This window comes from Akebia trifoliata, chromosome 10 (genome assembly GCF_017979445.1).
Source record: "Akebia trifoliata isolate Shusen 1 chromosome 10, ASM1797944v1, whole genome shotgun sequence".
Lineage (NCBI taxonomy): Eukaryota > Viridiplantae > Streptophyta > Magnoliopsida > Ranunculales > Lardizabalaceae > Akebia > Akebia trifoliata.
In genome coordinates, this window is record NC_141384.1 from 24,120,895 (window position 1) to 24,192,983 (window position 72,089).

Here is a 72,089-nt window from a genome sequence, read left to right on the forward strand (position 1 = left end):
AGTAGGGCCCTCAATGGCTTGGTTCGAGGTCAATTTGGTACTGATTCGATAAGGATTGGATCTAGAGCTAGTTAGTATCATCGTTAATTCATCAACGAAAAAAAAGTAATGTTAACCTTTTGTCAAGTAGGGTGCTCAATGGCTTGGTTCAAGGGTCGATTTAGTACCGATCTAATAAGGATCGGATCTAGAGATACTTAGTATTAGATCGAGATCTTAATGGATCAAGTTTTTATCGGTTCTTAATATTAAAATCCAAGCCCAATCCAATAGCAATAGGATAGGATTCGGATAAGACCAAACTCAATTTGATATACAAAATCTAAATAAACTTCATATGTTTTAATGAATATATAATATAATTTATATGATTTTTAACATTTTATCAAATTGAACATACTCAATCCAAATCCAATCCAATAAGATATCATATCGAAACTTTATCGGAATGAATCCTTTTCAGAATCTAAATCATCAATCCATACCTGAAATTATCAGATCAAATTTCGTGTTTGATCCAAACCATTGATAGCCATGGTTTAGAACTCAATTTCGCGTCTCGTCTCGTCCAAGTCTGATATCGAGTCGTCTTGGACGAATTTTCTAAAACTCTTGAGATTTTTCGTTCAAAAAAAATAAAAAAAAAATTAAACATGGGGTATTAAATCTCGATAAAAAAAATGACTTGTGAGTTGGTCTCGTTCAGCTTCGATACTGAGTTAACTTGGGTGATATGTCTCGATCTCAGACGAGTTTTGAAACCATGTTGACAGCCCCATCGTCCAGTGGTAAAATTAATCTTGTATTTTGTAGGGTGGTAAGCTTAATATCACCCATTTTGCAGGGGTCATTATTAAATTACCTTTTAATCCATGTTATATTAATTGTTAAGTGCACGTGTGGTGTAATCAAGCATTGGCTTGACATTCGTGCAAAGTGTGAGTGGACCCACATCATGGCCATGTGATTGGCAAGCTGGTTACAACTTTCAACTACTGCGCCCCACGTTTGGCAATCCGTATTCTATGGTGCTCGTGCGAAGTATAGGTATAAATAAAATATAATGGTACGTTGGTCAATATTTAAAACTGGAAATGACAGTTTAATCCTCGTTGCATAACAAGGAAGTAGATACACTCGAAAGGCATTTTTGTAATTGACTCTCCAATTTGTCAAGGGGATTAGAAGGATTTGTGTATTTCCAGCAAACATGTTTAGTTTATTCGGAATTATACAAAATGGGCAAAAATATTGGGAAAAAAGAGAGTTGATGATGGTTTAATAATATTTTAATATTAATAATAACCAACAAAGGTTGGGCGCATGTACCATATAGGAATTTTAATATTAATAATCGTTTGGCCACTCAGAGAGATTTTATCCCTATTTACCTGGTATGTGTGATTTATAGGGTATTGCATGTTCTCATAGATATATGTTACCTCGAGATCTGTATTAAATGGCTAGGAGCAAATCTCGTGCTATTGCAAATAATAGAGAGAAGTGGTATCTTGAGATGGGATGTAATCCTAATATTCGAAGGTTATCTATTGAGAAGGTTTATCGTTGCTCATTGAACGAGTAGAAAACCATCAATGATATGGTTCATCTTTTTGGACGAGATAACAATCTAAAAAGCAATTGAATCTTGATAAGTGCGCTATGGGAGGTCCCGAAAATTATAAATTGGCTCTTTCAATAGCACTAGAAGACTTGAGAGATTTGAGGAAGAAAAATGTAAGGTAGAATACAAGAAGCTCAAACAAAAGCAAATGTTGGGTGCGCTCTGTGAGTGTATGCCTGCTTTCGATCCCATTCTCATTAAAGATTGTGTGCTTTTTATTATCCATGACGACATACACTCTCTCGAAAACAAGAGGAACTTTTTTTTTTTTGAAGGGTATGTTTGGCATCTCTAAGCTCATCATAGACTATAAAATTCCAAAATGTTAAATAAAGGGACCGACTAGTTGCACACCAAACTTAAAAAGTCCTTTTTTTTTTTGATAACCTGTATTTTAACCTACTGTTTGTACTCCAATGCCTAATCTTTTAGGGTTTAATATTTATTTTAACTTGTAACTCTATGCTCATGCTCTATTTTGCTCGTGATTTGTGATTGATTTTGCTTGAGATCTCTTTGGCTCTAACTTAATTAAAGTACTGATTTTATCATCTCTATTTAAAATTAAAATGTGCTTGTGTATTTCAAGGGAATTTAACTTTGTAAACATGATTCCTAAATGACAAAATATTTCTTGCAAAAATTATTGAACCAACAATAACTTTAATGGGCATAGTCGAGGAAGAACAAAGAAAACTAAAAAACAAATGGAGTGTAACTTTTTCTTGATTATTTTTGTTGTGCAATCGTCCAAATGGGGTGTAAAGAGGGATTTTTAAGTGATGGGGTGAAATAGGTAATGGGTGGTGTGCAACTAGTTGGTCCTAAATAAATCATTAATTCAAGTCAAAATTTCAAATCAGCAACTTTTATTACTATCAATGGTACCGGTCATAAATAGCCCATTGCGATTTGGGCCTCAAATTCTCATCCTGATCCAGCTAGTCTAATGGTCTTTTAGGCTAGGCTGAATAAAAAATTTTCTTTTGTCCAAGCCTGCACCACAAGTATTCTGGTGTGGTCTCTCTGCGGACTGGTCCATAATTTTTCTTACACGTTTGTCTAAGTCTGCAGCAAGTATTTGGGTCGGGTTTATTTAAGGCCGGCCCATAAATTTTCTTATATGTACATATAAATGTTTTGGGGCTTTGCTATCACGTCTGACCGTGAACATGAATGGAACCTAACCTAACTAATAAGGCCTTGTTAAAGTACCCAAACTGGAACCAATATGGGCTGAGCCGAAGCCCAACAAATTAAGAACCATTTCCTTATTGTTGTTGACGATGAAAATTTACTGATCAACAGGGTAAAGGCAGACCCATACCAGCTACAACGTCAGATACTATGATCCTGATTAATGATAGAACCGAGGTTACAAGGGAAAGTGCCACTATCTAGTTCAAAACATTCCATAGAGTCTTGAGAGGATACAAGATAATCTGCAGTTCGGTTAGCTTCTCTGAAAACATGGTTGAAAGTGTACCACTGAAAATTAGGAGGGGGTCTTCTAATAGAAAGAACTAAATGGATAACACTCCATGAAGTACTCCATCGATCGTTAAGGATATGACAACCTTTAAGGAGTCTGTTTGAACCCGAATGTTGAGTCAACCTTTTGCAATACACATCTTGAGCCCTTCAAGGATAGCCTATATCTCGTGATAAAGGATTGAGACAGGGTTCGTACAACCTGCAATAGTAGCAATCACCACTCCTTCATGGTCTCGAATGATTGCTCAAAGTCCAGCTCGAGTGTCTAAGAAGGAGCCATTAGTGTTGAGAGCCCAAGTGCCAACATTTGGCTTTGGCCAGGAGCAATAAACGCTCCTAGGCTGTGAGAAGGTCATACTAAATTCCCAAGCTTGAAGAAAGTATCGATCTCTTTCAAAGAATCTTCAAACCTTAAATGAATTTCTTCTTGAATAATAGAGATGATAGTGGTGTGGCTGTTGAACTTGTTTTGAAAGATCTTGGTGCACCTCTCACTCCACTTAGATGTAGCCCACATCACCTCTTCTTCCCAATCGTCCAAGGTGCGATTGTGCATACATCTCTTAAGGATTTTAGCCCATAGTTAACTAGAAAAGGAGCAGCCATCGACATGTATTGATGTGCGAGTAATAAAGTTTTTGCATAAACTAAACCACTCAAGTCAAATCTTAATATATGAATTAGGCCTAATAAAAGCCAACCTAAATGCAGTGGTAATAGAGTTGAATAGATTGTTTTATCCTTGAAATTTTATAAAATTGGGTAGCTCAATCAAATCTAATGTAGTGGATAGTAGTGGTGTCAATGGGTATCCATTTAATCAAAATCGAACCGAAATCGAAAACCCCAGTTCCGAATCCCTTTTTATTGGAACCGATTAGAGCAGGGTCTAAAATGGACCGATTAGATAGGAACCATAACTGTTAGGTTTCTATCCAATGGGTACCCAAAATTGATTTATTTGGTCATTTCTTTTCATACTTTAGATGATTTAAGGTATTTTTTTTTTAATATTATTATTTCAAAATAATGCATCTTAGATAAAATTCTTCAATTTTTCATATATATTATTGATTGGATCTTAAAATGAGTTACTCTTCTAAAAATTTATTACTTTTAACAAATATAAATTTTTATCTTTGCAAAAAAATCATTAATTTATATCTTTAGTTTAATAAATAATAACTAAGTTAATAATTTTGTTGATAATAAATATATTTTTTTAATAATGATTTTGAAATACTTTTTTTCTCATTCGATTCTTGAGAATTGGAATCAATGGGTACCAGTAATTTTTGGAGGTTCCTGTTCCAGTTCCATTTATTTTAGAATCGGACCCGAAACTGACAAGAACCGAAACTGAACAAAATATCATGTTTATGGTTCTAAGTTCCTTAGGAATCGAACTAGAACCAACCCATTGACACCCCTAGTCGTCTCGATATTTCCCAACAACGAGACATACAGACAACTCTATGCATTAGATGAAATTTAAAACCCATGTTCATTTTTCTCATTGTTGAACGAGACATATCAAAGGTATTGAAAAACTCGTCTAAGACAACTTGATCTCATTCATGGACCAAACAAGAGGTCAAAATGAGTTTTGAAACCATGGTGGTTAATCTTGAGTCTGAAGATAACCTATTGTTTAAAGTTCAAGGATTACTTACTTCCAAAGATAATACCTAAGTCGGAAAAGTACTCAAATCCTAAGTATATCGCCAAGAGACAAAAGACATCCTAATTACTAATCATAAAAGAGATCATGAATTCCAATAATAACATGATGTGAATAGTAAAACTATAGTTGATCAACCGTAGCACTAATAACCTTAAGCATGCAATCTTTGATTATAACATTTTGATGTTTGCACTAATAACCTATAAGTCGTGAGTTCGATACCCAGTACAGGCAATAATTCCTCAAGGGCCACCTGTTAGGGCACACCCTCACTTACATGGTGCATGTGATTTCAGGCGTTCCACTTGCCCTAGGACTAGTCCTTAGATAAGATCATGATCTATAGATTGGGCAAAGCCTAAATACGGGCCTAGTCCACTGTTTACAGAGATACTCGATTATCTATAATAAATAAATAAATAAAAAGTGACAAACACTCAACGAGGATTAAACATTTCATTTACTCTTGTATAGTAGGATTTGATCTCTAGTACGGAAGGTGGGTTGGTGGGGATGAGAGAGGGGGTGATGCGAAATTGGCTTAAGAGCAAGTGCTAGCTAACTTAGTTGGTAAAGTTTTTGGGTGATGATATAAGATATGTAGGTTCAAATCTCGCCAACACTAAGTTATTGAACTCATTGAAAATAGGCTTACTGATAGAAGAAAAAAGTTGTCTCAACAGTCAAAAGATATAATTTGACAATTAAAGTGACAAACCCATAGAATTTTTTAGTGTTTCATTAGTTTATTTCATCATTGATATTTGTTCGATGGTGCTTGATGAAACTTGTGAAAGTTGGAATGAAACCCGGACAATAGGATTAGGAGTGACATTAGATTTCTATCCAAAATCAATAGAATTAGCACACATATTTCTACAGAAAATACCATTTAATCGAGCTACCTGAATAGGGTATTAGGTGGGAATAGAATGCAAAATCAACACTTTCAATAATAAAGGGATTCATTAGAAAAACACGAGATCCCGATCGTTTAAAACATAAAATCCAACTGTTGGGATTTTATTTGTTTGTATGTAGAGCAATTCTACAAACACATCAACCTTTACTTATAACACACCAATCTAATGTTGACACACTTAATTGCAAGGGATTTTCCCCAAAACTTGTGCAACTTTTGTCGAAATTCTGATTTCGGTACACTGTTCATTTTAATTCCCAAAACCTGCATGTGGTACACTGATCACTTTTATGCATCTACAAATTCATAAGGTCGTCATTTTTAATAGCTACGAATTACCGAACCTTGGTACTTTGGCATATTCAACACTTGAAATGGTAATACACCCAAATTTCAAAAAGAACTGATGTGCTATTAGTAACTTTGGTGTGCCAGTAGATTCTTGGCTTTTTAATGAGTCCAAACAGATCCCAACCCGGGCACCAGCCACGTAGTAATACAATAATGTCCAAAAGCCCGGCCCATCATCAGAACCCGCCCGTTTTCAGCCCTAAAAGATAAAGCCTCCAAATAGAAGACGCAGCAGCAGCAGCAGCAGAGACATAAAAGGGCAAAGAGAGAGAAGAAAGAGGAGAGAAGAAAGAGGAGAGATGGGAGAGAGAGGTGGCGATGGGAGTGTTGGATATAATTGGTGGGCCCTTGCAAGTACCGTACAACTGGCTGCAGGAATTTTATCTTACAGACGTGGTTACAGTAGCGATTCATGTTTCATGCCCTTCAAAGCTTTCTTTGTCGCCTCCCTCTTTGTCGGTTCCGGAGCCACCGCCATCGCCGGATTCCTCCATGCGTCCGGCATAACCAAGGTACTCCTGAAATCTCAGACCCTCCTTTTAACCCTAGTTATCGTTGCGAATCACTTAAAAAGACGAAAATACCCTTGTTCTTTTACTTAAATACATTAAGGGACGCATAATTGGGGGTGGGGTTTAGACTTTAGAGGAACATGGTGGGTGCGTAATGCGCTCCTTGTGTATTTTACTTTTGCAGGGTGAGGATCTGAAGGAAGTGGGCTCAAACATAAGGAATGGATTAGGGATTCCTCCGAGACCAAGAGGAACTAACTAATAACAATACTTCGGGAGTCGGGACCAAATCCTTTCACACCAACCTCAAGAAATTCTTTCTTTTTTGTTTTTAATCCTCCAAATGGGGTGCAAATGAGCATCTTTCAGTGTGATGGGGAGTGCAATTGGTAATGTGTGGTGTGCAACCAGACAGTTCATAACACTTCTGTATCGGCACACTAACTTTTACTTAGATACCCAAGAATAAATTAATGGAGTCCTCATAGAAAATATTGGTGTGGCAATATACCCGTAGAACAAATTTCATGTAGATTGATATATTTTTACTCACTCAGGACTTTTCTTTGCTGGTGTTAATTTGCTGATAATTTAAATTTTATTTATTTATTATTATTATTTGAAGATTACCCCCCAACCAGAAGAACAAGAACTACATTCTCCCATATATTAAATATTAGTTACCAATGTGGTGATCCCCTGTTAAATATTAAATTCGACATATGGGCTCACCAATCAAGTTTATGTTCTATGTCACTTATGTGTTAAACTGACGGAATTACAATTAAACACCAATTTTGTTAACCTAAGAGCATAAGGAATGTCAAGTAAACAATCCAACTAACAATTTTTTTTCACTTAACAAATTTTCGACTATGAGAACACATAACATCGTCGAGTTCGAAGTTACGTTTTAATTAGAGTACCTTCTTGAAAACGTGGGTTGTTGTATTTTGGAGAATGAACGCTTACAGATTGTGGTACTGTAGTAGCGACAAATTTTGTCTTGAGATAATGCTTTGTGCATGGCTTAATCATTAATTTTAGGTAATATTTTCTGTAACATTTAATTTGAAAATCAAGAATTATTTCAAACTTTTTCTCTCTATTTCCATAAGAAATTAGTACACAAGAGAATAATAGAAAAATCTAAGAAAATGTGGATATGACATAATGAAAATAAATATAGACTTTAAAGTAAGAGAAAACTTGGTTTTGTTGTAATGCCAATCTGTGCTTGGCAAATGGATTGAGTGAAGCATTTAAACCAAGGATAATGTTGGAGTAACATTAAAATGTACATCGATTGTACATTCTGTAACCATTGATCCTTTTCATTGAGATACGAATAGAAAGCATCTATGATTATGTGTGCACCACTGCATCAGAATGTCAGAAGTGGTGTACATTTCAATGTTATTCCAGCATGACTCTTAAACTAAAGATGGTTTAGTGGTTTATTCAACTACGTTTATCACTCATCTGTGCCTAAATAGATGTGCATCACCAGTGTGCCTCAAAAACCAAATTCTAAACTATTTTTCTCCACCAAAATTAGTGCCCTAATATAGTGACAAACAAAACAAGGTGTTACAATAGATGTTTTAACTATTTTGTATCTATGTGAAATTCTTATAGGGGATCACACCATGTTGATTTCATTGCTCGGTAAATTTGGGGTTCCAATGTAGTTTTGGTTGCCAATTGTTACTCAATTTTCAAAAAATTAGTCATCCATTCTAGCTTGAATTATTGTATCATAGCTGGCCTAAGAATTCATCCATACGTAGGGAAGACAATATGAAAACATAATTTTCAACCAAATCAAATTGGAATTAGGAAAAAAAAAAAAAACCAAAATTAACCTAGAAATCACTCTTATTGCATCTGCTCACTTAATTTGCATGAGTCCAGGAAGTGTTTTGAACAAGAGTATAACACACACGCACACACACACACAGAGGATAATTTCAATGGGATTGATGTGTTATAAGTAAAGGTTGGTGTGTCAATAAAATCTCTTGATTTTGATCACAGAATCCTAAAGATATATTGTGGAAAGATAAAACAAAGGACCCTTTTTTGCACTACAGGGATTTCAACAAGGGAGTCAATGGGTCGATTCCAGTTTGATTCCTATTAAAATCATTATTATTATTTTCCGATTTTGATTCCTATCAATTTTGGTTCCAATTCTCAAATCAATGAAACGAAAATTGGAATCATTTGTCAACAAATTTCTCTTTAAAGGTTGTAGTACTCATTTTTTACAAGTTCCAATACGTTTTATCAGATTAGAACATGATTGATCCATAACCAATCCAATAAGTTGTCAAATTGTGTTCTTATTGAACCCCAAATCTTCGTCCTAGATCCTGAAATATCAAATCATCGATTCGTTTTGAGCCTAACGAGCTTCATTGACAACTTGTGGTCCAATTTTTTCTTTTTATTTTATATTATTATTATTATTTGGTGGGAGGGGACTTTCAATAGCATTGAATATAGCAAATCAATATCCATTTCAAATGTCCCTCTCTAGCATGATTTTAAAACTCGGAATAGTTCGAGGTGACTCCGAAAAATATCACTTTGGTATCAGAGGAATCCAAGCAAGATATATACTGTGAATTGTTGGTCATATTGACACGCTCGCTACCCGGGTCATACCTTCCAAAAATTTTAGAACATAAATAATGATATTAGGATATCGGATAATTGAATTGCTTCATTAACTTTTTATACAACATAAGAGTTGATGAAAAGCCATGTTTTTATATAACCATGCTCCACAACATGGATTTAAAAATCATGCACAACCATGATAATTCACCAATGTCATTTCGATATTATTCTTAAACACGCAGGATATCAAGACTAATGATAAATTTACACGCTAAAGTGTATGAAATGATGACATGGAAAGTGCTCAAGAGCATAGATCTCTTTCCTTGTGTATCCTGAAGAAAAAAAATCTTTGATTCTGTGCACTTGCCACATTAATCGTGTACAAATCGCATATGTTTTAGGGTGTCAGCTTGTCACAACTCGGATATCAATGTGGGTCATCCTTCACATTGACTAGTTTGGGAAGATGACTCATCCCTTATTTTCACAATATCAAATGAGTCAACTGGGTTTTAAAAAAAAATTAAAAAAACCTGTTTTTTTTTATCATCTAAATATATTTTGGCCAAGAATCATGTAATCCACCTTATTTTATTGTATAAAAAATGTAATTGTTTAATAATATAATAATTATTAATAAAAAAAAAATGAATTAAACTATCTTATTTCAACTCAGTCGAGTCAACTCGGTATTTGTGACAAACAAGACGAGAGGAAAAGACCATGTTTTAAAAGTTATTAAAAGGGACGGTTACCGAAATGACTCATTCGACCCACTTTCTTGCTATATTTATCTTAATTTATAAATAACTATTTACACACACCTATTAAACATACCTTAACCTAAATTATTTATTTCATCCACTATAAGGTACCGAATCATTTTTTGCTTCTTCTTATTTTTCTTATCTAGAAAGATTTTAATGAGGGTTTTAAGCTTTGACCTTACATAATTTTCTTACCTTAAACACTTTCAATCGAGTCGAAGTCATTTACATGATAAAATTCTACTCGATACCGAATCGATTTGTAATGTTCGGAAGGTATCTTCTGAATTTATTTAGTAATATTTGGTAGGTACTTATCGAATTTGTTAAAACAAATTCAATCTGAGCCTATCAAACAAAACTATCAAAAAATCTTCGAAATTTTTAATTTAAAATTGTTGTTTTAAGATTTAAATAGTAGATTTTCATTTTTCTCGATGATTAAATGCAAAAAAAAAAAAAAAAAAAATTAATTTGAAAAAAATTCTAAAATTTAATCTCCATTGGTTCAACCTCCCACAAAACTCCGAAAGAGATGAATTTGAAAAAGAAATGGTGGATGAAGGAGGAGGAAGTAGAAAAAAAAAAATGAAGAAAGTGGATTTTGGGTTTTTGTTCAGTAGGCGGTGGCCAGTGCAATAAGCCAACACCAAAAGGTGAGATGGTAATATATATATATGGAAATGTTCAGCACCAAACATTTTGGCATCTATATATATATATTATTTATGGGGACGGTTCAGCAGCCCTAAAGTTTGCCAAGTTTGATGCCAAACATTTATCAAAATATGGGTTAGAAGCTTTGGAATGAGCTGATTTTTTGTGAGGATGATCTCTATGATGAGGAGATCATCCTCACCAAAAATCAACTTATTCCAAAACTTCTAACCCCATCAAAAGTGATTTATAAAAATTGGACGGTCCACGATTCTTCAACTTGTAAACTAGGGTTAGAATATTCAAAAGGAGCTGATTTTTAGTGAGGATGATCTCTTCACCGTAGAGATCATTCTCACAAAAAATCAGCCTATTCCAAAACTTCTAACCCCATCAAAAGTGATTTACAAAAAATGTTTGATACCAAACTTGGCAAACTTTAGGGCTGCCAAACCGGTCCCATTATTTATTTATTACAAAAGTCACTTAAATGGGTGAAACGAGCCGAAACATTTCGGTGGGTGCAATTGTGCAAATAGCCGCCCCCTTGCTAAAACCAAGCTCGCTCCCAGGCCCAGACTCCACTCTCACAGCACAATAACTTAAAACCTAAAAAAAAAAAAAAAAAAATACATCAAGAGCTTCAATTGTAGTAGCGACTTGTCGTCTCCCCTCCACTTGGTTCTCTGCTACTCGTTAGGGTTTCCAGAGCGTCACCATCTCTGAAAGAAGTCTCATACTTCACGAATGGAGAAGAGAAGGTCTGAGGTTTCCAAGTTCGATGATGGCGGAAGCGCCACAAGGCCTGCTCCTTCGCCTTTGCAACCAAACTACAACAGCAAGGCTGTGCAGGTTCACATTTCTTCGCATCATCCACATCTCTGTATTTTTTTTTATCGATTTGCATGAGAACCCTACTTCGGTTTTTGAAAATTGTAGATTTTTTTTTTAATACCTATATTTGAATCTTCGTGTTACGTTATTAACCACGTAGCAGGTTTGTGAGAGCAGTTCAGACCACCACGTTCTTCTATTTCTTCATGTTTAGTTTCTTCTTTCTTTACTTTCATTTGTAATTGCAAGCAGTTAGTTAGAGTAGGTAGTTAGATCATGGGTTATTGAGTAGTTTAGGGGTTTCTTATGGGTTATGGGCTGTTACGTCACTGGAGTAGTTGCTGAAATGTAGGAGTGGTAGTGGTGTGTATTTAGATCTTCCTGATGTAGTAATGAAGACAGATAATGCAAAGATACATCCCATCTTTCACGTCTCATGCTTAAAGAAGAAATTGGGTGACAAGGTTCAAGTCCAATCCACCTTGCCTACAACTGATGATGTAGGAAATATCAAACTACTACCTCAAATGATCCTTGATCATCGTCAATTAAAAAGGGGTCATCGTGCTGTTACTGAAGTTCTGGTGCGATGGTAGGGTCTAGATGAAGTTGATGCAACATGGGAGCCCATTTACAAATTGCAGAATCAATTTCTTGGATTAAACCTTGAGGACAAGGTTTATGTCAAGGGGGGAGGAATGTTACATGATTAATCACGTAGTAGGTTTGTGGGAACAATTCAGCAATTCAGATCACCACGTTCTTCAATTTCTTCATGTTTGGTTTCTTCTTTCTTTACTTTCAGTTGTAATTGCAAGCAAATAGAGGAGGTAGTTAGATCATGGGTAATTGAGTAGTTTAGGGGTAGTTTCTTATGGGTTATGGGGTGTTATCTTGCTGGAGTAGTTGCTGAAATGTAGGAGTGGTAGTGGCAGGTATTTAAATCTTCCTGATGTGGTAATGAAGACATGATTTTTTAGCCCAAAACTTATCTTATGGAGGTTGGTTCCCTCAAAGTAACGATTGTTCTCTAAAATAGCTAAAAAGAAAGGAAGATCACGTAACACTTCGATTCTCTTTGGTTTTCAAAATTAGAAGGGGCATTATCTTGTAGAAGTAGATAGGCAGTGTGAATGATTTAAATTTGAAATTTGGAGTTGATTTTAGTTTGAATTTAATGATGAATAAAAGTCATAATTTGTTTAGTTGGCTATTACACCATTCAAAGAAAATAATTAGAAAGTTACAAATAGTATGATTCATGTAGAAAATAAAAGCAAAACAATGTTATTCATATTGGTAACCAATAAATGATATTTATCAATCCCATTTTGTAGCATCTTACCATTAAGATAATGATGTGTACCGATGACATGTATTGAAAGTCATTGATCTTGACTCATTCTAGGGTGTTCTTGATAAATTTGGGGGTCTAACTCAAAACCAATTGGCAATGAGTGGAGAGACTGAGGAGCTTATAAAGAGAGAGACAAGGCAATGAGTGTCCGATGTGGGACTAAACCCAACATGCCTCCGTATGTGTAGGCCTTATTGGGCCAAAGCACGTGGAGATATGAACTAGGTGACGTGGAGGAGAGAACTAATACCATGATAAATTTGGGGGTCCAACTCAAAACCAATTAGCAATGAATGGAGAGGCCCAGGAGCTTATAAGGAGAGAGACAAGGCAATGAGTGTCCAATGTGGGACTAAACTCAACAGTTCTTTGGATAGACACCCAACATTGTGACTTAATTTGGTAAATAAGCTTGTCCAATGAAATAGGATTATTTGGAATTTTAGGACTTTGAAAGTTAATGAGTAGGCGTTAGGGTGTGTTTGAAAGGGGAGAGTTAACCTTGAGACTTGAACTTTCAAGAGTTCAACTCTCTAAAGTTCAACTATCGAAAGTTCATTTAACTCTTGAAAGTTCATAGTAAGGGTTAATAGAACTTCAATGTTTGGTGGATGATGAGAGTTAGAGATGAATGAACCCTCATATAGGGTTTGATTGCTAGGTAGAGGATTTGAAATAGGGTTTCACTTGCAACACCATTGTTTGATTGCAGTGCTTGGTGGGAGAGGCGACGCCATTGTTGTTGGATTCGAGACGATCAACAATGGTAGAAGGATCGAAGGGTTGTTTAGGGATGAATGAAGTCTTTGTTATTGAGCAAAAAAACCCTAATTCATGTGGGATATATATATATATATATATATATATATATATATATATATATATATATATATATATAGAGAGAGAGAGAGAGAGAGAGAGAGAGAGAGAGAGAGAGAGAGAGAGAGAGAGAGAGAGAGAGAGAGAGAGAGAGAGAGAGAGAGAGAGAGTGGGTTGAAAAATTGAGAGTTGGCGAGTTGTCCTTCCAAACGCAATAAATTTAGAAACCTGCGCGGGTTACTAACTCTTACATGCAACTATCACTTATCAAACACACTCTTGTTTCATTGAGAAGAAGGAGAATTAAAATTGCATGGCTACAAGAGATAAGATATGTGGAAGAGGTAAGCTAGGGACATTGGTGGGGAAACTACATGTTTGTATGCAAGGGAGATGGTAATGCAAGCAATGAGTTAGGTATAGTGTTTGAATATATTAATAGATAGTGTTGTTTGTGTTACAAAAGTGAGTGACCAACTTTTTTTTCTTTCTCAATTGCATAGACTTGGGCTATAATGTGTGAGTATGAGAACATGCATTAGCGTTTGACATTGATACAAAGTGTTAGATTTAGCACACCCCAAAAAATAAAATTCATGGACATGGTATCGTATTTGAAATAACTTAGAATGAAGTATCATTTAATATTGTCAACTCTGAAAAGGCCTCAAAATAGTACTTGCTAGAGATTCAATGTTCTATACTTTCTCAATATTGTTAACTTTGAAAAGGCCTCAAAATAGTACAAATCTCTCACCTAATCTAGGTGCACCTTCAAACATTAGAGTGTCATTAGGAAATTGAAGGTTAGTTGGGGTAAAAAATCTTGCAGTCATTCATGCCTCGAGATTCACCCCGACAATCATTATTTCATCAAGGAACAATAATCCAACATACATCAAATTATGAAGAGAAGAAAGTAAGAGAAGGGGTTTGTCATTCAAATCTTCGACTAAGTCCGTGGGTTTCAAGAGCCAACTAGGGAAATTTCATGATACATATAAAATTTTGGTTCCCCTTCCGAAGTCCCCTTTTCTTCATTCTCTCTTGCTCCTTTTATGATAGATTGAGAGTAGTTGAAATGTTATGAGTGCTTGTGAGTGGTCAAATCAAATAGGTATGTCATTAAAAAAAAATGCAGGTGCATGTTTTATTTTCTTTGTCACATCGTGAGCATACATTTATCGAGATTGGTGATAGCTTATACCTTTGGTGCTCTGGACGATTCTGCCTGGTACAAATAATGACAATAATCACTGACTTTTTGGAAAATTCGACGTTTAATTCACAACTCTTTTGCTCCTCAAGGTCGTGAGATTGAGTCTTTCCTGTGATTATACTCGATATACCAGTTTGTGGTGAAAAAAATGCACCTGTGAATCACTGTCACAGGTGTTAATTATTCTGTGTTAAATCACTGTCAATTGACAATTTAACACTGAATAATTCACAAAGTTTTGAAAAAAAAATGCTTTTTTTTTTTTTGGTTGAAAATTCCTGACTTTGGTGAATTAATCCTGTTTGTTAAATGAAATGTATTTATTTTTGGTATTTGTTTGTTAAATGAAATGTACTTTGTTTTTTTGTTTTTTTCCATAGTCACTAATATATTTTTAATGTTCCTGATTTTTTTTGACTTTGCCTTTTTTTTTTTTTAACCGCAAAATTTTCCCTTGCCAAATTATTCCCGAAATCCGACTTTGTCACTGTGTTGGTAACTAATACCAGTTTCAAGTACAACTCCGAACTGACTTCTGCCTCTGTCGGAGCGACCTCAGGACCAGTGACGGGAGATGGGATTGAGCATTTCCGTCCTAATACGGACACTGCATAATCCATCCCAATTACAAGTTTTAAAGACCTATCTTCCAGTGCCAAGATGAGTATTGGATCGTTGTAAGCTTATTTTTTGAATGAAAGAGAATTGTGTGCCTTGCACCCAATAACTATAATGCCCATAAATAAGATACAAATTCTAGACGGAAGAAAAGAGATCTGTTCATACCCAAAGCAGTCTGGTTAATCCATGGCACTCTTGGTATTTGACAAAAAAAATCGATTTCATTGGTGGAGAAGTCATGGTTCACCCCCAAGTGGGGGCTAGTGTGGGATGCAATAAATTGCAATAAATCTGGACCAAACATGTGGCAATGAAACAGTTTCTACCTGATACTTTACAACTGAGCATGGTAAACGATTCCAAAACTACACAAATTTTATATCCATGCTCAATTACTAGTGCTTAGTCCATCTTCTGTTCAACTGGGCCCGTCATCATATGAAAGAATCCTTATCCTAGTTGTATTTATGTATTTCAGGAAGCTTTGGAACATTTAGCATCAATCGATCTTATTGAACTTTGCAATGAAGCAAAAGTTGAGCGTTGTCGGGCAATCAGAGACTTGAGGAGCTGTGGACGTTATGTGCAATATGTATTAAACTCATGTGGACATGCCTCGTTATGTGCAGAGTGTTGCCAACGGTGTGATCTATGCCCGATTTGTAGGATTCCAATACCAAAGAATGGCAATAGGCTCCGGCTTCGTCTTTACTATGAGTGCATGGAGGCTGGTCTTATCTCTAAAAGATATGATGACAGATTTCAAGAGAAAGAAGATGGCGAGAAGCATCTAATGGCTGATGTCCAACGCCTCTATTCCCTGTTTGATGTTGCCATAGAGAACAATTTGGTTTCTTTGATTTGCCATTGTATCCTTTTGTACATTCTGTATACACGTTCTACCCTATTTGGGTTTGATGGACCATTTTGAAATTTTTTTTAGAAAAAGATAAAGGAGAACATCGTTTTAAACAAAGTTCATTTTGCTTTGAAAAATTATATCGTCAATCATCTTTTGAAAAGCTAGAATACTGCTACAACGTTTCTCAAACTGTTAGATTTCTGACAGGCATTGGACTTCATCCGTGATTTAACGAACTTGTCTACAAGTTAATGTTATCTTAACAAAAATCAACAGATGTTACAGATGTTTGTATGGATGAAAGTGCTGTCTCCAGTGATCCTGTTATTGCTTTTCTTTTGGATGAAGTGGTTGTCAAGGATTGGTGCAAGCGGACATTTGGAACTATCATAGCAGATCTCCGGGAAATTTGTATCCTTGAGCCTTATGAAATGTTTAGATCTAATGCATAGAGTTACTGTGTTAGTCTATTGGTAAATTAGAGAATTTTGCCTTTAACATCTTTAACAGATACTCTTGATGTAGAAGAAATGAAAACAAGGTTGCCTTTACTTCTAAAGTTCTCATTGAGGCTAACTGGCATTTCCAATGTGCTTGAGGTTTTGGAATCATCAATCCAGGGAACTCTTTCTTCACAGCATGACTTGCACTACCTTCAGGAGAACATATTAAAGGCTAAGCAGGTTTATATACTTTAAAATTTTAAAACAGTTGATTTGTATATCTTTATAGTTTACTTGATCATGATCATATATATCTGTTTATTTTGTTGCTTTGGTAATAAATAATAATCCTTTATATCTTTGATCTATACTTCTACCTGCTTATGGTCATATGGGAACAGGGAATTTCCAATTGTAGTTTTTAGCGGGTTTACAAGTTAGATTGCTTCCTTGTTTTAATATGTTTTTTTCCAAGTGATTTGTAGTATTTGCATGGTTTCCATACTGCATATTATTAGTTTTTCGTTTGGTTGTTTAGAAAGAGATTGTATTTTTTTTTTTGTTCTTGAGACCTAGTTGACTAAATTTTGTTATTGACATTTCAATTTGAAATTCGGTCTTTGATCTTGATTTGTACTTTTGAAGTCTTAAATTTCAGTTGCCAGTCTGTGTTCATGTTGTTCTTTTATTTGACATCACCACCCAAATCGCTCCTTTTATGAATAATTCTGCCTAAATAACAAACAAATGAATAATTTGGAATACAATGCATTAGTTGTTCCAGTCTCCTAATTTGAACTCACTTTTCAGTCGTCTTTCCAATGCCTAGCTTCAGTTGGAAAAATTCTACTTCTAGGTTGTGGTAAATGGTGCGTCTCTGTGCAGGATGCCTGAAGTTAATTTTCGCCAAATGTAGCTACTATTACCAGGAGGGCCTTGTTTCCAGTGTTTGGCTTGATTTTGGGTGCTTAGTGTTTTGTTATGGCAGTATTATTTCTTCTGCAGGCTCAGTTTTTGTTTGCCATGTCATAATCATTTCTGGATTGCCACCTGGGAGTTGGTGGGCTGAGTAAAAACTCCCTTAAATTTCATTTATTTGTTGTGAACGAATGCCATAAACGTTGTTTCTGAAGATTGATACGTAAACCTGAAATTGCTTCAAAATAGCAAAGCAGGGCTCTCAAGAACCTCAATTGATCTCTAGAATTGTCCAGGAAGACAGACATATCATCGGCAAACGGGATGCGAGAGATTAGTGGGCCTTACTCATTTACTTTAAACCCTGACAATGCTCTTATGTTAAATGCGCTGGACAGTAGTCTCTCCAATGCCTCCGCCATTAAAACAAACAAGAAAGGGTATAAAGGATCCTATTGTTTCAGCCATATTTACGACAAGGGGATAAAAGGTACAAAGAAGGCAAACTGAAACTTTCTAATTGTTTGAGATGACCCACCCAGATACCATACAAATGAAAAAACCTCGAGAATGAAACCTCCTTACTTGCTCCCAAACATAAGCTGAAGCATCTCATCTTTAGAAAAAAAGTTCACAAAAAATAAACCACTACATTTTGGGTGGAGCTTAAACCACTTGAACGCCATAAACATAATGTTAAGCACACAAACTGATGGTTCCTCTTCTACTCCCACAAACATCTTGTGGTTTCTTTTCGTCCCAATTCCTCATAAGATAGCGAGATGGAGAATCCTCCTAATAATACGATCGCTTGGGAGAAAGTTGTTTCATGCCGACCTTGAAGAAGCCCTACACATTTTTAGGCATGATCCAGCTAGCTTCAAATTGAGAAGAGAAAATACTCCAAACAATAAGTGTAACATTGCAATGAAGCAAAAGATGATGCAAAGTTACCCCAATAGATTTACACATGTAACGGAAATAAACTATAATCCACTTAGAACTGATCTAAGTGATCAACCATTCATATTTTAGTTGAAGAAGCAGTCCAAGCAAAGAATATAATTTGGAAAGAATCTTGAACACCCACATAAAAGAAGCTAGGAAATCAGACTAACAATGGATGTTCAAGGCCAAGTAAAAAAGATGTAATAGAGGTGAGAATTTCACCTAATTGGTCTACTTAGTAGAAGAAAAGAAAAAAAATTCACCTAACTAAATATCTTCCAAAAAATGGGTTCTATCACCTCTCCTTATTCTAAATCTAATACTTCTGGAGAATTCGAACTAGATGTTCAAGATACATTTCCGAACGTTGAAACCATAAGATAGACAAGGATCCCATTCCCTCACCCTGAATTTCTAAATTCACACTTTGTTGCGATAACTGTCTTTCGAAGGCTATTCTCTTCTCTAAGTCGACAAAATCATTTTTCAAGATCATCCTCAAATTCTTTATTCACGAGCCATCTGATTTTGTAGAGAAACATAGGGCCCGTGTGGATACAGGAGCCAGAAGTACTATTTGAAGTATTGTCTGAAGTAGCTGGATAAGTGTTGTGCGTTTGGATGCAGGTTTTGAGAAGTAGTGTCAGAAGTACTTTTGATTGAGTTTTGTGCTTGGAAACTATTATGAATTTTGACCCGAATGTTACTTATCAAAAAAAAAAAATGACCCGAATGCTCTTTTATGCACCAATTATTGTTTTTAACATTAAAAGCCAACTAATTATGACCTAAAAAGTAATGCTTACTATTTTATCCATAAAAAAGGTTATCTTATCATTTTAAACTTAAAAATATACTAATTTTTATATCTATAATTCTAATAAATATTTAAAAGAGAAGAAAAATGTCAAATTACAATAAATGATAAATTAAGAGAAAGTACTCAATTAAATCAATATGATCATGCTCAACCATTCTGCACCTAAGGAGAAAATTTGTTGTTGGGGGTATGTTTATATAATACCATGGGCCAACTATATCACATGTAGATCCTTATTTTAAAAACTACAAAGTACTTGAGTTCAGACCATTTACTTGAGAGATTTGGATTGCAACTCAACACCAAACTCCTCTTGTGTGACTCATGGGACTCGTCCAATCAGCCATTATTCTGGTCCTTTCTTGATGAACCTATAAACCTAAAATCAGTCTGATTGGCAATTCTAATTGTTGAATTCGGTTATTAACTAACACCGTGGAGTACAAAATCTCTAAGAATTCTTTGTCAAAATTGGCTCTTCTTCTTCTCTTTCTCCTCCATTTCCTTCTTTCAGAGAACCCATCTTCTCCCTAAATAATTTCTCCTATGTTTGTTGTCTCAATAGAACCCTGTTATAAAAACCCAAATGAAAATGCCGAAAGATTGGTTGAGAGACGAAGAAGACGTTTAGATTGAGATGCTGTTGCCATTTTTTCTCCTGTTTTTCTAGTTTTGCACCATCATTCACATTTTTAATATTTGTATTTGTATGTATGTATACATGGCCTAGATTCTTGATAGCCTTGTCAACCCCTACGATTTTAGATCTGGGGAAGATGAGTAATGAAGTTTTCTTTAAAAAATTAAAATTAAAAAAAAAAACTTAAAACCAACTTACCTATGAACGGTGGCGAGATTAACGAAGATGATAGTTGCCTTTGACGGAGAAGACGACGCAGAGAAGATGACCATTGCCTTTGAAGCTCCAATGGAGAATCTCTATTTCGGTTGAGAATTATCGTGGAAATTAAGTATAATTTGGAGATTTCATGGGGGCATTTTTGTCCAAGAGCCGTTATTTAGATGTGATTTTTTACTCTCCGCAAACACACATTTGAGAAGTACCTAGATGGGTACTTCGTGGAACAACACTTAAAGTGCTCTTAACGAGAGTACTTATTTTGGTAGAAAGTCATCCAAACGCACGCACAAGTGCTTCTGACTCCCTGCAAGAGTCAGAAGTACATGGAGAAGTCAATCCAAACAGGCCCATAGTCTCCCAACAAATTAAATGGTACTTCTGCATACTGTGGAAAGCTTGATAGAGTGCTCTTGATAAGAACTACCTAATACCGTGTAGACAAATATCTAGACCTTCCAAGACACTAACCTCTCATTAAATCCTTCAAGCACTGGGTTCTTTGGGGTTTTTATTTATATCAGCACTTATGGAACTACGGAAGTCCCAAATAGGTTGTAGGAAAAGCTCCCCAACTATTTTATCTATCCTCTATCTTTCCAAACCTTTGGCTTTGAAGATAAAATTGCAAAACTTGTGGCTTTGAAGGTGGGTGAACCAATACCATTCAGGTGAAAGCTGGGTGGGAGGTTCCAAACATAGACGGGGATTTTGAGGCATGACCGGCACATTGGAACTATGAGCATTTGAGTAGTGGATATGTTCCTATGTGTTCGTATATGTTTCACCACTCAATCCTCATTTCTTGTGGCCTTCCGCTCTTTTAGAACCTTCAACCTACACATTCCTTCTATGTAGGTCTGTAATCGAGTTTGTTGCACATGACCAAACCATCTCAATCGGTAGTCCAGTTCATCTGGTTTATTATTATTATTTGTTTTTGATCAGTTTCTGGTTTATTAAATTTTGAATGCTTCTTGTTAGGTCATTGTTCATTTCTATAAGTAGGTTGAAGTGCACAACTTCTTGTTCTAGAAGCTGCTGGGCCATTAGGCCTCTTCATGCTTTGTGGCAAGGATCTTTGCCTGTAGCTTATAGGAATTTGCATCATGTAGCAAAACTCTCAGACTGAATCTTGCATCTATGGTGCCGTTTTCTTGCTGCCAATCCGCGGGGGTCAATGCTGCATATTTTGGGGTTGAAAGGCCCTTTGGTGCATGTAGCTGTAGCCCCTGCCTATTTTGCTGGTTGTGGGGCTGCTATAGTAGCTGCTGCAAGGCATGCAATGAGAATTTAGTGGTCGACTCCATGCAGATATGATATAAGCCAAATTTATCCGTGTGTATGCGTGCCTGCATTCATGTGTTTGCATTGTGCTCATGTGCATTTGTGTTTTGTGATAAGTGAACTAAATTTGTATGTTACCTTTGTACAATCTATTACATATTTTATTTCAGTTTTTATAGGTTACAACCTATTACTATTGTAGTATTACAGTTTAGACTCTATTTTCAGTTAATTGATGTTTACTTGTGTTAGTGCTTCTTTACCACATGTGCATGAGGCACACACATTCATATGATACATATTTGTACATAAGTTTGTCTTAGAACTATATTTCGATGCTCAACATGCAATTTCAGAACCCCTAGATGTTCTTTAATCTTAAAATAATTATTACCTTAAATCCTTTTGATGTTACATAAAAAGCAATTCTATTTCTATCACCATTACTGAATCTTTTTTACCTTATTATTGGTGTATGAGAGTAATCTACTGCGGCAAAACAACTAGATCTTGGTATTGGAAATATTAGAATAGTCAGTTCTAGTTTGACTAAAATTAGTTTATTTAGTTTTATTTCTTTGTAAGGGCATTTATGTCCATTCCCTTATTGATTATAAATATATGCCAAGATCTCATTATGAGACTTGACTTTTCTCTTCTAAATCTTCTCTTGGTTGGTTACTTGGTTTTGTGGGAGCAGTGAGCTCCGTGGAGGAAGAGATGATTTATATGCTGACAAGAACTTTGTGAATGTTGCAGACTTGCAGCATAAAATTTGATTATGTTTTCTCTGCTTGACTTTGGCTTGTGTTTTTCAGCATTTGGAGATCATGACTTGGTGCATAAGGAATCAGTTCATTGAGAACATTAAATCCCGCTATCCTCATTACGCGTCATGGCATTCTCTCTTTCGTGAAAGGAAGTCAGCTGCAGTTAACCGTTCATGGCCTGACTTAATAAATAATTCTGCAGAATCTGCCCAACAAAATGGGTCCACACTCTTCATTGAAGATGCACTTTCAAATCTTCAGATAGAACAAGGATATGGGCAAGAAATCGGAAAGGAAATAGAAATTATGGTTTTGGTGAAGGATGGAGGCTCATCATCGTTTTTCAGGTCTAAGATAGAGGGGATTACAGGATGCTATCCTTTTGAAAATTTGCGAGCTGCTACTGATATCCTCTTCTTATGTGGAAGCTCTGATTTGGTTGTTGCAAAGAGAGCAATTGTATCCTTCATCTTTCTTTTAAATACTTCTGCTTATATACTAATTCCCGTTAGATTTGAGTTTTCTCTTTTCTGTTTCCCTTAATTTAGGAGCAGTTTCTGTACTACTTGTTTGATCGGCATTGGACAATGCCTGATGAGATGTGGAGATATGTAATAGATGATTTTGCTGCTTCCTTTGGTATTACTCGGCATTCACTACTGGAATCTTTGACTTTCTGTCTCTTGGATGACCACACAGATCGTGCTTTGCAGGTAAGTTTGTACAATTTCAAATTTTTCTCTGATCTGCAGATCTCAGATAGTTGAGTCTTATGGTGCTTCATTCATCCTTTGTAGTCCTTCAATGCCTTGAAAGTGCGACATTGGTCTGACCGACCTAGGTCCATCCACAATCAAGTTATAGTGCATTAGGGTGATAGTGCTCACCTGGCATACAACCTACTATATATATATATATACTAGGAGATGGCATGTGCAAAAGCACATGTATCTGAAGGGCTTATTTGTAATTTGGAATGTTAGTTAAAGGGCAGTTTTGAAGATTACATAATAAAAAAGATTTTTTTTGTAATTTTGATCAAAATGTCGCTGAGTATATTAAGTTTAAAAGTTAAGGTGGGGGCATTTTGGAATCCAAATTTTGTTGTCGAACCACTTCTACTCTGCCTTCTCTCATTATAATACATAGATACATATATATATATATATATAAATCTCAATAGAATTTAGGTGTTCAACCTTCCCGTTAGCTAAACTTTTGGCTACTTCCATGCTTTATAGGTTCATTGGTTTAATTCAAATGTAACAGATATTTGTTTCAAGTTAGAACCGGTTTCATTGAGTTCATTTTGTATCTCAAACTTTGTTGATCTTCCTCTAAAAGGGAGAGGTATATTTTATCTTAGAGCTCAGATCCTCATCAGATGTTGAATATCGCCAACTTGGCTCTTCATCGCAAATGGCTTTGGATTGTCCATTACAGGAGATGGGTCTTTTGAATTGATTTCATAAAAAAATGAATCTCATGAGGTTGTTGGATGATTAAGGTTGCTTCTAGAAGCAGAAGTTTGGTGTTAAAGGAAGGCTTAGTTTTAGGGTAGGCATTGCTAATTTGGTTCGTTCACTGGGAAGATTTGTGGGGTGAGGAATTCTTATTTTTGGATACTTGTTTTGATCACTTTTGTGTAAGAATTAAACATATATTTGTTTTGAAAGTAGAGAGGGTAAGGTTGTTTTGCTTAGGTTTAGGGTTTGACCCTGGTTTGATTGATTAGAATTTGATTTTTTTATATTTCTGCCATTTCATGAGACTGTGTGATGGGTTGAGGGAATCATGTTTGTATTAAAATTCAGTTATGCTGTTTTTCATGGCAGTGAAAGATATAATATGGAGCGTATCTTTAAAGAAGAAAAGATAAGGATAAAAGATATATATTATGAGGCAGCCCTCTAAGGATGGCCTACTAACGGCTTAGCAGTACTTATGAGCTGTGGTGCAAGGGGAATGGGTAACTGTACAACTATTCTGTGTGTCCTTTGGCTTATCCTATGCTGGATGATTTGAAGTTTGTAACCAATCCCACATGTCAAATTCTGTTTTAGATATAAAAGAAATATGGAGAACAATTACATATATATCATAGAATAATGAGTTGCATTGGTTTCAAATGCTTGGATTGTAGAAATCACAAATATTTCCCTCCAAATTGAGAAAAACAACATGAAAATTAGGAGTGGCCTAAATTTTTCGTATTTCATTATGGGTATTTGTTTTTGTGTTTCTCCATAGAGTATGTAGTGTGCAATACACTGCTGAATATGCCCAAGACTTTTCACCAAAAGAAAGGAAGAGGTCCCACAGAAAGTTATGTTCATGGGAAAGAAGAAACAAAAAGTGAGGTGGTTATATAATCCTGAAAAAAGCTATAATACATAGCAGGGGTTGATTTAAATAAACTGTATCCCAACCAGAAAGCATAACACAGTTGAATCCTAGTATTCATGATTTTTACAATGCAATTCATATATGAATCTTAAGCTTCATACCTCAATATGGTTCGTCATTTTTTGTATGGGAGTCCTAAACTCTAGGATCTTAATAAGACTGTTGTGACTTGTGATGACACGGTCAGAACAACTTCATAGCATTAATTTGCTAGGTAGGACCCCTGGGATGGAACTGCTTAACCTGTATGCTGTGATGACATGATCAGAACAACTTCATAGCATTAAAATATCATGCTGATAGCCCTTGATTATTGTGCTTACTGCATCCATAACAATGTTTGGACTGTTTTGGATTTGTAGAATCTCAATTATGCTCTTGATCTTGTTTTCGCGTGATAATTATTCTTCACATTTTTCTTGTTAGGAAGCTTGTCGCCTCCTCCCAGAAATTGCAGGCCCAACAACACATCCAAAGATCGCTCAAGTTCTGTTAGAAAGGCAGAATCCTGATGCAGCTCTGATGGTTTTACGGTGTTCCGGACGTGATGGATTATGTGCTTATGCAAACTCTGAGCATGATGGAACACAATTGGTCTCTCTTCGTGAGGCTGTGACGGCGGTTCGGGCGAGAGTTGAATGTGGACTCTTGACAGAAGCCTTTATGTACCAGAGGACATATTGCCAGCAAGCAAAGGAAGAGAAATTGAAGCATAGATCTTCCCCGGTCTTTCCAAATGATTTAAAAGGTGAACAGGAGACTTGGGTCGATCGAATGGAGGCTTTGGTGACTGAAGTTTGTTGTCTATGTATTCGAAGAAACTTGGTAGATCGAATGATAGAGTTGCCATGGAATTCTGATGAGGAAAAATATCTCCACAAATGCCTCTTTGATTATGCTACTGAAGACCCTTCTACAACTTCTGGCAGTCTACTTGTTGTGTTTTATCTTCAGGTAACTTCTTAGTCCTATTTTAAGTTGAAAATCATAAAAATAAATTGTTTAGTTTATCATATTGTGCAGTGTGCCTTTCACAAAGCAGCCATTTAGTAATAAATGGATTTTTTTTTTTTTTTAAATCGACATATAGTTCTCTCTTTTGGTAGTACCTGTGTTGAAGGTCTGTTCACTATAATGTTGAGATCTGTTGATTGTAGTATCTTTTTTTGTTTCTTTGAAGGCTATCATATATTAGATAAGATAAAGAAATCGATGTTCAAGATAACCATCACCGTACAGAATTTGAACTAAGTTCGACCTCTACCTCTTTTCTTTTTCCTCAATAAGAAGGAATTATGGGGCCAAGAAATCAGAAATATTTTAAGTAGTAGTGAATGAGAGCCTCACTAGGAACCTAATGAACAAAGCTAATAGGCTTATCTTTTAACCATATCAACTCATGATCCCAATCTAAATACATGCTAAGCGCCTAAAAATAAATCTGAATGTCCCAATGTTTCGAAGTGCTGTACATTTGAAAGAAGCAGCATTTTAAATCTTGGTTGTATATAGATATCAGAAACAGATGGGATCCACAGATATTAAGACAAATTTTAGTTCAGCTATTTTGTTTTACCCATTTTAGCCAATACTTGTATCATCACTAGAGTTTCATTGGAATTCTATTGATCTTTTCAGTACAATATTTTTTATACTGAAATAGTAAATCAACCCTACAGTCATGTTATGGTATTGGCTTTCCAATGTTAATGTGTCCAACATCTCATTTATATGTCGAATACTGACACATCTATCCGTGTTTTGTCCATAGATATTAATTGATCTCTGTTGGTTGTTGCATATATTTTTCTAGGAGGTCCATGTATTTAGCTTCTAGAAGCATACTTGTGGCCCATTGTATTGAGTATGTTATTCATATTTTCTTTTCAACTTGAGTGCTTAACTGGTTAGTTGTCTACACTTCAGTTTTCTCACTATTTTTCTCCCTAAAACTTCCTGCCTTGCTCTTCCGTCGTCATCCTTTTTTCATGCATAAGACTAGACATTAACTGTAGACTCCCCCCTTTTGATTCGTAAATGATTAAAGACTTTATCTCATAAAAGTGTATTTAATATTTCAGCGATTTCGATACATTGATGCATACCAAGTTGATCAGAAACTTCAGAACTTGGAGCAAGACTTCATCTCAAAGAGTTCTACTAGCGAGGAAGTTGTATGCAGGATAAGAACTAGAAGTCAATGGAGAGCAGGATTGGTTGTAAGTGGTCTATGACTTATGTATATATAGGGGAAGGGGAATGTTAACGTCGAAGACCTCATGGGGACATTGGCAATCTCCATCACATTCATCTCCCAATAATACTCTTGTTCATTTTGACTTTTAGTTAAAAAGATAAGGGTATGTTGGTCTTTTATATAATAAATGCTTGTTTACATAAATAAATATTGTCTTTTACATAATATATGTTGAGGGAATTTTAGTCTTTGGGTTTAAATGCCTTATTTATAACAAATGCTAAGGACATTTATTATGTAAAAGACCAACATACCATTTTCTTTTCACTAAAAGACAAATTGGGTAGGGGTATTGTTGGAAAGTGAATGTGATGGAGAATGCTAACGTCCCCATGAGGTATTTGACGTTAGTATTTCCCACATACATATATATCTATAAAAGATTTATAAATGAAATAAAAGGTGGTTAAGATGACCAATATAGAGACTTTTCTCATGCTAAGTCATTTTGGATATAGGAAGAAAGTTGTCCCAGCGCAAAGGTTGGATTCGGGTATGAAACAGGTTTTGGAAAGTATACGGGATTTTATCGATTGACATAGTTTAACTGAGTTCATGCGCCTGTGTGTGTGTGTTGTTGGATGCTTGATGTGCCAGAAAACATGAGCTTAGTTAAATTGATTCAATTTGATTTAAGTCAATGTGCCCACTTATTGGCCAAGACTAGATTTAAGACTCCTATTCATTAGAACAACTTAAATTGCTCGAGTTTCCATGTCGATGAGTTTCTGAACTGTAAATTAAATATCTTTGACAGGATAAATGCATCGAATTGTTGCCTGAAGTACAACAACAAGAAGTAAAGACTGGAAACTTGCCTGATGTTGGCCATTCTCCTAGAGAAGTAGAAATGGTTTCAAAATTGGATCTTATGGAGCTTCAACCTCCACATTCCTCCAGTTTACTAGTTCCCTTGACCGCTGATTCTTCTCTAACTCTCCAGAAAACCCCTACCGTTCCTTCCAAGAAAACTTCAGCTTTTGAAACCCCAGTAAAATTGAGCGGATCCATCAACAATTCTCATTTCGAACTTGGTAACTATCGCTCTCCATCTATTCTACATGGAAGGTTCTTCACACCCGTTGGAGGTACATCTACTCCACACAACAAAGACAATCTGATCTCAAAGCAATTTGGGATCAAGAAAAATTTCCAATTTGAGGATGTTCCAACCCCTGGAAGTCATGTTGTTAGTCCTCTGAGTAGTACACCGCTGAAAGAAGTGAACAGAAGTTCATCGAGGGTTCTTCGCAATAATCGCCTTCGAGATGACCAATTTGACAAAGTATCGTCAAATTTCTTCATTAACCAAGCTGAAAATATGCATCCACCCCGCAGAAAATCTGCCGATCAAATGAGTACACCTGGCAACAGTGCCCGTGATCTGAACTTAATTGTGTCAGGGAAAAGAACCCCTTCAGATAGACCCTGGATGGGGAATTCGACAGATGACTCGATGGATCTCTCTTGGAGGTAAAATATTTATTATTAGCTTTTGTTGTTTTGAGTCCCATCTGGCCTTACTTAGTAAGATTTCAACTCTTAATAAGGGTCGTTGAGCTCACCTTGTGGCATCCAAAACACGATCTGATGCCGCTGGGTTGTAGAGAACAAAATTCTAAGAACTTTGAAATTTAATTTTTTCTTCAAAAAAATGTTTTTTTTCACCGTTGAATTTTAATTTTAAATATGGGATTTCCGAGGAAGTTCATTAGCCGTCCATTTTCAAAACCTTGGGATCTGAGTTTTTCCATGAAATCTAGAGGGCTGTGGTGTTGGATTTTGCCAATGTGGCAATCCATTTGAGCTCAAGGACCCTTATTCAAAATTTTACCAAGGAAGATGTTTTTCTTGGGGTTTTACCACCAAAGGAGAAAACTTTTGTTGTTCAAGTGAAAGTTATTTAGCCCACATTTCATTTTTGTTTGGCCAGCAATGGAAATAGAGAGAGCCTTATTGAAGACATGAACATGAATGGTGGGCCGAGATGGAGATCTGATGAAACCAGTGAGGACGAAGAAGAGCCTAGCCCAGAGAGGATTATTGCCATACCTTCCTCTGTGACGCCCACTAGGGGAACAAGAAGAAGCAGGTTTTCTAGAAGATGAAGAGATGTTTGTATACTTCCATAACCCGTAATGGTCTGCGGTCACTAAGTAACCCATCAGAGGAGGTTTTTAAATTCGAAATCATTGAAGAGCATGCGAATGTAGTATTATTTTTAAAGGGTATTAGCATCCAATTGCTTTCCTTCTTCTCAGTGATCAATGGAGTGGACTTTACAAAGACAGATCTCCTAAGGGATTTAAAGCAATTACAAGGTACATTTATCTTTTATTTTACAATGACGAGTGAGTGAATGTAGTTCCTTTGTGTTTCTCCTATCTCTGGTTGATTCATTGTGAAAACAAAGTGATGTAGGGCTTAGGGCTTGGTTGGCCCCTCCCTTGAAAGACAATTTTTTTTTGTATCATCTTAACTGTGTCCAAAGAGTGAAATTTTTGTGAATCTTTGGATTCGGGACCAGAGGGAAAAGATTTTTGTGATCTTTTGATTTGGGATCGAAGAGGAAAGATGATCGTTTCAAGCTGTATGTTGCCCCTCTTTGTATTTTTATGCAAGTTTTGAGTCGTTGCTTGTCTGTCTGTTTTCATGACCATCATCATTGTCATTATTAAAGCCTTAACCTAAAATATTTGGAGTTGCAGAGGAGGATGGGCCAAGCATGAGTCATCATTGGCTAATTATGAGCTATGCGAGTAGTTGGAATGGAATGTGGATCCTGTACTCCCGTAGGTAAATTAATTGTCCAACTACAATCCTTTTTTTTTTTTTTTTGTTTTTTCGATGTGGTATCACTTCGGCTTCTTGCCAATGGACTAAGTTCAGATACTAGCCATTTGACTTTTGAGAGTTCTTCCATGGCTTTATGAAATATGAATCTATGAAGCAAGAAATGATCTATTTCAACAGCTAGAATTAACCAGTGAGGTTGCATCTGGTATGTTGGTCAACTAAAGGTCAAAACAGCCAGTTAGACATTGGGTATGTGACACCTGACAGAAAGGGCAAATTGAGTTTGGCAAACATTATTCAACTCCTTGACTAGATGACAGATTCTGAAATCAGTTTATAAAAAGATTAGCCAAACATATTCTGGGTTTTGGAAAATCAGTTTACACTATCTAAGATTAAGATGCTGTAAATTATAATCTATCCATCCGAATAACCCGGTCCGAATTGTATTTTTCAAACATTCGTAAAAAATCTTCAAATGATCCATCCGAATAACCCGGTCCGAATTGTAATTTTCAAACATTCGTAAAAAAATCTTCAAAGGGGATCAGCCTATTAAAACTGATGAAGTAATGGATGTTCTAATTTGTTGACTAAGATATCATTTTCACCTTTCAAGCTCAAAATTTGATGTTCTTCTTCTATCTTCAAGTCTCAATGGCAGTATATAATTTTTAGAGGTTGCAGATGATAATGGTGTTTGGGAAACCCAAAAATACATCATTTATTTAGTTCTCTAAATTTGGCCAAAATTTTCAGAATTAGTTCAAATTGAATCTTTGCTGAGTAATTGCCAAATCTGAACTTTGTTATTATATGCTTACATCAGTCGGTCTTCTAATTTTCCCATCTTAATGGGTGGCACGAAACTAATCACTACATGATCATAATCATTAGCTAACAGTGCGAGCAAATGGGGAGTTAAAATTTTTATTTTTGAGGGAATCAATTTAAGTGGGAGGGAAGTAGCCTCTGAGAGGATAAAGGAAAAAAAAAGAGAGAATATAATATTAAAAGTAAAAGACTAGCAACGTTTGGATCTTTCAATGAGAGAAAAGATTCAATCGTATTGTCTTGAAGATCTAATCAGTCTACAAGTGTGAAAGAAGGCCCATATTTCTATTGGCAAATAAGAGCTTTTCGAGTCCAGCCCAAAGTATTTATCACTTTATAGATCTTAATAGCTAATAGCTATCTTATTTAGTTCAGCCCATGTTTTAAAACTGGTTTTGACGTCTTGTCTCATTCACGAACAAGACAGTTTTAGAGGAGATTTAAAAAAAAAAGCCTTAGAATTAGAACAAACCATGTCTTTTGATGACTTGTCAACTTGCAAAAGAGTCATTCTACAATATGAGCTCTTTAGTGAACCATCGTACCAAAAGAGTCATTCTACAATGACCACATACTACACTGCACTGACATGGCGGTGTGCACAGAATCATAAATACTTATCACTCATATCTCAAGGAAAATCATCTATGGCTCTGTGCACAGCACCATGTCAGCATGTGGTGATGTAGGAAGTCAGTTTAGCATTTTTCATACAAAAAAATATATATTGTTTTTTTTGTTAACGGGGGTGTCCGAACTTATGTACCATCCTCTTTTTGGTGAGTATTTGAGATACCCCCATGTTTTCAAGCTGATGACATGCCCCTTGACCTTCTTCTCTTATAAACTAATGAAAATGAACAAAATGCCCTCATCTTCAACCTCTAGTAACAAACCCTTGATCCCCTACCAATCTCTTCAACTACCATATTGTAAATTATTTTTAGTCTTTTCGAACTCGCCTTAACTTTTAAGAAAACTCTTGATTTTTCTATTCAAAAATCTATTGTCCTGAACATCTCAAAAGTATTAAAAAAAAAAAAAAAATCCTATCTTGTTTTCAAGGTTTTGAAGTAGATAAAATTTTAAGATTAAGGATGAATATGTAAAAAGTTTTGAAGATAACTGCTTTAGAGGAAAATATACAAATAAAAATAAATGATTTTCGGCAAGAGGTTGAATACGAGGACAATCAAGTCATTTTCATCAATCTATCAGAGAAGACTGAGTTCAAGTGACATGTCATCATTCTATTCACAAAAAACGTGGAGAGGTCATCGAATCCACCGACCCAACATCCTTTGTGCATTATCAGGGGCATTTGTGTAACTTCCGACCTATTTTTTGAATTTAGAGGGAAAGATGGGGATGTGGGTGTCGACTTAGTGGGTAGTGGCAGTAACCGTTTTAACCGTCCCTTCTCACAAAAAATTAAAAATTAAAAAAAAAAAACAAAGAAGAAAGTCTTGAAGCCATTAAAGACTTTTTTTGTGCTTAAACCATGTATTCTTTCCGAGGGTTTCAATGGGTTAGAGAAGTAAATGATTGTTTTTATTGAAGAAATAAAGAGAGATTAATTAGTTTGGTTTAAGAGAAGAGATTATGTGATGGAAGGACATAGAAATGAAACTTTGATCAGGAAAGGACCATGGATGGCAGAAGAAGATGAAATACTAATGGATTATGTCAAGAAGTACGGCCCACGAGACTGGAGTTCGATTCGATCCAAGGGTCTATTGCCAAGAACAGGAAAATCGTGTCGTCTCAGATGGGTTAATAAGCTTAAACCCGACTTAAAGACGTAAGCATTCATACTCTTTCTTGATTTAGATCACATTTCATATTTGATTTGATGCTTTTTGTAGGTAATTAATTATAATTTCTTTTTTTTAATACTTAAATTACATGAAAATGTATCATAATAATGTTGTTGTGTTATAATTTTTATGTTAAGTGGATGCAAATTTTCGGCCGAAGAGGAGAGAGTGGTGATTGATTTACAGGCACGATTCGGGAACAAATGGGCAAGAATTGCAACTTATTTACCGGGGAGAACGGACAATGATGTCAAGAATTTTTGGAGTACAAGACGCAAGAGACTTGCAAGGATTCTACAGACATCAACACCACCAAGACCACAGAAGAACAATGGAAAAACCCTAATTTTTCCCCAAGTTCCTGCTTTGGAGGTAAGGGAAAGAACACTAACATTTTCTTTACTCATTTTACAATGTAATTTTAATTGAACTTTAAATATGATTTAATATTTTTGGAGAGATTAAAAATAAAAATTATTATTTATTTTAAAAATACTAAAATCTATTTTTAATATTTATAAAATTTAATATATTTTTATTTGCTTAAATTCGACTTGCAAGCCGTTGACTTGATTCGATGGACATTCAAGTCGAGTTTTAAAACTAGAGTTGTGATTTTCTGATGCCCCCTCTGACACATGCCCCCTGACGTGGCATGGGCTAGAACCGTAGTGTATCCCGAGTAAATGAATCTATGGTTCTAGCACATGCCATGTCATGGGACGTATTGGGGCATGTGTCAGAGGGGGGTGATAGAAAATCGTTATTCTTAAAACAATGGTTTGAATATTTGCATGATAAAAAAAATGTTATTTATGTGACTAAATTTTCAAAAATATACTTTCCTGGAGTAATTAATCTTGAACATACCCTTAGTTTGCATGGGAAAATTAGTGGGAAAAAAATGCAATTTGTAGGTGTATGATTGTGCAATTTTATAGGTAAATAATTTTCTTGAAGAAAATGTCGTCTTAAATGGTTTTCATATCAGGTGGGAGAAACATAATTCTTATTTAATTCCATTCCAAATACTTAAGACCAGTTCTCTTTTTGAAAATTTATGTACAATCCAATAATGACAAGTACTTTCTAAGGAAATTCACTTTCATAGGATCATTTCCTCAGAAATTGATTTTCTTTGGAAAATATTTTTTCTGCAATCATACTTACCATTAGAGTCCATGTGATTTATTGATTGCATGACAAAATCAACAAGAAAGTGGTTTTATCAAGAAAAATGCAATTTTTCGTGAATTGATTAAATATTTTGTGGAAAATTAATCATTTTTCTAGAGAAATGTTTTTCCAACAAAGGAAGAAAAATGTTAACCAATCTGGTAATGTTGGAAAATAACTCTCTTTTGACATTTTCCCATGTGCAATAAAAAATTGGCAAACATTTTCTTGGAAAATCCATTTTTGTGGAACAATTTTCTCTGGAGTGTTTTTTTTTAAATCAGCATTCATAGACAACTTTAGTTTCCGTTCCCTTTCAATGCATGATTTGGTAAAACACTCTTTAATTAATTTATTTGTTAATTTAAGAGAGCTGCTATTGGAACCCCAACTTTTACTTATTACACCCAAATTAAAAATAAAGAAAATAAGTAAAAGTTGGGTTGCCAATAGAAGATCTATTTATTTATTTATTTTTTCTGTTTTTTTCCTTTGGGCTAGATTTCTATTTTTTGGGTTTAGGATTTTATATTATATGAACCTCATTATAGTTGTAAAAAACTACTGAAATTGTTTGAAACAGTGTTATAATGTTTGGTAATGTTGAGAATATAATTTGAGTCAAACCTTTCTAATGTTTGAAGCGTGTGTTTTAATCTTTAATTAGAGTGAGATAAATAATTTAAGAAATTGAGGTGTAATAAGTAAAAGTTGGGGGTGCCAATAGTAGCTCTCTAATTTAATGTATATTTATTAATTTTCAGGCCCCTAGTCTGAGTTCCATTCCAATGGAGGGAGAATCATCCTCAAAGACTCAACCTTGCCAATCTTCCTACATAGGAAACACAGAAATGTTCCAAATGCTAAGCTTACCAGATTTGTTAAACCCAAACTTGCTCAATTTGGAAACAAACCTTCTCCAACTTGAATTTACACCCATTGAGAGGAAGCCATGCATTGACCCTACACCGGAATTCCCATTTATCCAACTCCCTCAGCCACCATTAGACATTCCAATCTTTCCAGAAAGCTTAGACATTGTTGCTGGACCTGTGGACACTAATCTTTCGGATGAGTTTAAGGCTTTCGAATCTAGAAATGGCCAAGGGTACCCTGATGGGCAACCTTTTTACGGATTGGACGGTAGCGTTCAAAATTGTGGAATGGGAGAAGATGACAAGCCCAAGACACCAGACAGCTTCTTCGATGACTTCCCGATGGACATGTTTGATTACCTCGAGCCGCTACCGAGCTCATCGGAGTGGTAATTTGCAGGTCATGGATGGTTTTGGAAAACACTTCCATAAATTTCTTTTTATTACTACTAATGAGACATACATGTAGTTATGTTAAGACTTTGTATTAGACTGCTATTATTGTTTGATGCTTGTATTTCTTAAAAATCAAGAGGGTATATGAGCAATCGTGGATTAATGGAAGATGTAATGTGGCTTTATATATATATAAAATTAAATGAAACAAAGATTTGTTATTTGATTTTGGTGTAATTCTCAGCTATAGCTGGATTACAAACTTTGGTAACTAGGTGCTTATATAGCTATCTCATTTTATCAACCGAAAATCATAATTCATTCCCTAAACAAATTAAGATTTATGGATTTTTGGGTGGACAAAGGTGACTTCCTTGATGTAGTTCATGAATCTTAGCAACTAAGGCTAAACATATCTCCTATTTACAGATTTTGTGGAACAATTAAGAACGTTATTGGCAATGTAACTATTGAGCCCAAAGAAGTGATGGAAGTCGAAGATAGTGAAACATTTTTGGCCCAATCAGAGTGGAACCAGGATGTGTGTGGTTCAATTCTTTTCACCCTTACGATTGAGGGGAGAGTGTTGGGTGTATATTTTCCTCTACTCTCGGGTGTGTCATACCCTTAGTTAAGCCCTGTGACCCTCTTATATCCATACTTCTCTCCCTCCCCCACATATAGGTCTTTTGGAGTAGTTGGTTGGTTTACACGGTATCAGAGTGACTAACCACAGGGATGTAGGAAACACGTTACACGCGAGAGTGAGTATGAGCTATAGTCCCACATCGTCTGGGTATCATAACCTTGGGCTATATATAAACCTAGGGCGATCCTCACCTTATAAGCCAGTTTTGTGAGGATGAGTTAGGCCCATGGGATTCTACACAACATGCCAATGTTAATGGATTTAGGTCAATTAGTCTGTGATTTAAAAAAAAAAAAAAAAAAAGATGATGTTGAAAATCTTTGCTGATCTCCTCAGGAAGATTGTTCAATTTTCAATGAGGAATGCACTTTTGTCAGAGGATGAAATATGTATGACAATATTACTCTATCTTACGAGACTATGGATGGTCTTAACTAAAAGATCAGAGGAGCTAGGGAAATGATACAAGAGCGTTGTAGCTGTTATGTAGTTGTTCATTGAGTGCTTGTTTCTCAATGCTGATGAATGGGAAGGGCTTATATCTACTTCTAGAGCTCTAGTGGTCTTAGACAAGGGTACCATATTCATCATAGCAAAGGTAGTGTTATCTAGAGGTTTGTATAGGCTGATGGAAACTAAGCAAGTTGAGACATGTAGTGCTAATGAAAGGTGTAGGGTTCCTTGTCATCTGCTCTTCTTAATTATTTATTTGAGATATCCAAAGCCTGGAAGAACACTCGAGGAATCATTGCAAATTTCTAAAGGACTAGATGTAATTAGGCCAAAAAATGTATCCAGGGAAGTGTTTAGATTCTAATTAAATTGTATTTTTTTTAAACAAATAAAAATAAATTACATGCTTTTTTTTTTAATACTGCATTTTCCTTCCAAACCAAGTAGTTAGAACATTTTGCATTGATTTTTTGGAATGATACCAAGCATATGACCGTAAAACGTAATAAAACCTCGTAAACACAAAGTTTTGCATTTTATGTCCTTTTACAACATACCAAGCAAGGCCCAACCTTCTTTTTTGCAATCTGAAAAGAGCCTGTAGCCCCAAATGTTACTGAAAAAATATATGTTAACTATGAGAATCTTTAGTCGACATCCAATGAATTTGGATTAGTGGATCTAATAGTGATAGGGATGCGATGTTGACATTTCAAGAAGCTAAATAACAATTAAGGGACTGCACAAGACACCACGTTTCACACTGCATTGACGTGGAACCATATTTGCTTTTCCTCGAGATATGAGTGAAAAGCATCTATGGTTTTGTGTGCACCTCCACGTCGCAGTGTGAAACGCAATGTGTTGCACGGTCACTCCAGCACAGACTCTACAAATTATTAGTAGGTAAGCCCCATCCACACAAAGGGTATTCTAGTAGTTGGCTGATTTAGGTAAGTCGGGGCATGGAAAAATGTAAAAGATTTTACAACTTGTCAAATCTCTCCTTTAGGAAACTCTTTAATTTTACTTGTGCCTATCCATTGACAGGATATGAAAATTAAAATGTTCCTTTTTTGCATTCTACTACATGTCTTGCAAGTGATGTACATACATTTAGTGAAATAAATTAAATTATATACATTAAAGTATTGTGAGGGGGAACACCCCAAAACTTATGTAAATTATTTTTCGCCTTTTTTAACATGTACCACTTGCTTAATTTAAAAATAAATATGGAAGATAACGGATCTTATAATGCTTCCATCTAATCTAATTGAGTTGTATTCACTTACTTGTTTTGAGCCTTTTCTCGAGAAATAAGAGGCAATTATTATTATTATTATTTGAATAATGATCTAAGCACCCATCTTCATAAAATTACAGAACGACCTACATAAAATTTCCATCCATCACTTTCCGATAACAACTTATGATATTCAATACAAAGTACAGAAAACCGACGAAGCACTACTCGGGCTCGATGCCTTGTTGTCTCCATCTAGGTCATTAAATGACATAAACAAGCTCCTCCCCCTCCAGGCTCTCCAACTAAACCCTAATGTCCACCCTTCCCAAATGATTATGGACACCAAAAACTATGTCCAGACAGCCACCAAAGTGTTTGGTGGCTGTTTCGTGTCTATACATATGCAACCAAAGCTCACTTATCCCCAACAAAAAGGACCAAACCCTACAATTCCTATTGCTTTATCTACCAGAATCATAGAGTACTCTACCACCTCAACCATGGATCCTTGTCCTTCAAATACCATCAATGGCCTTGTTAGTATCTTGTTGTTCCATGCCATGGAATGACTATTATTTAACCGACTTGTCGGTCAATTGGGGAAAGAAGCCTAATTAACAAAGATGGTGATAGCAATCTGGTTATAAATAGGCCACTATGACCTTATTCGAACCATCTTTTCGAGTGTCAACGAAATTGGTGGCATTATGTTCAGGGAGACCATATTATGTCTCAACTATGTTACATGATCAGATGCATCATCATGCAAATGAAACACCCGTTCTAGCCAGTCTTCTAAACGAATCAATCAATAGTAGATTCTTCCACTACCATCGAATCTTCGTGCATGATGGAGTCCAACGAATAATGAACGATGTCTGTAACAAAATATTTGATGATAATGCTATACTTGAAGTTGACAACCCCACCACCCATGCTGTTATCACACCATCTGGAGAAGGATCACGTATCCACGGTGCGTCAACGAGCGTGACATCAAGCAACATGATGCTAAATCCATTTGCAAGGTCATTCTTGCCATCAGAACAAACACTATCCGAAGAAAGGTCTATGTTCCTTACTTTCTCAAGAGGATATCCCATAAGTATGGAAGACGTTCTAGAATTTTTTACATCGTAAGTACCTGGCTTTATCTTTCAGATACTCAAAATGATTTTCATTAATTTTTCTTTCAATATCTTATCTTTGTCCTTTTTTATTTCTTGTTTTTGTGTAGAAAATGGGGATCAGTTGTAGAAAATATGAGGATGCACTACAAGAAAACAGTGATCAAGAACCAAATTATAAAATGGATTTTATTAGTTTCTAATTAAAAATGGGTTTAAACCGTTTTACCTATTAAAGCCGTTTTAATCGTGTTTTAAACGTCTCATTATATGGGAACGAACCACTCTCTCAGTATCTCTCTCTCTCTCTCTCTCTCAGTCGCTCCCTCAATCAACCTCTTGATCTCATCACTCTCTCTCTTAGTCACTCTTTCGATCGACCTCTCAGTCTCTCCTTCGATTGATCTCTCAATCTCTCTCTCAGTTTCTCCCTCTTTCTCTCTCAGTCACTCCCTCGATCGACCTCTCGATCTCTGTCTTCGAGGAATATTACATCGTAGCTCTTTATAAAGAGATTTAGCTCAAATCTCAGAGTGCCACAGTATTAACTGTTAAACCCTGAGAGGGCACATCTCGCTCTCTCACAGGTTAGATTTTCGTTTATTACTTTTTACATTTTGATATTCTCTTCGATAATTTTGATAATTTCTAATATGTAATTTCGATCTTTTTTTTTTTTTGCATTAAAAACCCTAATTTTCCCCAAATTTTTGATTTTTTTGATGATCTATGGATGATTAGTTGTCGAGATTTAAGGATAATTGTTTCTGATCTTTCTTCCTGGAGCTAGATTTACATGGATCATGCCGAGTTGAACACGAAACAGGTATGTAATCGAATCGTGCTTCGCTTCAATTTATTTTGTGATTTCTGATTTTGAATTTGAACATTTGAAATTAATTATTTTCGCATTCGACTTGGATTAATCGTCTTAATATAGTAATTATTGAGCTGAGATCTAAATTCAATGTTGTGTAGTTAAGAAAATACTTCCTCATTGTACGCCCAAAATTTGATTTAATCTGGATATTTTTTAATTATTATTATTAATTTAATATTATTTGAAGAGAAAATGATTATAACTAAAATGATCAAGGATTTGTTTGAAGGGAACTCGATTTATGGAAGATGTGATGAACAAGGGGAGATTCGAAGACTTGTGGTGTGGTTCACACTGATTTGTTTGTTGTAATTAATTCACAGAATGCATATTCCATTGGCTTCATTTTTTGAGATTTGTTATGAATCTTCATATCTTAGTAAATTTCTATTTGTAGGTTCTTAACCCAATTCTTTGGATTGGGAGATATTGGAATGGGACTGCTACTTATTTCAGTTATGTTGTACTACACTTCCTGGGTATGTGCAATATTATTTGATTAATTATTTTTATTTCGCTGCTTTCAATCTTACAATACGCGACAACTCCCAAAAGTAATTCGTTGTTTTTGTGCTGGTAAGATGCTAACCTAAATTATTTAGAAGTAATTATAGTGAAATCGATGTGTTTCTGTGGGTTTTCCTTGATTTAGGATTTCTTACGTAAATTCGTGTATTGTGTATGATTTTTTTTTCTTGTTTGTTCACTGCGATGAATTTTGAATCTCAAGATTGGAAGTGGAGTTATTATTTTTTTTTCTAACACTCATATTCCCTAGCTGCTTCACAAATTGAATGGCAGTCGCTCTATCTGGCATACAAGAACTTACAAGAATACTTATATGAATTGAAATAATATAGTTTGTAAGCTTGGTAATCTTTTATCGACCCTCTAAGACTGAAACAGTTGCCTCATTTGAATACACCTTTTTCCGGCTTGATAATGAATCCACCTCAATGAGGCTCCTTTCATTATAAAAACCAGGTTGTTTCAGTTGGAGTGTGATTGAAGTATCGCTAGCTAACATTAAAACAACATCCAACATGCTCAGCCTGTCTTCTGGGCACCGTTGCACACATAAAAGACCTACTTGGATGTATCTCAACAATTGGGACTCTGGTAACTCATCCCTCATTAATGCATCTACCAGTTCCAAGGCTTTGCCTTCATTCCATAGTTTGCATGCCTTGAACAAAAAACCATCAAATATATTCACTTTTTACAAATAAAAAAATAGAAAAGGATGTGCATGTTGGATAAATAAAATTTTAATTTAGTAGAGGACTAGAAGGACATTCATTTTTGAACTTACATGTCCAAGAAGGTTGAGATCATGATCAGGATGATTAAAACCTCTGCTCTTCTTGCCACTAATTATCTCCAACACCAAAACACCGAAGCTAAAGACATCGGACTTCATCGAAAATAGACCATCTATTGCATACTCCGGGGACATAACCACTGCATGAAAACATCAAAGAAATATAGTTGTAAACCATGAAAAAGGATGCATAGAGTAATTTTCATGGGTACTTACTATGTCCCAACCACCCTTTTCGTTTTTGCTTCTGTCTTATTTCCTCCAAAAGTTCTTGCCATACCGAAATCTAAAATTTTGGGGTTCATCTCATTGTCTAGTAGAACATTGCTTGAGAAGCAAGAAGAAGGATCAGTTACTCTATAGTTACAGTAACAGCTATGTAATCTTAACCAATCCCAATCTGATTAGAGTCAGTTATTATTGTAACAGTCAGATTTGTTATTTCTGTTATGCCAACTGTTATAACAGCTGGCTATTGGTTGTAAGATTACTCTAAGATAAATACAATTCATCTCTATCTCATATTATGAGTTTAGAGTTTCAGAAATACATTCTTTCATTTTCTATCTTGGTATCAGAGCATTAGATCTTCTAATCATGTCTTCTGCTAGCTCTCAACCTTCATCTTCCTCAGGTTCGATTGGTTCTGGTCAAGGATCAACAGTGGTGTCTATCCCTGCCTTTCAGATGCTTAATCATACCTTGCCAGTGAAGCTTGATCGATCGAATTACGTTCTGTGGAGATCACAGATGGACAATGTGATTTTTGCCAACGGATTTGAAGAGTTCATCGAAGGAACTTCCGTTTGTCCTGAAAAAGAATTGAGTTCTGGTGCCATTAATCCTGTCTTTGTTGCTTGGAGGAGACAGGATCGCACCATCCTCAGTTGGATCTATTCCTCTCTAACACCAGGTATCATGGCTCAGATAATTGGCCACAATTCTTCTCATTCTGCCTGGGTAGCGTTAGAAAAGATTTTCTCCTCTTCTTCAAGAGCTCGTATTATGCAACTAAGGCTTGAATTACAAGTCACAAAGAAGGGATCTATGTCTATGATAGACTATATCATGAAAATTAAAAGTGCTGCAGATAGCTTGGCAGCAATTGGTGAACCTGTATCTGATCAAGATCAGGTTATGAATCTTCTTGGAGGTCTTGGTGCAGAGTATAACTCTGTTGTTACTGCTGTCAACACAAGAGATGACACGATCTCTCTTGAAGCAGTCCATAGCATACTGCTATCCTTCGAGAATCGTCTAGAACAACAAAGTTCGATTGAAAATATTTCTGGCATGACTGCTAGTTTTTCATCATCTTCTAATAACAGAGGTGGTGGAAGGAAGAATTACTATGGTGGCCGTAGTCAAGGAACTACTACAGGCAACAATACCAATTCCTATTCCAATAGAGGTCGAAGCCGAGGAGGCAGAAATGGACGAGGGAATTCCGGCTCGAATGATCGACCTCAGTGCCAATTATGTGGTAAATTTGGTCATACTGTTCAAGTTTGTTATCATAGATTTGATGTTTCTTTTCAAGGAGTACAGAATAACAATCCTCAATCACCTGGGACTCAAAATAATGTTCCTGCCATGGTTGCCTCCACTAACATTCCTGCAGAAGAGAGCTGGTTTCTTGACTCAGGTGCTAGCCATCATCTTACTCAGAATGCTACTAGTCTTAAGAATGTCACCAGCTATACAGGAGCAGATTGCGTGACCATTGGAAATGGTAAGAGGCTGTCTATCTCGAATTTTGGTTCTAAAGATTTAATAACTAATTCTCATTCTTTCAATCTTAGAAAAGTTTTCCATGTTCCCTTCATCTCAAGCGAATTTGATAAGTGTGGCTAAGTTTTGTTCTGACAATAATGCTTTGATTGAGTTTTATCCCAATTCTTTCTTTGTGAAGGATCAACTTACGAAGAGGGTTCTTGCTCAAGGCAAGCTTGAAAATGGACTCTACAGGTTTCCTGTTTTTAGTTCAAAGAAAGCATATGTTGCTGTTAATAACTGTCAAGAACATGTATCTGATAGTTCTTCTTTTGTTACGAATAATCAGCTTTGGCATCATAGGTTGGGCCATCCTCATTCTGATATTGTTAACAGAATCTTGAATATCTGTAACATTTCTTGTTCTATTAATAAAAATCAGATTTGTTCATCATGTCAATTAGCCAAAAGCCACAGATTACCTCTGCAATTGTCTAATTCTCGTGTTTCTAAGCCACTAGCATTGATATACACTGATATATGGGGACCTGCTCCTGTTAAGTCTACCTTTGGGAGTAAATATTTCATTCTTTTTGTTGATGATTATTCACGATATACCTGGTTCTATCCTTTACAAACAAAGGATCAAGCCTTGCCTATTTTCAAACAATTTAAGGTGCAGGTGGAAACTCAATTTGAAACTAAGATTAAATGTCTTCAGTCTGATAATGGGGGAGAGTTTCGTGCCTTTCTTCCTTTCCTTCGAGCTGCTGGTATTCAACACAGGTTCTCATGTCCTTATACTTCAGCTCAGAATGGTAGAGTTGAGCGCAAACATAGACATGTTGTGGAGACTGGTTTAGCTCTTCTTTCGCATGCTTCCATGCCATTTAAGTATTGGCAATATGCTTTTCAAACTGCTGTCCATCTTATCAACAGGATGCCGAGTAAGGTCTTACATTTTGATTCTCCATACTCTCTTATTTTCTCAAAACAGCCACACTACAAGTCCCTTCGCATATTTGGTTGTTTATGCTATCCTTTTGTTCGTCCCTACAACAACCATAAGCTTCAGTATAGATCTGTTCAGTGTCTCTTTCTTGGCTATAGTCCTAATCACAAAGGGTACTTGTGCCTTGATTACAAATCTGGTAGAGTTTATATTACTCCTCATGTTGTTTTTGATGAGAGTGTGTATCCCCTGAAATCTATGCTTGTTGCGGCCACACAGACTGCCGTAGACACCCAATCTTTACCTCCTGCTCTTATATCTCTTCCATCTCAGCCTACTCATTCTTCAACATCAGTCTCAAACACAACTCCAGTCCCAATTATTGATTCTACATCTCCTTCAGATAATTCTATTGCTTCTTCACCATCTCAACCTTCTGCTCCTACACCTCCTCCAGTTCAACGAATGACTACCAGGGCCATGAGAGGTATAACCAAGAAGAAGCAAATTCTAGATCTCACAGCAGTCAAGACCACAGAACCATCCACTTTAAAACAAGCTCTCAAGGATCCCAAATGGATTTCAGCAATGCAAGATGAGTTAGCTGCTCTTTACAAACACAATACCTGGAATCTTGTCGATTTGCCTGTTGGTTCTAATGTTATAGGATGTAAATGGGTTTACAAACTCAAGCATAAACCTGATGGAAGTATAGAGAGATACAAAGCCCGTTTGGTAGCAAAGGGGTTTAACCAAACTCATGGGCTAGACTACTTTGAAACTTTCAGTCCTGTTGTTAAAACAGCCACCATTCGCATTGTTCTAACAGTAGCTCTCAGCTTCAATTGGATTATTCGGCAATTAGATGTTCACAATGCCTTCTTGAATGGGGACCTCGAAGAAGAAGTATTCATGGCCAACCACCAGGTTTTGTTCACTCTCAATATCCAACCAAAGTGTGCAAATTAAACAAAGCCTTGTATGGCCTAAAACAATCACCAAGGGCTTGGTTCACAAAGTTGAGTACTGCTCTCTTACAATGGGGATTTAATTTCTCTCGAACAGACAGCTCTATGTTTACTCATTTTGGTAAAACCTCAACACTTATCGTCCTTGTTTATGTCGATGATATAATCATAACAGGAAGCTCTCCGACCATGGTTTGTAATCTGATAGCAAAGCTCCATTCTGCCTTTGCCTTGCGAGATTTGGGGAATCTGTCCTATTTTTTGGGCATAGAGGTATCATATGATCAAGGATCAATGCACCTTAGCCAAACTAAGTACATCTCTGATCTTCTTCACCGCACAGAAATGATTGCTTCTAAACCAGCCAAAACTCCAGGAGCAATCGGGAAGACCTTATCTAAATTTGATGGAGAGCTGATGGAGGATGTTAAGATGTATAGAAGTATAGTGGGTGCCTTACAATATGTAACCATGACACGTCCTGACATTGCCTTTGCTGTTAACAAGGCTTGCCAGTTTATGCAACAGCCCACAACAGCACATTGGCTTGCTGTCAAACGTATTCTCCGGTATTTGCGAGGCACTATGACTGAAGGTCTTCGCCTACAGCCATCCTCAAGTCTAACTATTGAAGCATTCTCAGATGCAGACTGGGGCGCAAATCCTGATGATAGACGCAGCTCTAGTGGGTATCTTGTTTATCTTGGACAAAACTTGATCTCTTGGTCAGCTTCTAAACAGAGAGTTGTCTCTCGAAGCAGTGCAGAGTCCGAATACAGGGGGCTGGCCATAGCTACTGCAGAAATAGTGTGGATTCAAGCATTGCTGAAAGAGTTGTGTGTTACAGTTGCTCAAGTTCCTATTCTCTGGTATGACAACATAAGTGCTTCTTATATGGCCAAAAACCCAGTTTTTCATGCTAGAACAAAGCACATTGAAATAGATCTTCATTTCATTCGAGATCAAGTTCTTAGGCAACAAGTTCTCCTCCAGTTTGTTCCAACTGAAGCTCAACCAGCAGACCTTCTCACGAAGTATCTCACAAGCTCCAGGTTCATGTCCTTAAAGTCACACCTTTGCCTCGTTCCTAGACCCTTTCGCTTGAGGGGGGATGAGAAGCAAGAAGAAGGATCAGTTACTCTATAGTTACAGTAACAGCTATGTAATCTTAACCAATCCCAATCTGATTAGAGTCAGTTATTATTGTAACAGTCAGATTTGTTATTTCTGTTATGCCAACTGTTATAACAGCTGGCTATTGGTTGTAAGATTACTCTAAGATAAATACAATTCATCTCTATCTCATATTATGAGTTTAGAGTTTCAGAAATACATTCTTTCATTTTCTATCTTTGCTGGCTTTGAGATCCCTATGGACAATTCTCAGTTTTGAATCTCTATGAAGATAAAGAAGTCCTTGAGCTATGCCTACTACAATGTTGTGTTATAATAGTTTTTATATATATCCAACGATCAACATTTTTGATGCATTTTTCTATCCTGATATTTCTAGTGGACATATATATTCTGTTTCATTGGCTCTTCTAAACATGTGTATATATACAACTTGAGTTTTTGTTGGCAGGGATAAAAGCATCCATGGAAGTTGGCCTTGATGTTTATGGCTGTCATGATGGGCCTAAAAATGGTAGACTTAGAAGGTAGCTATTGACTCAAATGATGGTTATTGATGGTCATGGTTGTTATGGTGCAGTCAGTAATAGACTTTATGTGTGAATACCATTTTTTGTGCTTTTTATGATGTTCTTACCTATTTCCGTTTGAAGGCAGAAAAGACTGAAATGCCCCAAGAGGAATCAATATGAATTACCTAGTTGTCAGTATCCCGAATGTGTGCCATGTGTATGCATATTCCATTGTAAATTATATAGTTTATACTGCCTCTCAATTATAAATATGCAAAATATTTTGCTACTATCACAATCTTTTTCGAAGTGTCTTGGATTCAAACTCCAAATTTCTTTTTGGTGAACTATTTTGAGTTTAATTTTTTATTTTTCCTATGTGCAATATAGTTTGAAACAATATCTCTGTTTTAAAGGTGGAATAATATTGTAATGATGATTTCTATGCTAAAACTAGGATTTGTTGCAGTTGAATAATTGCTGGCAGCCAATTCACCTTCCATTTTCATTATAGTTATCTTGGATCTTGATCCTAAAGCTCAACAAGCTGGCAATCATGAACAAAACATGAAGTCACATGTCCGATCCCATCTCTCAAAATTTTCCAATTTGCTGAGTTATGTTTATCCCCATAATAACAATTTTTCTTTAAGTATTAATGTTTTTCAAAAATTGAAATAATTTTTTCCACTCATTAGAGAAATTCAAGTTGTACAATGACTTACTTGATGTTGTTTTCTAGGATTACTTAGCAAACAATATATGACACTCTTATGCTTATCAGATACTGCATCCTTGCAAGTAGTTTATTCTTTTCTATTATATTTCTTGAACAATTAGTTGCTTCTATTTGCTCGTATACCATTGTGGCTTTACCCCTTGAGGTTTAACTCGAGGCACTCAAAAAAGGCCTTGAGGCTTTAAGGAAAGGCCTGTTTGTCCATTTATCATCATATTCTTGGAATGTCGTTTAAGTTATTATGCTTGTGCTCCACTTTTCTGAGGCACTAGGAGCACTAATCTTCTCAGGCACTTACATAAAGGATTCTTGCCCACCCGAGGTAAGTTCATATTTTTGAAAAGTTCAACATCTCAAAAACATTAAAATCGACAAAGATGATGGCTATTGTGAAGATGATGATGATTTATTTCAAGAAGAAGACTTGATCTTGTTAGGGGTAGTAGGTCTCAAGCCAGAATCAAGAAGCATAGTGGTTTCCCTTGTTGCCACCCAATTCCGCAGCCCTCTATCAAAGGCACTTGTGCTGACAAACAGGTTATTGTTAGAAAACTTATAGGTCCATCTTTTATTATTAGTTGTTATAATTTAATGGAGCCGTATAATTTGTTGTTAGTTTTACTTGAGGTGGACTCTATTATTTAAGTTCTATGCTGGCGTTGTTAGTTTTAATGATGCTTATTTTCATTTTTTTATGTCTTTTTTGAACTCTCTATATTCTCCTTATTTTCTGTTCTTTTGGTATAAAACATTATAGATGCTTACATACTCCCTTTATATCATTCAATATTCAGGGCTGTTCATGTTTCCAATGCATTCATATATTAACCTACTGGATGTGGGGTTGAGGATTGACTTAAATGATGTTCCCTATTTGAGTTGTGTCCATGTGCCATATTTTGAATTCATCTTTTATCTGATATCAAGAAGATAAAGGAGATCAGCTACTTTTGAGGATGTTTGACCATTAGTTCACCAATCAATTATCCGTGGCAATAAGAAAAGCTGATAAACCTATGCATTATGGTCGAACTAGAAGGCTGGAGACCATGACTTGTAATTTCATGGATGTTCTACATAAAGATTTGCTTCCAAAAAATGCAATGATTTCTGCTTCTTAGATGAGTCAGATCATTTATCATTAATAGATTATTGTTGGAGCTTTTGCTCCAAAACCTCATCTACTTCTTGCTTTCTTTGTCCACTAAGTTGCGTGATCCTAAGACTTCTTTCTACGATCTTATTTATGTAGCAGATTGCTCTTTTAAGTTCTTTTCTTGCATTGCCATCTTATTTCTACACCAGGTTCGCAACTACATACCGCTTCCACCAGTCAACAACAACGTTAAGGTCAGTGGAGCTTTTGTAGCATTAATGATGTTCGCAATGTTTATAGCTTCTAGAAAGTGAAAAGTTGTGCTATAACCCTTTTGGTTGGAATTAAATTTAAATCTAAATCTAAATCTGCATACAATGCCAATGCCCAATTTTGTCGCCCCATTTGGGTACTATACCTAATATAACACTAGAGAGAAGGGATGATATTCCTAGAGATCCGACAATGTAAATGAATATAATCCTAGTATACTTTTTTTTTTTTTTTCGTGATTTTAAATCTTAGAAATGTGTCTTGTCTCGCTCATAAACAATACCTTTTCTTGTTATCTTGGACAAGATGAGGGTGCTTTTCAATGTCCACGAACTAGAAAGAACTGAAGAAGAGGAGGAAAATGATGAATGATACCACTATGACTAAAACGAGTTATTCAATTTCTTGTAAAAAATCCCAAAATCTTACACAAGAAATAACAAAGTAAGAAATAAAAAATCCCACATTTGCTTTGATCTTAGTTGCATCAACTAAACATTTCAAAACATAGACACATGTGATCACCAGTGACGCCAGCCCCAACCCGTGTGCACCCCCTTGACTGGTGGAAGATCAAACACACTATTGTCAAGTATTTCACGATAAATTGATTGAAATAAATTTTCCTTCACAATGTAACACGAGACCCCTTGAGGAATAATGTTTCAACTATGCAATGATGCTTATGAACACTATAAGCCATAAGGCCCAATCATTGAATGTCTTGGTTATTTTTTGATTGAATCCAACATAATTAGATAGATGGAACTTATATGCTTTGAACTAGTTACATGCCTTTTTTGAAATTCTCAGATTTTTGTTATGTTGAGGGTTGAATTTTGATTTCTCAAAGGCTTAATTATGTGTTGACCTCAATCCATGAAATGAGCCTTGATGATGATGATTATTTCAACAAGCTTCGATCCTTGGGATAAGCCTAGAGTGGCCACAACTTAGGGTGAGACCGGCATGTAATTTATATGGCTATCACTTACAAAGTTTCTATTAGGTACAATGATAGTGTCATTGATGTAATTGATTACATGTTGTGATAGTTCCATAGTTATGAGACCTTTTCAATATAGTGAAGGATCCGTTTTAGTAATAATTTTTTTGTAGACATACTCATCTAGAATCTTTTCTTATTCCTACTTCATATAGAAGAGGAGTGAGATCTTTCGTTAACTTCATTGACGATTGCAGTCCACGGTGCCATTTACTTGCTATGGTGCAAGGGTGAGGTTTTAGGTAATTCTAAAAATGCTTCATTGACAGGTCGATATGTAGACGCTGAGTGGCTCAGACATATCTGATATGGAGAGATACCAATAGGGTTGAGATCGAGTGGCGTAAACATGCCAAGATGGACAATTTTAGGCATATGGTTGTGGGTCTATCACAAAATTTTCTTATTTATTCAATTTTTATATAAATAATGTAAACATATAATATAATGTGTGTATGTGTGCGCATTTTTTTATTTTATTTTTGCAATTCCAAGGCTCACACCCGACTCCACCAGACTCCTCAACTCAGCCACCAAATGGTGATTGATTAGATGTGTTTCGTATTTAGTTTGCTTTCTTTTGTTTAGTTGGTTGTGTAGACATGAGATATTCATATTTGAATCTCAATGTTACGTTGTTTGGAGTCACCACTATTCTTTTTTGGAAATGAGTGTGAATAGGCATCCGAATTAATTTTTTGAAGGATCATTTTTCATGGCATTGTATTAACTCTCATTAATATAAAATGTGTGGTCTACCTAAGATCTAAGTAAGGGGATTCGATTAGAGAATGAGGAAGGTGTTAAGCACTCCATTCTTTCCACCTAAGGGGGTTACCTTGTAAATTTAACCATTTTTGAAAAGATTAACATAACAATAAAAATACATGAGATGCATGAAGTGGGTGTGTGCACATGGTGAATATGTATATCTTTGAAAGATGATTAATATTAGTGTTGACATAAGAAATATCCTATGGGAGAGGACATCACATGAAATCATCGCATTTCATATGAGTTGAAATATTGATTTAAGATTTTAGAGAAATTTCATGGATGGAGTTCCCTTATATTCATAACCTTGATGCATGCATGCATGGTTAGAAACTTATTATTTTAACCCCATCAAGAGAATTATACAATTCTTCATCATAACCAAGCATGTGTGGTGTGTGTGTATAGTGTACATAATGTATGAGATAAAAATGGGTTTAAAAAGAGTTTCAACCTCCATCCTTTTGATCAAACCAATTCAAGCATTCCATGCCTAAGGTTGAGGTTCACTCTCCTTGGGATGAAAGAGGGTTTTCCATTATATCTTAAAGGCTTTTAAAAAAGGGAAAAAGAGAGGGATATAAGAAGAATATGTAAGCTAAAAAAAGTTAAGAACTACTACACCCACCTTGCCCCTTTGATATTCTTGAATGATCTTGAATTTGAGAGATGATCTTGAAGGTTGAATGAGTTAGTTGAGGATAGAAGATTAGAGTTGTGGAGTTGAAGGTTGAGAGATAAGAGAATGAGTAGGGATTTTAGTAGAGTTTTAGGTTGAGAGATGGGGGCTTAAGAGCATGAATTGTTAATAGAAAATAAAGGTATTTATAAAGTTTTTGAAAACCTTTTGGGGATAAAGTGATCCAACCCTAAAAATAAAGAGAATGGTAATAAGATTTAATTTTTTTTTTTTTGGATTTTTCATTTATATGAGGGTAAAGACGATATTTGTGAAGAAATATAAAAAATATTCTTGGATCTTTGATTTTTTTGTAAATAGAGGTGAGAGAACAAAATGTACTTTTGGGAAGGTGAATAGGGGAGTGACATGTGTAAAGTGAAGTTGTAAGTAAAAAGTAGACTTTGGTTTACTTGTAAATAACTCATAAAGTAATGGTGGAAGTATATTTTTGAAATAGACTAATGGGAAAATAAAAGTACTTTTGGGAGGATGAGTAAGGGAGTGACATGTGTAAAGGTAGAGTGGTAGGTGAAAAGTAGACCTTGGTTCATTTGTAAATAACTTATAAAGTAAGGGTAAATGTATATTTTTGAAATGGACTAATGGGAGAGCTCAATGTATGTACTTGAAGATTCTCACATTTTGAGGGTATGATTGAAAGTTCTCTCAACTTTATGGATTATTACTAAAGATCAAAAAATCTTTTTGGTTTGACTACATTTTTTAAGAAGGTTATACTTGGCCTTTCACAAATGGGAGTTGACTCTCTAATTAGATTAAAGCATTGTGTATTGAGGGCTTATGAGAGATCAACATGTGTCACCTTTTGGGAGGGTGTAAAGGAATGGACTTATAATAGTCTTGGTATTAGGCTTAGGGAATGGATTTGGTATTGAACTTAGGGAGTGGACTTGATTTATGGATAACGGATATTAGGTTTGGAAATGGACTTGGTTATGGATGATAGATAATGGGTTTGGAGATGAACTTGACTATGGACAATGGTAGTATGGACCTTGGTTTAAGGTCTTAGGGTGATTTGGCTTGATTATGATATGGAACTTGTTTATGGACTTGGGTTAGGGTATGGGTGATGAATCTATTAATGGATGATGGATATGGATTCGAATTGGATCATGAAAGTGGTATGGAATTAGATTGGATTAGGGATAAGGTTGAGCATGTAAGCTATATGACATGATACATGTATTCATGTATGCATGAAAATGATGTCAAGTGGCAATGCGGGCTCGTTGAGAGGCTTAAGTTCTTAATTGAAATCAATTCGAGAAAATTTGAATTTTCCTAATCGGTTCGTGCAAATTGGGGTGTCTACAAGTTGTATTAAACAGTTTATGCCTTCGAAACAATTTTAGTTGATTATATGTTTTGGATTATTGTCATGGTAATCGACAAGTTGTGGCTCTTGGAAAATTTTATGTTATGCACTGAGTGGATTATTATTATGGTAATGAACCTTCAAACTAAATCAGAATTAGAAAAATAGAGTTTTGTTACAAACATGGGGTTTTAACGGAATGGGGATTGCTTTGTTATCTTAGTATCTTCTAGTTAGGGTTATAATCCATTTCTTAATCCCTTTTTTACTCCTAGTATGCACAATGGAGAGAAGCTATGCATGAACTATGGGTATACAATTATAATATTTGTTTGTTATTTATTTATATATCTTTGGGTTGATCACTACTTCTAATGTGTAGTTTTGCATAATAGTTCCATATTTTTCTCTATCATGTAAGGTTAATTAGTTTCATGGAACTTTCATTTCTAAATTTGATCTTAAATAGGTGATTGCAAGCTCAATGCTTGGAAGAGATAATGCTCATTATTGGGCATTGTCATTGTATGTAGAAAAAAAAATTAAAAATTAATTTTTTGTTTAAAAGTTTAGATATCGGTTTATGACCACTTTAAATATTGGTTTGTAACCAATGCCTAAACTCTCAGACTTAGGACATCAGTCTTATAGACATCGGATTTTAAATTGATGTCTAAGATTTTTTTTTTTTTTTGTTATACAAATACAACTTTGGAACGGGTTTTAGCCATCCCAAATCCTGAGATCTATAACGGCTTCCAGCCGTTTAAATTCATTAACGACGCCTCGATAAGAGATGGTCTTTCAAGCGTTTCAGATAGTCTTAGGAATGATTACAAACTGTTCCTAATTTCTATTTTTTTTGTAGTGATGGAAAGCACATTGTCGGGTGTGGAACCTTTCTATGGCGCAATAGTCTTCAATTTTGCGTCTAGAATTCCTCAAATGCTAAATTGCCAACAAGCGGCTAAGTTTCGAGTGAAAAAGTACAACTTATGGGCACGTGTCCATGTTCTTAGAAATAATTAATTGATGAATCCAAAAGCTTGTGCAATATTCTATTCGCTTAGAAAGGACGAAAAAACTACTTATGTTATCAATATGATATGTTGTTTAATGTTGGGTAGGAAGTGAAGATGGCATTTGGATAGGACTCCTTGGCTACTTCTGACTTTTATGGGGAGTTAGAAGTCGTTTGGATGAGCAACTCATTCGGAGAGTTACTCCGCACAAGAACAAGAAATTGCTTTTTGTGAAGAAATAACATAAACCTATTTCTCAAAACTCATCTTGCGGGGAGTCAAAATTAGATTTTCTATGAGAATATCATCATATTCGTTATGCCCTAATCCAAACAAATTCGCCCATTTTCTTCTCCATTGTTCGTTCGGCCTCCAAGTCTTCCATTGCTGATTTTCGCTCGTTTGGCCTCTTTTTCTCCATCGTTCGTTCAGCTTGATTGTGTTTTTCGCTTGTTCGTGCCCTCCTTCTCCATCGTTCAGCCTCTATTGTTGATTGAGTTCTTCGCTCGTTCAACCCTTACCTTTCTTTTCCATCATTCGACTTCTATTGCTATGTTCTTCGCTCGTTCCGCCAACCAGAATACTGTCGTCTTCTTTAAAGTTTCTTTAATTTTTCTCCCTCTCTCCACAGACGAAAAACTAAGGTACGAACCTTCGTTCGATCATTATTGCTCGTACATTTGAGGTGAAAATTGTTTTTTTTCATCCAAATTGAAATGAAATTATGTATTTTGTTTGATGCTTTGCTGCGATCTTTGTAAGATTTGTGTTTTATATTTAGATAAGTTTTATGGATCGGTGAGGTAAGGTTCTCAGTTAAGAAAAATGATTTTTCCTCCCAATCTTCGTAATAAAATGTTCTATTACAGACTGGATTGTAGGATGTAAAATGTTGACATATTTTTCAGAAAATGCAAAACAGTAAAAAAAAAAACACCTTCTGCCAGAATCAATAAGCAGGTTTGCTATCTCAAAAGACAAAAGTTAAATCTTTCTAACAAGAAAGGCATGACTGAGGTGGGGAATGAAAGGTTCAATAATGTCAAAAGATAAAGGCCCTCATTTTAATGTGAACAACTACTTGTGCAGATCATTTGAAATATGCACTTCTTTGATTGTGATATAGGTTTAAAAGAAAAAATGTAGACCATTGGCATATTCAAGGATGATTTTACATGGGCAAACTTACCAATTGAAAAGAGTAAAAGAAGCTACTAAGACTGTCCTAAATTCTAAAATGTGAAATTCGGATTCTTGGGATAAAATTTCCATTAAAATATACAGTAAACTACTTTAGAACAGGGTATAAATGGTAGTTGAAGTTTGGGTACATATTAAAGATACCAAATTCCAATAGTTTGACAAAAAGAATGGGACATATATTTATAAGTTTCGCATAATATAATGTGTTTATAAAATCTATTGTTTTCTTAAAGACATCTTTTTTGCCGTAATATATCAACACTTCGCTTCATGTTGCATTATCCACATCCATGAATGAATTGGACCCACATATCTTGTTGTCTCCATCATAATGAAATGTACCACTTGTGAAGATCCATTTTCTAGACAAATTGACATAGAAGTGTGTAAAATTAAAATGTGACTCAGTTCCTATAATAGAAGGTAAAATTTTCTACCATCCCTTGAGGTTAGTATATAAATTAAGGTAAACCCAGAGAAATATACTCATTTAAATGAGAAACAATGACTAATGAGCACACAGTCAAATTCCACCATAACATGATAATGTATATTAAAAAGAAGATATGAAAAGAAATAAACGATATGTGGACAAGTCTGCCAAATGTTATTAATGTCTTCACCGTAAGCTGGGTAAAACAGATAACAAACAAAAGTCAACCAAGAAGGAGATCAAAGACCACTAACCATTTGCTTGAAACAACTAAATACCCCAAAAGGACTCACAATCACCAACAACAGCGACAATCTGGCTTCTATGGCTAAAACTACAGATCACCATCACTCCCTCTACTCTCCCAAGCAAGCCAACGAATTTAGTGTACTCACCAGATCCATTTTTCCTATATTGACTTTATCCATTTTTTCAACTCATTCTCTTCTTCGGGTTTCTTTTTTTCTTTTTCTCTCTTTTATACTATATTTTTTTTGAGCCATCTATTTTTTTTACTCATTGGCCTTCCCTTAGTTTTCTTTTCTTTTCTTTTCTTTTTTGGGTTAAAAGGAGATGTGTGAACTATCCTTTTTTTTTTTTTTGTTCTTTTTTCTTTTCTTTAGTCAAACCAATTCAATACAAAATCAATTGAAGAGTATATTGGAATTTAACCATGTTTTACTATTCTTGGATTAAAAAGAGATGTGTGAACCATTGATATTGTGACTCTAAAAGACAAAAAATAATAACTGGTATAATATAAGGGTATTCTAGTCTTTTTTTCAAAAGTTATGAGAAGTCAGTATGGTTCTTGAAAAGATTTCCACACAAAAGTACTTATGCCAGTACTTTACAGAGTTGATTGCTAATGCCCTTTCTGCATAGAATTACTTTTCCAACTCCTTCACAGAGTACTCTAGCTCCTGCTCTTTGAAACAATAGTTCTACTTCTGGCATCCAAACATGGCCGAAGAGTCTATTGATCGGTAGTAGTCATTGCTTTGTAATTTTTTTTTTTAATTTTCAAATCTATGATATAATTTTGGAGTGTTAACTGGTGGTTTTGATAGAAAATGTAGTTCCAGGCTTCCAACCATTTTTTGAGTATCAAGTAGTTTTTTTATACAAAAAGAAGAACATAAAAGAGGTGTTTTTAGATAAAAGTACCAAAATACCCTTGTGTTAATTTTGAAGAAATGTCTCAAAGATGATCTATTTGTGTTTTTCCAATTTTGCAATATGGAATTACGTAACTTAAGGCTCGTTTCTTAAGGTCTTTTTTTCCTGTACTATATTGTACAATCCATGCTACTTAGCTAAAAAAATCAATAAAAATGTCCTTGAGGAATGGTAGAAAATTCCTATAGGATTATGAGATGTTGTCAGTCCTAAAGAAAAATAAGGATAAGATTTGGTTTTTTTCCAAGTGGAGAGGATTAGAATTCAATTAGTTAGATGTACGTGTCTTGGATTTTGTAGAGGGGAAGTTTTCGACACTGAGGGATATGATGGAAAACAAAGCTTTTTTTGAAAGGAGTCACACTTCTAAGACATGAGTTGCCATTGATGCCAATTTATTTATTGTCTAGGAAGAAATCTCACCTGGTTAGTTGGAAGAAAGTATTAAGGATGATAGGGGGATGATTTGGGTATTAGAGGATTAGGAGATGTTTCTATGGTGGTGTAGGCATCAAAATTTTAAATTGATTCCTATATCTTTCTTAAATCACAAGAAGTCCTTAAAAGTCATAAAAGACTCAATAAATTTAAGTTGGGTCATTGACAGGGAAGGAGCCTCATAAAACTTCAATTTTGGGTTTTCGCAGATAAAATATGTGGTCGAATAAGGCTAAGTGATCCACATATTAAGTATTGAGACTTACACTCAAATAAATTAGTTTGGCCCAATAACAATCCATTGAATCCTTGAAATTGGATTTTGACAAGTTTAGCCTTTAAATAAGTCAATCAAATCTCTTTAAGTTGGGGTATAATTGGAAAATTAAATTATCTTTAAGTCTATAAATATAAGAGCCTTCCTCATTTGAAAGGGGATCTGCATCATTTTCTCTCAGAAGACAGAACCCTCTTTTTAGAGAAAAAGAAGCTCTCAAGCCTTCCTCCAGGGACAAATCAAAGTTTTTAAGAAATTCAGACTCCGATTAAAGAGAAGATTAAGCATCAAACCTTTCTTCGGAGGTCAATAAATTCTTCTCAGCCAATAAAACGTGAAGAACAGAGAGAAGAAAATCTACAGAAGATCAAACACAAACAAAATCATCGTCAAAGCAATTTTCTCAGTCGATAAAATGGGAAGTCTAGAAAGAAGAAAAGTTATATACTTCACTATTTTTTACTTGACTGTTAATCAAAGGAAAATTTTCAGATTTGTACTCTCGTTTTCATCAAATAAATAAAATCATTTGTGGTCTTATTTCACGAATCTCGAGATAGATTTATAAAATTTATTGTTGACAAATTTCTGGCATACCTCGATAGGACCATCTCAACCTCTCATCTTCCAATCAACTACAAATAGATCAACCAAAGCATCAATGGCATCTCACAGTGTCCACGTTATCGCACTTGCCACTGTTGAAAAAACATCACTCTAAGAAGTGTGCTACAAAAACAACACTCAAAATGAAAACATTGTGGGCGAACGTTGCATAAGACGACTCGTCGGACTTTGGATCTGATTGGAAGTCATGAAAGGGATCATCTAGATCTCTATTAATCACTTCTTCATCATTAGCTCACACCTCTATCAAAGTAGTAATGACAACTAGAGCAGTAATGATAAATGAGCAAGTCACCCAGATGGTAGACACCATCTACAAATTGACAAAGGCAATGCAAGAAATGGATATTCAAATTGCCACCCTAGTCAGCCATTTAGAGTAGAAGGACAAAGCAAACGAATTAAGCGTTGAACCTTCGCATCCATCAGGTTTTACCCTTGAAGTGTACACGACTTCTAGTGAAGATAAACGATAAGATCTCTCTAGTTCGCGAAATTCTACGTGAGATCTTCTACATGGATTTGTCATCCTGCTCTCCGTCCAACAACTATAGGCAATGATCACTAACACCATCCTCGCTCAATATGGGAGCATGTCATAGTCCTCATTGGTCTATGTTAAACCCTACATTCAATGCATTGAACAAATGCGTCTTCCAACGAGATATTGTAGACAATCCATTTTTTGCATCTACCTAATTCGATAATTCGTCACCCGATTACTGTGAATTCCTAATGATGATCGCAAAGAACTCGAAAGCTTGTGAGTACTGTCCCTGATTCCTTTTGTTTCCACTCTTTTTATCTCCCCTACTTGCTACAACTCGACATAGAAATTTACGCACGCTTAGGATCGCTACACCTTACACTCGACTTAGCAAACACGTACGCCTTAGGTTCGATAACTTAGAGACCTCGCTACGCTAGGAAAATGCAACTTTGAAACTTAGAAATAATCACGTTGGAACTGAAAGAAATCTTACGTTAAAATTCGTAAAAATCTGCAAAAATCGACAAAATGACGAAAATACCCTTTATAAATTTTGGACTTCCGAAAGACGTCGAAAGTACCTCCATTGCACTTAGAACATGATTTCGAGTCTAACAGGACCAAAACCAATGAAAACAGAGAAATTTAAGAAAAATCATAAAAATAACCAAAATGCCCCTCAACCTCCAAATTCAATTTAGAGATCCCGATCTTTAGGAAAATGTAATAAAAATCGAAATCCAATTAAAAATCCAATCTAACTAAAAATAAAACTCAAATTAAAAATTAAAAATTAAACAATTCAAATTCAAACAATTAAAACTAAAAACAAAACTCAAATTAAAAATTAAACAATTCAAATTCAAATGATTGAAATTAAAAATTAAACGATTAAACAATTAAAATTAAAATCAAGCAACAATTAAAATTAAATAATTAAACAAGTAAAATTAAAATCAAGCAACAATTAAACAATTAAACATTTAAAATTAAAATCGAGCAATCGATCAAATTAAAACTAAAACGTAATCAACAAATTAAATCCAATAAAAAATTTTCAAATCGATCAACCAAGATTCCAATTAACTAATCATCAAAATAAAACTCAAATCTAATCGACAAATTTAAAATCTAAAATTAATATCCAAAATCAAACTCGATGGATAAAATCAAATTGGAATTAAATCTTAATTAAATAATTAAAATTGAAATTCGAAATAAAACACAAGCTCAAATTTAAATTAAAAGAAAAATTTTAAGTACCAAATCAAAATCAAAATGTCGATGAAATTCCATTAAAAATCAACGAAAATCCTCAACTAATGACGACACATTAACAAGGGACAACCAACGCTACGAGTAGCGGGGGATCGCCCCACCCCCATTCTTCCTCAAGTGAACTTATAAAAATAAAAAAAAGAAGGGAAAGACGTGTAAAAAAAACAAGAGAAAAAAAAAACAAAATTTTTCAAAGAATAAACCAAAATAGAAATTTGGTTTCTATTTAAAGAGAAAACGTTCTCTCCCTAAGGGGGCTGGATGGACGTCTTCATCTTCTTCTTTTTCGTTTTTGAACGGATTCTCTCCCACGCACGTTGTCTCTCTCTCTCTGCCTTGCACCTCTCCCCCTCTCTATCTTCTTTTTCACCATTTACACATCTGCAATCTCTGTTGGACAGCAAAGAAAAGAGAAGGAAAGAAAGGGGAGAAAGAATAACAGAGAAGGGTAGCTGAACGTGCTCCTTCTCTGCTGTACTTCATCCTCTCCACGTCCCTACAGCTCCATTACAACATAGCCACTCTCCCTCTCTTCATCTTGCTGCATACCCCATCTTCTTCATGCCCTTATTGCCCAGCCCCTGTTTTGACTCATCGCTACAACGTCCTTCTTCTCAACTTCTTCTTCTTCTCTATTGGTTACTGTACCAACGCCCCAACCTCCCTTTCTCTCTGTTGGTTGCTGTACCAACATCCCAACCCATCTCTCTAACATCTTGACACGTCTCCATCTTCCTCTCTCACTCTCAGCCATCATCCCTCACATGTTAGTCCCTGCAACACAGCAACCTCTCCTTCATCTCTCTCTTCTCCACGTCCTCAACACAGCCCCTGCAACACAGCAACCTCTCCTTCGTCTCTCTCTTCTCCACGTCCTCAACACAGCCCCTGTAACACAGCCATCCTCTCTTCTCCACGTCTGAAACATAGCTTTCCTCTCTTCTTCACGTCCTCAACACTGCCCTCCTCTCCCAGATACAACAACTCAACAGCCCCCTGCAACACAGCCCCCTTCTTTATCTCGTCTCTATCACATCCTCAACACCTGCTACCCCTCATCCATTCACTGTTATAGCACATACAAAATGTTTTTCTACCTCTGCCTCTCGTATCTCCGCAGCGACAAATACTCACAAGTCCACGGGTCGTGCTTGAAGGAATCAACTCCCACTGTCTATTTCCCAATAGGTAAATTGGTTTTTGGTTTATCTTTATTCTGATTCTCTTCTTTGTCACCTTATTCTCCATAGAATGTTATCTTTTTTTTTTCTCTGCGCTCATGTGTTCCTATAATTGGATTCCTCCTTGTATTGATCTCATGTTAATTTTTGGCTTCATGATTATCGTAGAATTAATTTTTCTTTTCATACTCGCTACGGTATGTGATGTTTTATGGTGTTAGGAGAGATGCACCTTTTTATATGTATATATATATATGGGAAATGTTCAGCACCCTAAGTTTTACCACACACTTTAACAAACGTTTTTTGTCCTACATGGGTTAGAAGTTTTGGAATGAGCTGATTTTTGGTGAGGATGATCTCTATGATTAGAAGATCATCCTCCCCAAAAATCAGCCCATTCCGAAATGTTTAGCCCCATGTTTACACGTTGAAAAATCGTGGACCGTCCATTTTTTGTAAATCAATTTTGATGGGGTTAGAAGTTTTGGAATGAGCTGATTTTTGGTGATGATGATCTCCTCACCATAGAGATCATCCTCACCAAAAATCAGCTCATTCCGAAACTTCTAACCCATGTAAGACAAAACGTGTTTGTTAAAGTGTGTGGTAAAACTAAGGGTGGCGAACGGGACCCTATATATATATATATATATATATATATTATATATAATATATATATATATATATATATATATATATATATTATATATATATATATATATATATATATATTTTTATTATTATTTATTTATCTGTTTCTGCATACGAATGGTATTAGGAGAATTTTTTATGTTTTTTTTTTTTTTTTTACATTTAATTTTGCATATTGTTAGGATTAGGAGAGCATTTGATTCTTTATTCTTTTATTTTTTTTTATTTATTTTCTATGTTCTTATTTGTCTTTGTACATTGATAGGGTTAGGAGAGTATTTGTTTTTTATCTTTATTTTATTTTATTCTTTTTTATGCATCTTTTTCATGAATTTGTGATGATATGATCCTTGTATTTATGCATGATGGTCTTATACGATTTTTATAAGGGATTTGTGATGATTTGAAAACTATTCCATGTGATAATACATTTTAGCATGACGAGCATACATATCTTGATTGATAATTGTTTCGGAAAAATTGAGAGGCTTGTTGTTGGAAGACAATTACTTTGGAAAAATTAAATGTTGTGTATGCATGCCTGCTTAGATCAATTTAAGAGTTGTATGAATATCGATTTTTCTTCGAATTTTGGAATTTGGTATGCACGAATATTGATCAATTTTCAAATTTGTAAGTATGACGATGTAAAATTTTTCATTGCTATTTTGTTAATTTTTGATTTAATAATTTGCCATAAATTCACAGTTTTCTAATTCGGAAACTCCTATTCATGATTTTATTTTGGAAAATCGATATTTGAAAACTTTTTAATATGGGATTGCATAGTTTTCTATTTTGGGAGAACATATATTCATAGATTTTAATTTAGAAATTTCATACTTTAGCAATTTTTTTATTTTGAAGATTCTGCATTCTTATATTTAGAAGGTTCACATTCATATGGAAATTTGGGCATTCCTAATTCAAGATTTTACATTTCTTGAAACTTGCTACTTTGGAGAATGTATCTTTTAAACTTCTAATTTGGGAATTCACCATAAATTTTTTGAATCCTAATTTGGGAAATTTCAGATTTTCAATTTGGAAATTCTATGAGTTCCAATTTGGTAGTTTCTATTTGGGACAATTTGAAAAATACTTGCATGTGAAATTTCTTAATTGATTTTAGATTATGGGGCTATGGTTTTTTCAAATCCTTCTATTTTTGTGGAATTCAAAGAATAATCATGTAATAATGGGAGAATCTTAGCCATAGGATTCATTTGGCAAGCCCGATATCAATTGATGATGATGATTGGACCATATTCATAACCGTAGTCTTCCTTATTGACCATAAGTTAGTTTTGGATCATAGTAGAGACCGATCATGTTGATCGAGCGGGTTCGGTGCCTAATACCTTTCGAAACCCGTAATTTGACCCCTTACCCATCTCTTTGATTTGTGGATCGACCCATATCTATTTGGAGTTAATTTTGGTTCCTAGACCTAAACTAGGTGGCGACTCCCATTTCTTAAAAGTCACCTATTTACAAATCGGGCCCCTATCCACTCTTTAGTAAAAAAGGGTCGAGGCGATTTCAGATATCAACCGTCAAAATTCTAATAGATTGAAGGAAAAGACAATCCAAAGCAACACTATTGCCTACTTCAATAATGTTGCATTCTGAAAAAATAAATCATGGATTTAATATGTTAAGGAAAGATTGAATTTGAATCTAATAATAATTTGGTTGTTACGCACATGACAACAATTAAATTCAAGTTTAAAGATCCAGTACTTTTGACAAACTCATTTGCAATATTGCCTTCATTATCTAAATATAAATGAGCGTTGCCTCTGTTAAAACAACACACATTTGATTTCTTTAAGTCATGTGATCATCCACCAATACCGGGGGCATCATCAAATTAGGAGTAAATCATTTCCTCTTTACCTTCATGACAACACCCTTCAAATAGAAGACCACTCTTGTCGACGTTGCAAACTACACATGCGATGTTATGGTTTACACATCAATTATTACAACATGGTCACGTTAGAAACAAAGCTTGGACGATTGCAACATATCAAAGAAAGGAAGATCTTCACCTTTCAATATCACCTTCTACAAGACCGACATCAAATAGAAAGAAGACTATACCAAAAAATAAGTCAAAGAAAAGAAGGAAAATTCTATGTTAGGTTATACCGTGTGCAATAAAATCAAAGTAAATGCATAACAAGAAAATTATGATGATGTGTTTATTAACCATTCCATTACTTTAAATCATGATGCACAACAATCTGAAGAAAGAAGCATCATTTCAAAAGATGCACCAATAGGATTGTGTATTTACGATACTACTCCAATTTGGTCTTCGTATGTGAGGCTACTAAAAAAATGTTGAACTACGTCTCAACTTGATCACACATTGGGTACATAAATAGTTTGCAAAGTTATACGAGATTCAAGAATTGAAAAACTTTGAACTACATTCTGGCTTGACCCCTACGTCTGGTACGTAGGCAACCTGCAAAGTCCCATTAGGTTTAGCCATTGAAAAAAAAAACAAAGTCTTTTTTAAATTTTATGTCTAAAAAGAAATCAACAATGTTCTTCGGTATAAGTCTAAACTATTTGACAACGCTCCTTGACACTGGTATAAACTGTTTGGCAATACTCATTATCATACGAGTTTAAATTACATGATACTCTTGACTTACATGAGTTAAAACTGTGAACGATCCAAAATAATTAAAAAATAAAAAATAAAAAAATAAAAATAACTCGCTAGATTGAAAATTCGAGAGGGCAATCTAGGCAAAATTTAGATCATTATCCATTTGAACTACATTATGGTTTGATCCCATTTTGTGTACGTATGCAGCCTGTAAAGTTACTTCAAGTTTAACCATATTAATAAAAAAAAAATACTGATATAAGGAAATAAGGAAATTTTATTGATACCAAATGAAATAAACAATGTCATAATTTCCTAAATCCTATACAATGATAAAAAGGGGAAAATATAAGCTTAATATAAAGAAGTAAGTGTCCAAAACTTCTTATTCAAAGTCTTCATTTATGTTTCACAAACAACTACTTCGTCATCATCAATGATTGGAGCATTAGAAAGGTGATTGCATTCAGTTTCAATAGTGAGTATAGCCTCCCATTTTCTTGAACTTGGATGCTAAGAAACTCTGTAGAAGCAATGACTTGTGGTAGCATCTATCTGATTTGAGTCAACTCGATTTCTAACTCAGCTTCTCTTTTAGTAAGTTCAATTCTCTTCTCTTTAGCCTCTGTCAGTTGTGTGTGTAAACTATCCACTGATTAACGTTTTACTTGAGCTTATTGGTCCATGATAGATAGTTGAAAATCTTTATTGTCTATTGACAAAGATAATAAAGCTCTATTTCGTCTTGAAAGATACACCTCCACTTCAAATATAAGCGACTCGAAGAAATTCATAAATGCACATGGCCAGTTTTGAAAATATCATTAAGAGAAGAGGCTATTGCATGCATATGAAGAGACTGACAGTCTTTAAGGTTGGAAAAACCAATATTAAGCATCAACTCAATCCTAAATTGAAGGAATTCATCACGAGTACTTGGGTAGAAACAATAAGCATTACTCACAGTTTTGGGGAAATCACAAATGAATCAACCAACTTATTGGAAGTAGGTATGTCGATGTGACTGGATTCGTACGTGTAGTTGAGGTTGATGGAATACCAGGTGAATTTGGTGAGGATAGGAATAAACCTCATCCCCATTTCTCTTCGAGAGGTCTTCAGTACCAACCAAATTCAAAACTCCTCTACTAAGATGACTAACGTTCCAAACATCTCCTATACCTGAAAATGAAGGGATGTCCACAAAATCCTTCAGGTCAGACAAATTGACAACGAAATGCACATCAGTTGATGATCCTGTGAGAACAATTAAATCATAAAAGTGTGAAATTTCCAATAGAAAGAAAGTGTGTAAAATTACCTCTCCTAGGAGACATATCATTTTAAGCTTCAGTTTCTTGCTTGCTTAGAGTCGTACTTGTTTAATTAGGTTCAGTCTGAACAATAGGCTTCAAAGAACCTGTAGGGTTTGATTTATGAATAGTATGTTCTACATCTACCCTAAGAATATTGGCCTATTCTGTTTGAGAAGTAGCTGAAGTCGGCAGTATTCTTTTGAAACACAATTTCAATATAGGTTGCGTAATAACTTTTTACATTTCATCAATATGTGTCTACTCCATTCTTTTTTTCGAGAATGTTTTTGCATAGTAAGCAAAACGCGACGTGTATTGCTATCTACAACCCTTTCCTTCCATCAAAATTGAAATTTAGTACGAAGACGCTATCTTCAAGAAGACATAAATTAAGAGCATTCAAGTGAAGTACTATATCTTGAACCGACCAATTTCTGTAACTTTTATCAAATTTTCTAATCATATCTTACATTTCCAAAAAAATAAAAAAGTTGACTTAGCTTTTTATCTAGGTCAAATACAACCACATATTGTGTAATTTTATTACGTCCATGGATCTTGTAAAAGGAATCAAAGTTCCAGGGATATGTTGACAAAAGCCTTACTGACGAGCAAACTTGTGAGGGCTGTACATTTCCACCTAAAAAATATTACTACGTCAAAACACGACAAATCCAAGATGAAAACTTATCATGAAAGCTTGAATCTCAGAAGTGTCATCACTATTATCAGTCCGTATCCTTATATCACCTTTTGGCGACAAAATCTCTTCAAGATGCCATTTAAAATCACTAGAACTCATGTTGAGGATTAAATCTCTCACATCCTTAGTATTATCTTCTCAACAGAAATATGAGTTGGAAACACCAACTGTGCGAACCAAATAAAGAGGTCGATAGTCAGCATCAAGGTCACCAAATACTCTCCCAGGGAAATGAAGTCCAACCCACCTAAACAACTAGTAAAGGGGGCAATAAGTCGATGAAGTACCTACAACTATCTGTATTTTTATACCCTAATAAGTTTGAGTTAGACCTTTATACAAACAATATAGAAATGAAGGTACCAAGCTGAATGTAGTACTTCAGGCTATCAATGATGCTACTTTAAAGGTACTTGGACAAAGAACATCACTTTCTCAAGGAAGAACAAAACGACATAACCACAAAAAGAGATGTAGTTGTCATAGCTTTATCTTCAATATTTTGATTCGTAAGAAAGCCAAGTTTGATAAATGGATATTTTCCCTCTTTATGACTCTTTGTAGCCAAAGTAACTTGAGAAGAAAAGGGTATTCGTAATTTCGTTCTAGGATACCGACCGCTATTAGACAAGGATTATAAATTCATTCAACTTTGGTATACCAAAAATCAAGCTACTTACTATGTCTAATGCATTAAACCCTCTTATCAAAAACCAGTAAAATGTATGTCTTGAATATATACTGGTAAGAAAGGAAAAGCCTTAAAATACTATTGCAACCTATGAGTTCATCGAAACTGGGAACCACTTCTTCATTATACTCACCTGTGATAGAGAACCCAGAAATCTTGTACATTTTTCATAAAAAATGCCAACTTCCCCATGACCCATCATAAAAGTGTTGCTCTCAGGATACTAAATCTTGTATAAAGTTTGATACATGCCGTTAGGATGATTGTATTAATTATTAACTGCAAATATGCCTTTACCAAGGGAATATGTCGACTTTCTACCTTGTAGCTTATGACTCACATACAAGTACTAGTGTAACACCCCGAGCTTTTAATTTGTATATCGAGAAAATCTAAATGTGAATTTCGATAAAATTCTAAAAGAAAGACTTAGAGTAAAGTGCTCAAATTTTAGTCCCTTCATTTTTAACAAATTTTGACTTCGCCATTAGGTTCAAAATGATTGAAACATATACTTTAGCCTGTAAGCACGTTCAAAGTCGGGTTCGGATGAGAAAGTTAAAAAATCCTCGAACTTCATGTTAAGTGGGACCCAAAACAATGAAATTTGGTTAGAGTGAGAATCAGGAAAATTCAACGTTACTAACAGGTCCACAACGAAAAAAATATTCGAATTGGAATATTCATTTGCCACCTTCCAAGTCCAAATAGTCGGGTTACAGTTGAAAAATAGAAACAAGTGGAAAAAATTATGAAAACTACCCTTAGCCCTTTTATATATAAAAGAGAGTTAGACACTCTTTCATACACTTTTCTTCTTCTTCAAAGAAACAAACATCAGCCTTTCTCAATCTTAGGGTTTCAACTTATTCCCTTCCAAATCCATCGCGGTCAAGCCCGTATTGATCGTCGACGAAGAAGGAAAATTGTCGGCATCGACAAACCCCACATTCTCACCCGATTTAAACCTTCACTTTCGTTTCTTTCTCTTAATCTCTCACCAAAAACAACATGAGGGTTTGAGTCTACCCACTTGGAGGCCCATCCTATGTCGAAGAGGAGTCGTCCACTATTGTTGAAAGAGGTCCTTAAGGATTTCGTGACCAACTCGTTCGTTTTGCACCCAAGTTAGTTTAAACTCGTCGCTCATTCCACCAAACTTGATACTTGTGCTAGTTCATCGCATTTTGCATCCACAAATCAAGTAGGGGACTTTCGATTCCTAGTGGTAACCTTTAGATTTTGAAATGTGCATTTAGATTTTAAGAAAACTTGTTGTTTGTTTCCAATAGTAGAAATCTTTACTTGATTTGCAATTCATGTTAGGAATAGAGATTTGATGTGTTTTATCATGTTTTAATATTAAAAATTATGGGTGGGTCGAAGGGTTTGAAGAATGAAAGAAAAATCCGAAATACGATCGAAAAACCAACATTTACGAGATTGTTCAGTACTGTCGACAGGAGCTGTTGGTCCCACCGACACCTGTCGAAGGCCATTCTGTTGGTCACACTGACAGAAACATACTTCTTCCACCGACTGCCACTGACAAAATTATCTCCAAAACAGCTTCTGACTCTTGGGCTATGTTCCTTATGACTTGTACATGATTTCTCACCCTTTATTTCATTAAAAACATTTAAGACTTTAAATTTTTTAATGAAATTAAGGTTTTACCCCCCATTTTGGAACGATGATAATGGTTTCAAGATCCAAATCTCAAGAGATCAAAATCCAAATTTTAATTTCAAGAACAAAACATAAATTTCGACGTTTTCTACAAAATTTCAAAAGTTGATATTTTTCACGCTACATTGAATTAGATTATAAAAATTATATGGAGTCGAATCTCGTGTTCAAGGCTTTCACTTTCAAAATTTTATTTTCAATTTCGAGAACTTTGAAAAATTGAGTTTCCTACACTTAGCCAAATTTTCACCAACTTTTCCAATTTTGGTAGTTTGCCTTCACATATTTATTGGGACCCTGTTTTAACAATAACTTGATAGTTTTTTTTATTGGATGATCAAAGTGAAGTTGAACGCTTGAAAAAATGGTTTTAGTTTGAAATGTTGAGAAGTAAAAACACGGTAGAATGAGAAAGGGATGAATGGTAAAATGTCAGAATTATACCCGAGGGGTGATATCTGCATTTTACATTGTATGTTGTGTGTAGGTTGGTGAAGGGATATCTAGATGTAATGAATGGCTGCATATTTATTTAAATTCTGTTAGCGCAGAGATGGTGTTTCTCCTTTGATTTAATATATATATATATATATATATATATATACGTAGCTATTTTGTAAGCTGTTAAAGAGTCCGTGAATGCCCGAAGAGATAATGCATCATTTCATCCGGAGTGATGTGCTATCTTAGGATGTACGGTAGGGACCACTAAGCTCATATGTGGTATGAGACGCGTATGAGAATGGAGTTACAACTGGAATCTGGGTCCATTCCTTTCTATCTTTACTAGTGAACGTGTATTGTAAAGGTGATTATATAGGAATGAAGTATTTATTTTGGGAATCACATGGGCGGCTGATAGGCATAGACCAAGATGATTGGTCAGTGATCACTAACAATCTAGTAGTAGTCGAACGTTCTGACACATCGAAAAGAGACCCATTGCTTATGGTCACGTCAAACGGCTTGCCTGAGCCGGATAAATGGTCACCAGTGTGGTAAGTGCAGCGATCAACCACAAAATCAGGAACTAAAAGTCAGATTTATGTTGTAACATCATGTCTCGACTGTGAGTGATCCAGTCGTGAATCCTAACTTTCTAATTCTAGTACTCCACCATTGTGTAATATATATCTGTTATTTTATTTCAAATTATAAACAGAAAAACATGTCTATTGTTTTAATGTTGTCAATTATATTTGCATAAGAATGAAAATGTATAATGAGTATGGATGACTGATGCTATGTGAGATTTAAATTGTTTAGTTACTCATCCTTGGTTATATGTATCAGTTAACCATAGTTTGATTTTGTAAAGCTTGCATATCCTAAAATGTATCAGTATAAATACTCGATCACGTTAGGATAGGTTACTAGTAGGAATTGTTTGTGGACTTACTAAGTAATCATTATTTCCTTCCATTTTTTTTATAGCTTCATAGCCGGTAGTCGGAGAGGCAGACATAGAACCATCGGGTGAAAATCATCTGGTGGGTCATACCGATGACCAAAGTCCACTACCTGGTGAGCAGTGGGACTATTTCCATTAGGAGTTATCGTGATGTATATAGTTCTTAGACCGAATCATAGGTCTATGTTAGAGTGAGGATGAAATTTTGTAATCCGGTATATTTTACCATTTTGCGCCACTCTGATCTAACCTTATGCCGTTTGTAACTTACTCTCTTCCATACCTTGTATATTTTTGTCATATGTTATATACAGGATTTGTTTGGATATTGGTTTATCAGGTTTCGAGTTCCGTGGAACGCTAACATAAACAAATGAGACCATGCCGAAATTTTGAAGCGCCACCTAGTGCCTCGAGGTGACCTTGAGATTTGTGTTAGCATTCGGCGGGACGCTACATCTAGTCCTAAAAACCACTGAGAAATCGAATGTTGCCTCAAGGTTAAATATCTAACCCTATCGAGTAAAATGCATACTTTTATGTGCCAAAACAGGCTATTAATAATTTTGAACCTGACCACGATGAAAATGACAACATAAAGATGACTGACCCTTTGTATCAATCTCATGTCTAGGAAGTACGTTGGTTGTTGAAGGATATTCACTTAAAGCCATCATATCAAGTGATGTGTCCCTTTCTTCTATTTTGTACCTTCAAAGAATTGATCATCGGTGTATGCACGACAAGTTTTAACTCTACAGATAAAATATTTCATCCTCTTGAAGGACCAATTATCATAACATGGGGAAAGCAAAGCCATTTCCCTTCTGAGAAAGATCTATAGGTTCATCTACTCAATCTTCACGTGGTAAACTCCGTTTGGAATGATTCTTATTTCTTGAACCTTTGGAAAGAGTGTCCCTAGCCATCCTTGTGGAGTAAAAAATAAAATAAGAGTGAATATAATTATTCAAAAATGACATGTCTCACCAAGTACTAATATCACGTTGACTAAAGGTATATAAGAGTATGAATCAGAAAAATATAATGCTCTAGCACCAGTTGGCGTTGTCCGCTTTCGAGCACCACTGATAAACAATTACTTTGGAAACTGGCCAACCGGCATGTGCAAATCTTTCATCACATGGTTCTTTTAGCTAGTTGGTGTTATTCGCCCCCAAGCACCATTAATAAACAATTGCTTTGGAGACTGGCCAATCGATATGTGCAAATCCTTCATCACGTGGTTCCTCTAGCAAGTTGGCATTGTCAATCCTCGAGCACCACTGATAAATAACTGCTTTGGAGACTGACCAATCAATGTGTTCATATCTTTCTTTACATGGCACTTCTAGTCAGTTGACAATGTCCGCCCCTAGACACCACTGATAAATAGCTACTTTAGAGACTAGCCAACTGGCATGTAATTTCTCATTACTCGATACCTCTAGATAGTTGGTATCATCTGCTTTTGTGTGTGACCAATAAATAGTTACTTTGAAAATTATTTAAGAAGAATGGGTTCTTAATTTCTTGATCATTGCAAAGACAAATGGTACTAGGAAGATTAAGTTTGGGAGATTATCCTTGATTAGCAATAACGAGGATTGAAGCTTGTAGTCGTCATGACGTAATAACAAGGACTAAGACTATTAATCGCCAAGAGCAAAATTGTTACGTTTCCTGACATGATAAACATTATGTCAAAACAATTATTCAAATAAAGTCAAAAAATAAGAAAAGGCCAATTTTTTATTTTTAGAATGGTTCCTTATATCATGAAAAAAAATTCAAAAAATTCAGAAAAAGAGGATGACTTGTGTGGTAAGAGTCAACACATAGGTGTGTGAACGTGCACACATTTGTGCCTTGTATTTGTAAAGGAAAATGTTTTTGTTTTATTTGATAAAACAAATGATTACAAAACAGTAGGTGAGATAATGAGTGGGGTGACATTGGCCGAGCTGTGTATACATATGTGACAGGAAACAAATCATTTGTTTCTTTTTTAAATATGGGTGATAGTGATATGACGAATGTGGGTGCGTCGTACGTACGCATATGTATTGCATGTGTGAGTGCAACACTTCTTCTAAAAAAATAGAGAAAGAAATAAATTTGAAGAAGGAGGGAAAGATTTTTGAGGTTCTTATTCTTCTCCCACTCACCCAGATCAAACCTGTAATCCTAGATTCATCATCAACTAAAAAAACACAAAAAGATGTGGAGCAAAGCCAAAAAACAATCTTCATTTTTTTTTTTTCTGATTTGTTAAAGCAATATCTAAGATTGATGATCATGAGGAGAAAAAAATTGTTGGATTCCTTCTTCATCTAAGTTTTGCAAGAAACAAAGTCAAAAAAAGAAGCAATAACACCGAAGAATGGGAAAAGAAAAGAGGAAGAAGGGTAGAAGATGGGTACCTTTTGCCTTTTTTATTTTATTTTCTCTTTCACAGTGGTCTTTCAGTTAGAGATCATCAGAAATAAAAGATAGTACAAGAACAAAAGTCTTGGCTTTCTTTTATAAGTTGAGGAAGTCAAAATAGTGAAGGATTCTTTTCCTTAATTTATGAATTTTTAATCGGAAGCCTAATTTAATTGGATCTGTGCTACCAAGAAGAGTTTCAACAGAAATTGGACTCGATCTTCGATTTCGACTACATGTCTATCTTTTTCTCTCTCATCGTGTTTGTAGCAAGAATGAGTTAAGAGTTAGGCTAGCCTAACAACTTAGTAAGATTTGAATTCTTACTAAGGGTTGCTGACCCTCCACTTGGGTTACCACACATGCAATCCAATGCCATAATGATTCAGATTTTATAAAAAGTCCATATTAAAAAAAAGACTTGATATATATATATATATATATTGGACTTATCTAAAGTTGTATTGAAAATATGACGAGACTTGCGAGGCCTGTAAATGCCTACGATTTGCTGCAAATCCCTTCCAAGAATCTGTGTGCTGAAAGATTTCAAATCCAAGAAACTTTATCTAAATTAGGAATTAGTTTCAAAGGTTTCCTAATGAAACAAATCTCCTGATTATT

At 35.3% G+C, this 72,089-nt stretch overlaps 3 protein-coding genes across 14 annotated transcripts; all 3 read left to right on the forward strand.

Annotated features, from left to right (window-relative positions):
• Positions 1-6,327: 6,327 nt before the first annotated feature.
• On the forward strand, positions 6,328-30,141 carry HOS1 (ubiquitin-protein ligase). 4 transcript variants are annotated; one of them, XR_015181921.1, is made up of 11 exons: positions 6,328-6,587; positions 15,968-16,358; positions 16,628-16,762; positions 16,862-17,034; positions 22,445-22,855; positions 22,951-23,109; positions 25,229-25,756; positions 26,884-27,021; positions 27,817-28,532; positions 28,993-29,380; positions 29,768-30,141. XR_015181921.1 is itself a non-coding variant. In XM_086454954.1 (11 exons), exons 2-11 carry the CDS (start codon positions 15,800-15,802, stop codon positions 29,165-29,167), a joined length of 2,865 nt encoding a protein of 954 aa, XP_086311080.1. In that variant the 5' UTR covers positions 11,172-11,491; positions 15,428-15,799; the 3' UTR covers positions 29,168-29,652. The 4 variants fall into 4 exon arrangements, 3 of the variants coding, with proteins under 3 accessions (XP_086311078.1, XP_086311080.1, XP_086311079.1); XM_086454954.1 differs by lacking the exons at positions 6,328-6,587; positions 29,768-30,141 and adding exons at positions 11,172-11,491; positions 15,428-15,838 and having other exon boundaries at positions 28,993-29,652; XM_086454952.1 differs by lacking the exon at positions 29,768-30,141 and having other exon boundaries at positions 28,993-29,652.
• A 2,007-nt stretch (positions 30,142-32,148) lies between these two features.
• On the forward strand, positions 32,149-35,144 carry DUO1 (myb-like HTH transcriptional regulator family protein). Its single transcript, XM_086456599.1, has 3 exons — positions 32,149-32,490; positions 32,644-32,878; positions 34,447-35,144. Exons 1-3 carry the CDS (start codon positions 32,297-32,299, stop codon positions 34,948-34,950), a joined length of 933 nt encoding a protein of 310 aa, XP_086312725.1. The 5' UTR covers positions 32,149-32,296; the 3' UTR covers positions 34,951-35,144.
• Positions 35,145-38,073: 2,929 nt separating this feature from the next.
• Positions 38,074-54,148, forward strand: LOC147393376 (uncharacterized). 9 transcript variants are annotated; one of them, XM_086455739.1, is made up of 10 exons: positions 38,074-38,440; positions 38,542-39,018; positions 39,173-39,257; positions 39,541-39,619; positions 39,709-39,790; positions 45,851-45,926; positions 46,916-46,972; positions 47,046-47,187; positions 47,956-48,000; positions 52,689-54,148. In XM_086455739.1, exons 6-10 carry the CDS (start codon positions 45,881-45,883, stop codon positions 52,753-52,755), a joined length of 357 nt encoding a protein of 118 aa, XP_086311865.1. In that variant the 5' UTR covers positions 38,074-38,440; positions 38,542-39,018; positions 39,173-39,257; positions 39,541-39,619; positions 39,709-39,790; positions 45,851-45,880; the 3' UTR covers positions 52,756-54,148. The 9 variants fall into 9 exon arrangements, 6 of the variants coding, with proteins under 6 accessions (XP_086311865.1, XP_086311864.1, XP_086311863.1 ...); XM_086455738.1 differs by having other exon boundaries at positions 39,541-39,593; XM_086455737.1 differs by lacking the exon at positions 39,541-39,619.
• Positions 54,149-72,089: the final 17,941 nt, after the last annotated feature.

Coding starts and splice junctions, on each gene's coding strand:
- DUO1 (XM_086456599.1), top strand. CDS start 32,297: ATGGAAGGACATAGAAATGAAACTTTGATCAGGAAAGGACCATGGATG. Junction 32,491..32,643: donor CTTAAACCCGACTTAAAGAC/GTAAGCATTCAT, acceptor TTTTATGTTAAG/TGGATGCAAATTTTCGGCCG. Junction 32,879..34,446: donor CCCAAGTTCCTGCTTTGGAG/GTAAGGGAAAGA, acceptor ATTAATTTTCAG/GCCCCTAGTCTGAGTTCCAT.
- HOS1 (XM_086454952.1), top strand. CDS start 6,375: ATGGGAGAGAGAGGTGGCGATGGGAGTGTTGGATATAATTGGTGGGCC. Junction 22,856..22,950: donor TTGTTGCAAAGAGAGCAATT/GTATCCTTCATC, acceptor ATTTAGGAGCAG/TTTCTGTACTACTTGTTTGA. Junction 25,757..26,883: donor TTGTTGTGTTTTATCTTCAG/GTAACTTCTTAG, acceptor TTAATATTTCAG/CGATTTCGATACATTGATGC.
- LOC147393376 (XM_086455739.1), top strand. CDS start 45,881: ATGTTTATGGCTGTCATGATGGGCCTAAAAATGGTAGACTTAGAAG. Junction 45,927..46,915: donor AAAAATGGTAGACTTAGAAG/GTAGCTATTGAC, acceptor CACTTTTCTGAG/GCACTAGGAGCACTAATCTT. Junction 48,001..52,688: donor CAGTCAACAACAACGTTAAG/GTCAGTGGAGCT, acceptor TTTTTTTTGTAG/TGATGGAAAGCACATTGTCG.